A 72,089-nucleotide genomic window follows, 5' to 3' on the forward strand; every position below is an offset into this window, starting at 1 on the left:
TAGGCGAAACCCCCATTCGTCAGTCACTGACGTTACGTCTCCGTTCCCTCCTCAGGGAACGAGGGTTACATACATAACCGAGACGTTTCTGTGCATTAGTGTCTTTTGTGTGCATGTATGCTTGTCAAATCTTTTTCAAACATTTTGTTAAAGATTAAATTAAAGATTTGATTAAAGATTGTTGAACATCTTTGACAAAAAAAAAATGTGTAAAAGTGTGTGTGTCTATGCAGCCCATTTTAGATGAATACTGTAGCCCATTTTAGCTTAACCAGCCATTTCTACATACAAATATCTGTTTCATTTTTAAATTTAACTTTTTTATCTGAAAGAGCATCTCAAAACATTGTTCATAAACCTTTGCTTTGTTGGTAGGCTTACTTATAATTGCTTAGTACCCTTATTTATGATGGATGAAATGTACTATGTCAGGCTCACTTACCTTACTATTTCTCTGACAAGCTTCAGTAACACTCTGCTCTGCCTACCATAAAAAACTCAGACCAATCAAAACTATTGTTACATGTCAACAAGTGTTGATGTAACAATGCAAGATCAGTTACTGTGATTGGCTGTAAAAATGTTAAGAGATAAGATGCTACAACCTTATTTGGCCCATTGTACCTGATGCACCATTTTAGCTGAGTTCACCCCTGATGTTTGCGTAATTTTTTTTTCCGCCCCCAAAAAAGCATGTCTTAAACCAGATTACGTTGGTCATTATGGAAATGATTTGTAAATGTTGTTTCATTTGAGGGTCGTCAGATCACGCACAGAACTTTACACTCCAATCTGTGCTTTTTTGTAATTGCTCATAGTAATTTGCCCTGTTTAGTAAATATAGCTCTTAGTGTCTTGAGGACAGTTCCACAGGTGCATGTTCAATAATTGTTTATGGTTTATTTTGAAAAACACTGTTTAAACCCTTTCTAATAAAGATCTGTAAAGCTTATTTGGGTTTTACAATATTATCTTTAAAATACAGTATCCCGGAAAAGTAGTTTCTTTACATTAACAAGGTTAAGTGAATGGTTATTAATTTTTTTGACAGTTTAGACATGCAAAATCAAAAAAAACATTTTATCTGATAACTGTTTGATAACTGTTTATCTGACTAAAGCCATATGTCCTATTAAGAGTGTTCAGCAAACAGCTTTAAACCTTCCAACAGGAGCAGAAGACAAATTTTTTTTTACTTCGTGTTGTGGTTGGCAAGACAAAAAAACCCAACCCGCTTTAATTTTAAGATGCATGTGCAGATAATTCTACAAAAGCTGCGCTACTAAAGTGGAACGCTTAAAATATTCGAAACAGTGTAATTAGAGGGCTTTTATGTAATTTATAACACCAGATTTAAAAATAGAAAGCATGCAATTGTGTATTTGTGCTGTCTGGCTCACGGATCAAGTAGACTCAAGTAAATTACTGTTGTTTCTGTTAGCATGCAGCTGTGCTGCCAGTGATTCTAGATTGACCTATTATGGGGTCCGTGATTTTGCCTAGGTTGTGTACCTGGATCAGCTTCTTTTGTTGGTCCTTGAACAACTGTCAAACTTAGTCCAAGAGTCAAATCCAAACATTAAACAACCAGCTAACACCAGTCTTGACTGCATCAGCTCAACAACATACCAGGATTAGAGCCTGTTTATGGTCATTCAAGGTGTTTAGGCTGTAATTCCTTTGGATCGATCAATTGCAGTTTTAGCAATCAGAAATACAAGTTATAAAAGACAAATCATTTGGGCCCCAAAATGAGGTGATTCTGGAGTGTTTGTCACATTTGACACTAATAACTTTCTACATGGAAAGTAAACTGGTGAGGCATTGGAAAACACTTGTATATGTCAGAACTACATTCATTTTCAGCATCTACTGTGCAAGCGACCTGTCAAATTACAGGTCAAAAAAGCTCTCCAGTGAATTGAGAGCATGAAGTCTTAAAGTCTTGTTTTTAAGTTGTTATTTCAGTTTTCAGAATTATTTATTTCTAATATCGATGGTTATTTGAACCTAGAATTAGGTTTCTTTTATAGAATAAAAGTAAAAGTTTTTGTTGCAAGTATTTTCAGTTAGTTTCACTAAATGTATTCTGTGCAGGTATTTTCCTGATAGCCTCATGGTGGTTCAAAGCTCTATAATAAATTTGTCTGGTGGGTATCCTGGACTTTGTCATTGCTGGCCAACTCTACAGTTTTCTCAAGCCAACACACTCTTTAAATAAGACTCAATGTTTTATACCACTGGTTTGGGCTCATAATGTTTTGATTGTTTCCCTCGAGTGAAATTTTCCCCCTTTGAGATTTTTTAGCTAGTGACATTTTCCATTTTTTAGACTGTTCCCACAAAAACAATACAGAGGCTTTCAAAGAGCTTCTATGATTAGCTTTATACTTCTCTTTAGTATGAATTATAATAAATAAATACTAGTAAAGTTAAAAATAATAATTAATAGGGCCGGGACTCGATTAAAACAATTAATCTAATTAATTAGAGGCTTCTCTAATCGCATTTTAATTGCATATAAATATTTGACCTGAGAACAGTGAGTAATTTTTTACATCACTACAAGTAATTTTTTAGTATAGCATTGAATAATGACTGAATGCATAAGCTTAATCAACAAAATATTGTTTATTTATTTCAGTCCAGCAGACCAGTGCAATGTTTGCCATTAAATGTAGCAAAAGCATATTTGCGATATTTGAGGCTCGATGTGCTGCAGTGATACGCAAATTCCTTGTTGTATAGCTTGCACACAACCCTGCTTTTGTCGACGCTTCCATCCTTTCGTTTTTTAAAGGTCCCATTCTTCGCGTGTTTTCGAAGCTCTGATTGTTTACAGTGTGCAATATAACATGAGTTCGTTTTGGGTGTAAAAAAACAGTATTTTTTACACAATTTACTTATCTGTACAGCACTGTTTCCCCTGTCCTAAAAACGGCCTGATGATTTCCTTGTTCTATGAAGTCCCTCCTTCAGAAATACGTAACGAGTTCTGATTGGGCCAGCGCTTCCCGTGTTGTGATTGGACAGCAGCTTAGCGCACTTTGCCCGGAGAGGTCCCGCCTCTTACCATAACGGGCAGATGCAAGCGCTGAATGCGCGCTCTTCTCCACGTGAGAGAGCAACAAGACCACGCCCCCTTTTTTGCGTGTTTTTGTGGGCGAAGTGTTAGTCAACAAACGGTTCTAGTGACGTCATTACATCCCTGCACTTCCTGCTGTAGTTCAAACCGGCCGTTCGCTGTAGGCTTTGAAAGGGAACTTCTGTTAAATAAAATATATCGCTTGGCATTGAACTTTGAATTGAACTTTTGGGAGCTGTACGCTCATTGTGCTCAGGCAGCATTGGTCGTGCGCGCACCTGAACCGCGGCTCGTGTATTGCACAGACAAATATTGTCCTTTCTGTCAGATTTTCCGGTGTTCTGCTCGACCCCTGTCATCTCGTGCTTTGATTTATAATGGCACATTAGGCAGCAATGCATATCTGCTGCAAATGCGACCGTTTTCCCCTCTGTTCCAAACATGCATTTAACATGCTGTATATGGGTAGTTTACATGATAAGTAACCTTAAAGTCAAAATTAAGCATCTAGTTTTAATAATTTAAAGGGGCCTTTGAATTTGGGGGAAAAAACTTCAGGCAGTGTTGTTTTTGTGTATTTTTATTTTTCACAGCTCTGGATATCATAATGGTTCTTGTTAAACACACTGTAAAAAATTGCTGTAAAAATACAGGCGATTTCCAACAGTAAAATACTGTTATTTTAATAAACAGTTTAATCCTTTGAATTAACAGTCTAGGTTCCATAAATTAATTACTTGCAGTAAATTTACAGCATTTATGTGTAAATCCACTTGTTCCTGGAAAAAACAGTATTGGCCTGTAAAAAATATCAGGTGGGGGCGGGGCATCTTCAACGCGGGTTTTTTTTCAAACAGAAAGCAGACGCAGTCAAAGAACAGCAACACTCCTCTGTCTAGGCGGTTTTAAAGAAGGACAATGTTCAAGGTGAGTTTATTTCTTTGCAGTTATTCTATTATGTTGCTCCCAACCTGTAAAATCGCCTTTTTCACAAGCTATTTTTGACTGTGCTAAGTTACTGAGCCCTAATCGCATTTTGCAGACAGAGCTCTCAACGGCATCAGGCCTTTCGCCTGCTAATGAATATTCTCTGAGCTCCGATGTAAAGTATTAACTTACTGCGAATTCGCTGGGTTGAAGTTAAGTTACCATTTAGAAATTATTTCGGCTTTCTTGTGTAGTAACATTAACGTTAACCCTTATCTCGAATTTCTGGTTTAGTAAGTTAATGTTACATGATGCTAACGTTAATCTAACCAGATCGCATTAATGTTATTCGCATAACGTTAATATCATGCACATAAGATGGAGAATTATTACAAAACTACTCGAAATATCCAGAACCATGATAGCAATTAAAATTGTGTGGTCAATTTGTTCTGTCTCCATGCAAATAATGTAAAGCTAAAATTCCCAATGCAAAATAGATATTTAACGTTATATATAACGTTATATATTTTTTCATTTAGTGGTCCGAGTACGTGCTTTTTTTGTGAGATTCGCATGTACATAGTATTAAAAGTGAAAGAGGTTGTTTTTGAAAGAGGAGGCAGATATTCTTGATGCACTCGTTTTAGCAGACAGATAGTTTTCAACAGCTGAGGTTTCACTATGCAATGTTCTCCATGCTCTGACGTCGAATTTCTTTGCTTGGTTAAAAATTAAATAATAATTGTATTCTTTTTTTCTAGGAATCAATCACTTGTTACGGAGTTTTACTGACACCGTATGCATCCCTAATCATTGGTGAGTTTCACGCCATGTAAATTATCAGACAATGTATATTTTTGTGTAAACTTGTTTTAACTGTTGTGTATAATTTAAAGAAAAAAATAATTTCAGGGAGGGCAGATAACTGTACTGAACACTGGATGATTACCCTAGACTAGAGGGTCGTGTTGTTTGTAAGGGCAAACAATCACGATTTCTGAATGCAATTGGAATAATGTTTACAATGTTCTGTCTTAATTTTCAGTATCCAGAGGAGGCATGTGGCACATTGGAATTAATTCAAAGGTATTTGTCCCCTTTTATAGTACCCTTTATATTTGTTTATTTTCATTTATTGTTCCTTAATTTAGCAAATGTATATTTAATCCAATATTTAAATTGATAAGGTAGATTTTTGTAAGTTTTCTATTTTAAAGTGTGTGTGTGTGTGTGTGTGTGTGTGTGTGTGTGTGTGTGTGTGTGTGTGTGTGTGTGTGTGTGTGTGTGTGTTGGGATCAACCCTGAAAGAGGTTCTAAGACCTGCAGAGGCAAGACGGTTTCAAAGAAGACTGGAAAAGAAGTCTGCCACTGTCAATCCCAAAGTTGCTTCTCTAAGGAACCTCATCGATTTCGAATGGAATTTCGTCTAGGTAACTAAACTTTATGCCCACTGACACTCACATTTGTGCAGCTTCCTAAAAGAATCAACACCGCTTAAAGGATAAGTTCATCCCAAAATAAAAATTTCCTGATAATTTACTCACCTCAATGCCATCCAAGTCTTTCTGTCTTTCTATCTTCAGTGGGGAAAAAAAAATTACGTTTTTTGAGGGAAAAAAAATCAGAATTTTGCTCCACAAAATGGACTTCAATGGCAACCAGAATGAAGTCCAAATAAATATGTTTCAAAGGACTTTTAAGTGCTTCAAATGACTCCCAGCTAAGGAATCCATCTGTCATTTTCTAAAAAAATAAAATAAATAGTATATACTTATTAACCACAATTGTTCGTATTGTGCTGGTCTCCGTGCCAGGCATGACGTTCTCACATCGGAAAGGTCTCGCGTGACATCATTAGACATCCAGGATATACACACGAAATGACCATTTTAAACAATAAACTAAAACAAAACCATAAATATGTAATTCAACATACAATAAAATGTGAACGATAATCCTTCTCCATACTAGTAAACAATGGGGTGGTAAGTACTTTTGACCTTTCCAATGGGATGATGTAATGCCTGTCACATTGCAGACCAGCACAAGATGAACAATTGTGGTTAAAAAGTATATACATTTAAATTTTCTTAGAAAATGACACATTGAGTCACTACATAAGACTCTATTCCTCAGCTGGGATTGAGGAGAGCCCTTTGAAGCACTTTGAAACAGCATTTATTTGGACTTCAACATTCTAAATGCCATTGAAGTCCGTTGTGTGGAGAAAAATCCTGAAATGTTTACCTTAAAACACTTAATTTCTTTTCCACTGAAGAAAGAAAGACATGAACATCTTGGATGGCATTGGGGTGAGTAAATTATCAGGACATTTTCATTTTGCGATGAACTAATCCTTTACCGTGGTAAGAAAGTATCTGAACCCTTTGGAATTGTATGATTTTCTGCATTGTTCTTAACATTTCATGTGATCTTCATTAGTCACATAGACAAAACAAAGTGTTTAAGCTAGCTACACAAACAGTTATAATCTTTCATGACTTTACTCAACACATCCTATTAGACACTCTCGGGGCTGTGTAATAAAAATGTTAATTTGGTAAGTGACTACCTTGTTGTTATCTCAATGAACCACAAATGTTGTTTTTGTGTTGTGATGGTTGTACATGAGTGCCTTGTTTGATCTGAGCTTTTTATCCTGCTCAATGTTCTTCAGAAAAATCTACCATGTCCTGCACAGTTTTGGTTTTCCAGCATATTCTGCACAATTGAACCCTTTACAATAGTGACTGCATGATTTAAAGACCCATCTTTTCACAATGAGAACTACTGATGGACTCAACTATTATAAAGGGTGCCAGGGGGAGGATTTTATTCTGAAGAACAGTGGACAGTTTAACTGCTCAGAACAAACAAGTGAATCATGAACAAAAACAAAACTAGATTTTTAGGAAACAAATCCATCTCTGAGTCCATATAATGTTATTGATATGACTCCAGTGGATAAATCAATGCCTTTTAAAGCCAAATGATAGGTTTGTGCAATAAAATAAAGAACCTAAACATGCTAAATTAAATAACTCATTGCTTCCAGTCTACTGTCATATGAGCACTTATCAGAGGGACATTGTGACGTGATGTAAGTGCGTTGTGAAAGCTTGTTCAAGAAGTAACACAGAAGCAAAGATGACCGACATTTCGCATGAGCTTCACAACCCACTTATGACAGTAGATTGGAAGTAATGATTTATAGTTTATTTACCATTTCATTTTTTGTTTGTTTTTCTAACACAAAAATAAAGGGAGTTAAAAATATTAATATTTTTATTACACACCTACCGTTTGGTTTCAGAGGACATTGATTCATCCACTTGGGTCTTGTGAATTAATGTCAAGATTGTTGTGTTTTTTAAGTGTCAAAAGAATGGCAGCCAATCAATGTGATTGTATGGACTTAAAAGATTGTCATGTGTATATATAGCATGGGGGTAAGAAAATGATAATTTTTGGGGTGAACTATCCCTCTTAGGAAATTGTGTTTGTCTATACTTGTGACTGGTAAAAATCAGATGAAATTTGATGATCACCTAATGCAGAGAACCAACCAATTCCAAAAGGTTGAGGGTTTACAGCTTTTTTCCCACTGTACTCTCAAATGTACTTATTCTGCTGTAAATTTTTTTGTACACATTTAACTTAACAGCTGTCTTTACATATACACAATTATAATATACTCCTAAATCTACTAAATAAATTTACTCCTATCCGGCTAACTGGAAAACACACAATCACTTTCTTTTACACACAGCTAAACTTTCTGGTCTTGTCTTGACCCCATAATCTTTCTGTTAAGATTGTTTTTTATGTTTTTCCTCTATGCTGTAACAAACATTCAAAACAAACTGCACACTCAATTGCTGTTTAAGATTAGTTTAGTTCATTAACATGATCATTTTATGTCTCTTTTAAAAGTTCACTAGTTTTTGCCATGTGCTTTATTTTACCACTAAGATTTTCTTGATTTTCTTTCCTTTCAGACCTGGATTTCCTCTAAGACCAGATCTGTCAAAAGCTGATGGGGGACGTGTTGGCTGTTTTTTGCCTCTTCCTACGTTTTTTCACCAATTGGTTCTCTTGATTATGTCCTCTCAGATCTGGACTTCCTCTCAGGCCAGCTCTTTTAAAACCAGGTTTGGGATGTTTTGACAGTATTTTTTGCCCTATCAAGGGTTTTTGATTCATTGATTCGCAATGATTTCCTCTCAGACCTAGAATTCCTCTCTGGCCTGGTTGCTGATGTGACATGTTGGCTGTTTTTAGTTATGGTTTTTTGCCTCTTTGTAAGGTTTCTGTTTTTGCCTACTGGTTCCTCTAGAACAGTATTTAAGGAAAGAAAGACAGAGAAAATACATTTTAAAATGCAATGAATGTATTGTTAAAACCTATTTTAAATAAATGGCAAATAATGTACACCATAATCTTTTTCTTTATTTTTTCCATTGAGTAAAAAGTCTGTTGGGAATGTCTGTAAACATTATGGTACATAGGGATGTTAATCGATATCAGACAATAGAGTAAATAGAAAACAGTATTTATATTAAATTTTATACTGTAGAATTGTAGTTGGAACCATTGCTGCCAGTACTTTGTGAAATTACAGAACAGCCATACAAATTAAAAGCTGTTAGATTACGGTAAAGGGCTGGAACCACAGCTGCCAGTACTTTGCTGTGAAATTACAGCATTATTGAAACAGTACAATTACGGTAAAGGGCTGGAACCACAGCTGCCAGCACTTTACTGTGAAATTACAGCATTATGGAAACCGTAAAATTACGGTAAATTACTGGAACTAGCTTGCCAGTACTTTACTGTGAAATTACAGCATTATGGAAACCGTAAAATTACGGTAAATTACTGGAACTAGCTTGCCTGTACTTTACTGTGAAATTACAGCATTTTTGAAACCGTAAAATTGCGGTAAAGGGCTGGAACCACAGCTGCCAGTACTTTACCGTAAAAATACGGGTGAATTTTTTACAGTGCACACAGAACAATTCACTACATGATTTCATGGTGAAATGTGTTATTTTTTAATGATAATTTTCAGCTTTAAATGTTTTACTTAATAGTACTGTATGTAAAAGATGATTCTTAAGATTTTTTTTTTTTAGTTCTTTTTAAAAAAAAATTACTTGAAAGAAAAAGCTAATGGAGCACTTTCATTTTAACTTATATAAACTATTATAATGTATTTTACCGGAAAGTTTAAAGCTAATAACCATTAATATTTGAAGTACTTGAAGTGCAGTGTTATGTTGCATGTTGCATCATATTTGTCCTAAAAAGTAAAAGTGATGTTTGTTACCTCAATAAATTTAAGGTCATTCCTATTTTTTGTTTTTATGTTCTATTATATTAACATTAAAAGCACACTCTTTTTTCACCAAAATAACAGTAAAGGGTAAAAAAAACTGAATTGCCAAACATTTTAACGGAAAAAAGGAATCTGCAAAAATTAAAACAGAAAAAACGGAATTTGGGAAAAAATAAAACAGATTTTATAGGGCCCTACGCTAGTTGGTGTTCCAGTATAATCGGTCCATCGAAACTCATTCATTGAAAAACGTTCCGCGGTGCAAAAATAAGTGTGGTTAAAATTATTTATTTTTGGCGTAATTAATCATAATTAATGCGTTAAAGTCCCGGCCCTAATGTGGTTTGGTTTGGTTTGGTTACTTTATTGTCCCCGAGGGGAAATTCTGCTTGGGCACAGTGCATAGTTGCTTCTTAAAAGAACATCACAAACATAAAAAACACCACAGACATCACAGATCACACAAATACTGCTTGGGCATAAGGCAAAGGTAATTCATTAAAAAAAAAAAAAAAAAAAACACATTATTGACAACTCAGGTCCATGAATGAAAGTGCATGTACTAAAGTGCTTATATGTTTATTGCACGTTGCCCTAATAGCACCGGAATCATAGATAAACTTCTTTATTTTCCTTTCTTCCTCTTTCCCTTTGGACACAGCTCTATTTTACATTGTTCAGCAGCTTAATGGAGGCTGGCACAAATGATAATTTTAAGCGATTTGTTTTACATTTTGGTACACGGAGTCTTCTTCCTGATGGCAGGGTTTCGTATTCAAGGAAGAGGGGATGTTTAAGATCAGATTTAATTTTCATAGCCTGTTTCATAATTGTCTGATCATACAGGGTCTGAATAGGCTCATAGTCTCTCCTTCCTATAATTTTCATAGCCGTTTTGTGCATGTTGGCAAGCTTGTTTTTCAGTTTTAGTGTTAAGTTGCCAAACCAAGCACTAATTCCATATCTGATGACACTCTCCAATATTGCACGGTAGAAGATCATCATGATCTGACTGCTCACTCCATACAACCTTAATCGCCGCAGAAAATAAAGCCTCTGCTGCAGTTTATTGCACAGGTTATCAACATGTGTATTTTAGCAGAGAAGATTATCGATGTGGACACCTAAGTATTTGTATGAGGACACCTGAGTTAGTTCCTGGTTTTTAATGACCACTGGCTTGTGGTCTGTAACTTTCCTCGGGTCAAAGACCATCTCCTTTGTTTTATGAATGTTTAAAAATAGATAATTTCTGTCACACCATTTAACGAATGTATCTATTTCATCTTGGAACATAGAGGAGTCTACATCCTTGTATAAAAGGCTCAAGATCGCGGTATCATCTGCAAATTTCATTATATAGTTGTTAACGTGAAATTTCCTACAGTCATTGGTGTACAATGTAAACAGTATTGGTGACACTACACAACCTTGAGGAACTCCTGTGTTACAGTATTTGACCTCCGATAGTGTCCTGTTGACCCTCACTTGCTGTGCCCTGTTGTTTAAAAAAGAATAAAACCATTTAATTAAGATAGTATTAACGTTCATGTTTTTAAGCTTCTCTAAAAGCACATGAGTTTGGACTGTGTTAAAAGCTGAACTAAAGTCGACAAACAAGATTCTAGCATAAGCGTTTATGTTTTCGAGGTGTTTAGAAATAAAGTGAGAGATGCATAGAATTGCGTCATCAGTGCTGCGTTCTTGCTTATAGGCAAACTGGTACACATCTAGTTTTGACTCTACATCCTTCATAAGTAAAGACACAATGAATTTTTCAAAACATTTCATTACAGTCGAGGTTAGAGCTATAGGACGAAAATCTTTATTTTCTGAGGCGCCTGTTTTTTTAGGCAATGGAGTTATAATTGATTTCTTCCACAGAGTTGGGACAGTATGAGTAGCCAACGACTGCTGGAAAATAGGGCACCAAGCCATTGATAGTTCTTCTGCACAGCTTTTGAGCAGAAAGGCTGGTAGGCCATCAGGGCCTGTGGCCGTGCCCGTATGTACTTTGCTGAAAAGTCGTTTGATGCTACATGGGTCCACCTCCAGGTAACAGGTAGAGTCAATAGCTGGCAGGGACTGCAAAACACTGTCACATTCCTGAGCAAAGTTTTTAGAGTCAAATCGCAGGAAGAAATCATTCAGCTCATTTGATTTATGTTGATCGTCCAGTGTAATGATATGTTGTTTTGCAGGGTTCATATTAGTCACAGATTTCATTGTGTGCCAGAGTTTTTTGGTATTTAATGTTTGCAAGTTTTGTTCCATCGTTTGCCTATGTTTTTCTCTCGCATTATTGAGGAGTTGTTTAAGTTCTTTTTGGACCACTGACAATCCCGCTCTATCCTTGTTTCTAAAGGCTTGCTTTTTCCTATTTATGCAGTCTTTAATTTCTTTTGTAATATAGGGTTTGTTGTTGGGGTACACTACTATATCCTTCCTGGCCACTACATTATCAACACAAAACCCTATGTAGTCTGTTATAGTACTAGTAGCCTCATCAAGCTCTAAGGAATGAAAAATCGACCAATCTGTACACATGAAGCACCCCTTTAGTGTTTCAATTGCATCATCTGACCACACATAAACAGATCTATGTTCGGGTTTGCTTGATTTGAAAACAGATTTGTAAGACGGTATAAAATGTAATGTGTCATGGTCTGAGTTGGAGATTGGGGGTTTGGGCTTGACTGAATATGCCCCCCTTATATTTCCATAACATTTATCTAAGATCCTGTTATTTCTCGTGTTACATTTTACATATTGTTGAAAGCCTGGCAGTGCACTCTCCAGTTTGCAGTGATTATAATCGCCCAAGAAAAAGATAGGCGCCCCAGGCGAGCGTTGTAACTGTTCATGTGCGCACTCTGCTATGTGCGCGGCGGCTCTGCCTGCGTTGGCGCTAGGTGGGACATAAACAGCGGCTATAATAATATTGCCAAACTCCCTTGGTAAGTAATGAGGTCTCATAGATACGCAAAGCAGTTCGACATCAGGGCTGCATATAGTCTCTCTCACTGTGTATTGTTTACACCATTTGTCACTCACGTACATGCAGATTCCTCCTCCTTTCCTTTTCCCGGACGTGTCGGAGCGGTCGGCTCGCACCAGTGAGTAACCATCCAAGTTGAGCAAAGAGTCCGGGACTCCCTGATGAAGCCACGTCTCGGTGAACACCATAAGGTTAGATTCCCGGTACTCGAAACAGCTCCTCTGGTTGATACGAAGTTCATCCATCTTTGGTGTCAGCGATCGCACATTGCTGAGGATTATTGACGGCAGCGGTGGTTTGTTGATTCGCCGGCGGAGCCGTTCCCTGACGCCTCCCCGTCTTCCTCGCTTGCGTTTAAGCCGCGTGCCGGTATGTGTTGCTCGGATGGCCGCTGGCAGGTTGTTCGGTGGTGTTGATTGAAGTGGTCGGAGGGACAGCAAAGTCTCTCTGGAGTAACCACGGCTTAGCTCATGTTCCCACAGCACGATTGTCGCAGAGCGGGAAATTAAGTAATCACTGATAAAAATCAGGACTTGAAGTATAATGTGGAGGCCCAATGCCATTTTGGTCAAGCACAAAAGCACTTAAGACACAAATTAAAACAAAACACCAAACGCTTAAAACACGTAGACTACAAGCAACGACAGCACGCGCCCGGGTCGCTACAGAGCAGCGCCACCGACCCATACATATGTATGTATATACACTCACCTAAAGGATTGTTAGGAACACCTGTTCAATTTCTCATTAATGCAATTATCTAATCAACCAATCACATGGCAGTTAATTAAGATTAATTCATTACGAGACTTTAACGTGTCAAAATCCCGGCCCTAATAATTAATATTATTAATGATAGTTATTATAATAGATAAGTGATTAAATAAATATGCATATTGACAACAAACCAGAGCAAAATGCTGTTTTGTTTTTTTACACCAGATTAAGCATTAAACGTGCAGTATGCAAGTTTTGGCCACTAGGGGTCACTCATTCAAAATAATAACAGCTGACGTACTTTGATGACGTCGGGAAAGTGCGTGGGCTCATGGGAGTTGTTGTCATTGTCACTGTTAACCAGCGAATCTGGAATCTCCAGCAGAAAACATGTTCACTGACAAGGTAATTGTTATATTACTCTATTATTGTTAAGTTTAGTTACGGCTTTTCACTTTATGTAATGTCAATCTAATGAAATAGCAGCGAGCTACCGTTACTTAACAAACTTATCAGTAACGTTAGCTAATGTGTGAGTCAGAATGTTGTGCGGGCGTTCGCTATAAATATAAGTTGGTAGGCTATGTTGACATATTAACCGCGCATCATAATTTGAGTTACTCAAATTATAGATATGTTGACATGGTATCCGCGATTGTCGAACATTCTGTATATCAGCTGTTCACTAAGGAAATACATTTCAATTTAGTTTATCATTACCAACATAAAACATAGTAAATGAGAGAACCAGCACCAGTAATACGTTGTTCATTGGAACACGCGCTGTGTCGCTCCCCACGTTCATCAATCATTCTAATAAACATTTATTTTGGAACTCAGAGATATATGAATAAGTAGATCATTATTAAATCAATATTATATGTAGCTAGTATTAACATATGATAAAAGTGACGGTCACCTTATATTAATTGACCAAGATAGTGGCATATTACCTTATGAAGCTAACGTTACTTTCTCCAGCTACATATAAAACCAATAATAGCTAGTCCATCTGCGTTTTACACATGACATCATCATCGTGTCACCAAATATACGGATAGAAATATACTTTTGAATCAGTTTAAAAAAAAATAGCTGTTTCAGTCTCCAAAAACACAGGATCCGCCTGTTTGAAAAGCCGATACAATACAAAATGTATACGTATTCAGCTAAACGCGTCTCAATGTGGTCAAGATCGCTATGCAATATGCAAACATATAGCATGTTATGATTATATGATTATTATGTTTGCTGAATGGTTACTTAAATGACCTGTTTATTAAAACGCGAGCAAGATCAGCATCTCTCTGCAGTCCGAGCTTGTCACGAAGATTTCGCCATCTTTCAAAGGCTTCTCCAAGGTTTACACGTCTCTTGCTTCTTCTACTGTCCCAAAATCTTCTCGGGTCATTTTTTTCACCTGTACGTTTGCGCTTTGTTGAGCTGGCAAAACGTACAGGCAAAGAGTAGTCATAATCCATTATCATACAGACTTTTTTATACGGGTGTTCCCCTTATACTGTCAGTGTTCCTCTTTGAGTTTGGCGGTTCCGCAGGAAGCAAGACGCAAACGTGGATATGACGTGAAAGACGGGCGACATAATGGAAATAAAGACACGGTCCGTGTCTTCGAATTAAATTATTAATTTCTCTGGATTTAGAAGTTAATTGGAACTGTCGGGATAATGTAAACACACAACTTTAAAAAATATATAACATAGATATAGTGATCTTTTATATTTTTAATGCTGAAACATTACATATTGTGCCTTTAAAATATCTGTGTAAAGCATTAAAAAGTGCAGCAGCTCAATACTTGGAATAAGGTGTCTAGTGTTTGTGCTGCTTTCTTAACAGTAGCCTACAAGGAATGCTGGTAATTAGCTCTTTAATCACAGGCTTTGGAAAATCTGCAAAAAAATACACAGCTGATCTCTGTGTGAAAGGGTTTTATCTGTGGTTTGTGGCGGTTGTGTAACGTGCGATCAGCAGTTATCTTTTTGTTCTCTGTGATAAATATCATAGCAAGACACAAATTATTTAGCAATAAACCCAAATTAACGACACAAAAAAATCATACTGAGGGCAGGTTAATAGTTAACATATATATGTCAAACGTGCAGTAACCTTGTAATATTTAAATAATTTGCTGTCAAAGATCAATGTTTTTAAAGCCAGGTTGATTTAAGTAAATTGATCCAGGTTTAGCAAAAATATCCAAATGTTCTTTTCTTTTCTTTTTTTAAAGAAAAAATGTATGTCCTCCCACATTCTGTTTTATCTACCGCAGGTGTGTGATATTAGACAGAGCAGAGATTAACTGTTTAGATTGGCTATGTTTGGATAGATGCTTGGATGCTGGGGGTGATGATAAGCAACGCTTTGCAAGTGAAGGTACCCTGGATCAGCAGTGGACTTGAATGCTGATAACATTCCCAGCATTCACATTTTCATGTTATGCAGCGTTTAAGAGCATATGGGTCTCCTGTTTTGATCAATTCGTTCCTTTCAAACACTTCCATTTGGGAGCGAGCTGCAGGAATGTGTGCAGATGTCTTAGATCAAGGTGTGATATTGGTCATGTGGGATTGTAAGTGAGCACAGACAGATTTGATGGAGATTTGCAAAAACCTTGGTTTCTTTTCAAAAGGTGAATTATTGGAGTGTCACGGTTGTCTGATTTCAACCCACAAGTGGATATGTGCCTCAACATTTTATCTTCTTGCTTTGGGGTTTTATATAAATATATTATGTAACACCCTAGCTAAAAAGAAATTCCATATTTTTTGTAAGACTTTTCCCACAATTTTTATGTAATGTTTTGACTTTTGCAAAGGAGACTTGTGTCAAAAACAAATAAGTGTCCAAGATGAATAAACGGAAAATTATTTAAAAACCTTTTTTAGTACATTTTGGCATCATATGGTTTGAAAAAAAGTTAAAATGTATAGACCCTAAAAATGTCTTTTAGTGCAACTGTTGAAAATGTGTCTGTATATATATTCTGGTCAAAAGTTGGGAAACATTATTATTTTTATGTTTTTTGAAAGAAGTCACTTATGGTCATCAAGTGTCTGCATTTATTTGATCAATATACAGAGGAAAAAACTAATATTGTGAAACGTTATTACGATTTAAAATAATAGTTTAACACATCCTTGCTGAATAAAAGTATTCATTTCTTTAAAAAAGATAAAAACATTTCAAAAACAACTGACCGCAAATATTTGAACGGTAGTGTATAATGTTACAAAATATTTATATTTTAAATAAATACTGTTCTTTTGAATGTTTTATTCATCAAATAATTCTGAAAAAGTATCAGGGGTTATATAAAAAAATGCAGCAGTACTGTTGATAATAAATCAGCATATTGGAATAATTTCAGCATAAGCAGAATAATAATTGAGTAATTCAGCTTTGCATCACAGAAATAAGTTATATTTTAAAGTATATTAAAATAGAAATCCATTATTTTAAATTGTAATAATGTTTCACAATATTACTGTAATGTTTCACCTTTTTATAAAAATATATATTTGTAATTTTAACTAAAGGGTTTAACTTTTTTTGTAAAGAAATTGTTAAGATTATGGCAAAATGCTTTTTCTTTTTTAAATGATTATTATTATTTAGTCTTTTTTTCTATTATGATATCAGGACAGTTGTATCCCTGACATTTTTAACTTTATGCCTTAGAAAATAATCACAGTTATTTTTAAAAACATGCTTGTCATAGAAGAGTTTGTCAAAAAAAATGCCACCCACCGTCCTGAGGCAAAACTGTCATACTGTCTTCTTCAGGCCAGTACATTGTACTGTAGTGTACTGTACTGTAATAAACACTGATTTGAATGTCTAAACATGCACAAACCAGGTGTTCATGTACAAAGAGTTTGTTGACAAATTGTCTATAGAGCTCTAACCTGGTTCTGGGGTTTGGAGAAATCAGCAGAAATTTCCCACACTGGGGACAAAAGCTGCGCTATTCTCTTTCAGTGCCTGTTTTTGCAAAGTGTATATGAGAAACTGGATCAATAGATGGTGTTGATTTGAACAGTGGCTACAACAGCAACAAGTATTTGTTTCAGTAAAGTAGCTGCTCGGACAAAGCTTTGGTTTCATATTAAAGTAGGATATGCAGCATTTTCTTTTGAGCGACTGAATCAGATGGGCACAGCTGCTGAGCAGCAAGTGTTGGCAGTGTTGTAGGTCTAATGTTCATTGTTCAAGTGAGAGCCCGAGGAGGATTATGTGTGTGAGAGTGTGTGTTTTTTATCTCACTCAGCACTATGTGTTGCTGTGAGGTGTTCGCTCCAGCCTCACTCTCTAAAGGAACTCATTCATGCATCTGAGGCAAAGAGACCTGCACTCCGCAGGCTCATATTACTGTGGGCCTTTTGTCCGGCCCCGCAGAGAGTGCTCGGGAAATAGGGATGTGCGCAACCCAATATTAGCCCTCATGTTTGTTCAGTCGCTCTTCTGTTCTTTGGTTTCATACCAAATGGGCGAAAGTGCCCTGGAAATAGAATAAGTTTTAGCAAATATTTATTCCTTTCACTGATGAAAAAATGAACAGAGAAATACAATATAAAAATAGAAAACTATTTATACACTATACTGCCAAAAGTTTTAGGACACCTGCCTTTAAATGCAAGTGAACTTTAACGACATCCCATAATTAATCACTAGGTTATGAGTTGGCCCACCTTTTGGTGTCTATAACGGCATCAACTCTTCTGGGAAAGGCTTTCCATAAGGTTTAGGAGTGTGTTTATGGGAATTTTGTACCATTCTTCTAGAAGGGCATTTGTGAGGTCAGGCACTAAGGTTGGATGAGAAGGCCTGGCTCGTAGTCTCCACTCTAATTCATCCTGGTGTTTATGGGTCATACCCATAAATTCAAGCTTCGCCATTTGCATTTTAACACTCGATGGCACCGTGTCAAATATGAAGAGGGAGATTGCCATGTTAATCTTGGACTAAATCGGCCACCGTAGGAGTTAAAACAAAATCAGAATTGAGAGGAACAGAAACTATTATTCACTGGATGGTCATATACCATTTCACCGCTGTAGCTTTAAAGAAAAATAAATAATAAAACTGCCAGGCACAACAAAAGGACAAATTTAGCTATTTTATATTTAATTTACTTGTTTTAAAGTAAATCTTTAATGTAAAGGGATTTTCTATCAGTTACAAATATGGAAACCAAAACATTTGCAGGGTAAATATTATGGCAGAAAGGCATCTCTCAGTTGTCTGTGGTGGTCACATACAGATGGACTGCCGTCAAATATCTAAGAAGTGCACACTGTTGACCAGACCTTATGCAACACGCCACCTCAGTTCATCCATCTTATCCAGACAGCAGCTCTGCCCACTGTTCAAACACTGGATGATCTGCTTCAGAGCTCCGGTAACAGATGAATTAACAGAAAGGAATCTCATTTCTGAGGTGATTCGCCCAGTATGTTACTGCAGATCAGCAGAATGCAATTTTTACAGAATACAAAATTAAACTGATTGAATTTAAATCAACTCATTGTTAAAACAAGCGATTAGAGTGGTTGGGTTCATTTCTGGGTCATATTAGGGTGCTGTCACATCTGAATATTTGCTCTCTTGACCCACACTCATTGATCTTATCAAGGCATTGAACAGGCTGTTAAGGGGAGGTGATCAAAATATGGTCGAAAAACAAATGAACTCCACATATGTTATACAAATAATCTAGAGGTGGTTGATCAATATGGATTTTTTTGTGAATGATTGTTTAAATAATTGTAAATAAAAAAATGCTTAAATAATTAGTCCCCCAATTGGAATTTGTGGACAAGTGATTAGTCATCATAAAATATTCTAATTAAGCATCTAATTAATTATCCGAATTAACCTAATTAATCATGTTTCAGAAATGTAATATTTAAAATTAATAATCATAAAGTGAATAATTTGATTTTAATACTGTGCCCAGCAACCCCACAAACCGCACAACGTAACTTTGTAATCGTAATCATGACAAGAAAGAGTCATTGAATCTTTCCTTAAACCGATTCGTCCAAAACACTGATTCATTCACTTTACAAGTGATGCATTGAATAATTTACTTAACTGATTTATTCAAGAATATTGGCTCATTCTGAATAAATAAATTCTGTCAAAATAAATAAAAATACCTGACCATATTATCGACCATTATTCAACATTTATAGCATAGATTTATAGCCTTTTACTAGAATTTGTACAGAGCATCTAATGTGACCAGTGTTGTGCAATGCTTGAGAGTACTGCTGTGTGTTTATAGGAGCTGTGAAACCTGATACAGTTTAAAGAGATGCAGTACACTTTAATAGAGACACGTGTGTCATAACAAACTCCTCAAACTTTGTTATGCTATGGAAAGTAGGTATACAGAGAGCTCTTCTGTTCTGGAAGGCCAGAATGAATGTGTCCATTTATGACTTGCGTTGCTCTTCAGGGTGACTAAAAGTGGTGATCTCTGCACGCGAGGAATGCTTCTCAGCTGTCTGTCACACAGCTAGCATATGATGTCACAACCTTGTCCAGCCTTTCCTGTGCTTGAAACAAAATGGAAAACAAACAGCTGTAGGTGTAACATCCCCTCTCACGTGATGTCAAGCGGGCTGAGAGAGCATGATCAGTAGGATGTATGCATATGGCAAGGGAGCCTGGTATTTCACACATCTGTGAGGGCAGTGTGTGGTTGTAAATGGTAACAACATGCTCTTGCTGAAGCAAGACTTCCTTTCACTGCTCAGCAACTATTCAGTCCTAACAGTCCATCATTTCATGCTTTATCTTTAAAGGTCCACTGAAATCAAAATTTAAGTGTTTTAGCTTTTGGTATGACTGTGTTAGCCTTAAAGTTATAAATAAGCTGGTATGTTCCAAAACTATGACAAAATTTGCATTTAGGAGATAAGAGCATTCAAAATGTACAGTCTCCCACTTCCGTTAAAGTGAATCTCAGATTTTGGTGACATCATTGGAGACTTCACTTTCACATCAAATGTTCTGTCCAATCAAAATGCTCTCTAGAATCTAAAGCCCAAGACTGGTTTCCCACTGAAGCTAAGCAGGGCTGAGCCTGGTCAGTACCTGGATGGGAGACCAACTGGGAAAACCAGGTAGCTGCTGGTAGAGGTGTTAGTGAGGCCAGCAGGGAGTGCTCACCCTGTGGTCTGTGTGGGTCCTAACACCCCGGTATAGTGATGGGGACACTATACTGTCAATGAGCACTGTCTTTCGGATCAGACGTTAAACCGAGGTCCTGACTCTCTGTGGTCATTAAAAATCCCAGGATGTCTTTCGGAAAAAGAGTAAGGGTGTAACCCCGGTATCCTGGCCAAATTTGCCCATTGGCCCCTGTCCATCATGGACTCCTAATATTCCCCATATCCTGATTGGCTTCATCACTCGGTCTCCTCTCCACCAATCAGCTGATATGTGGTGAGCATTCTGGCGCAATATGGCTGCCGTCGCATCATCCAGGTGGATGCTGCACATTGGTGGTGGTTGAGGAGATTCCCCCCTTCAATGTAAAGTGCTTTGAGTGCCTTGAAAAGCGCTATATAAATCGAACACATTATTATTACACTGCTGAAGCTGTGGCTGAAATCGGTCAGTTGTTAACACACATTTACTAATTTCTACATGGTGAAAGGCACATAGCACACTATATATGTGATAGGAAACAATTCAGTGTAAATATGCTTTCATTTGAGGCGAATAAAGTTTCACGCACCGCAGCAGCGCACACACCCCAACGGCTCTGGTCTAAATTTAGACTACAGACACGAGAGCGCAGCGTGGATCATATGCGCGAGTCCGCGGAGAAAATAAAACATATCGTACCCATTTGAATTCTGCACAGAATGCTGCATTTCAAAGCGATATGAAGGAGATTATGATGATAAACAGTAGCCAGGTTTACATGCAAACTTTTTTTTCATTCCGATTAAAATAATTTGGATTGAAAGATTTAGTGGACTGTTTACATGATACGTTATCTAAACCGATCTGGTGTTTACATGTGCTGACTTTCAATCACAATCATTTTGTGACATGCAGTTTGTCTGCCGCATCAAGGGGGTCGCACACCGGATGTGAAGCAAAGCGCAGCGCGCGCCACGTCTCTAAAATTCAAACATATTGTTTTCAATGAGTGTAAGCACACCAGTGGCAGCATTCGGTGCCTGTCCGCGACAACTCAGGAAGTTGTTCAAAATGTGTATCATGTCATATAACACTCAAAAGTAATCGGGTCAGGTCGTTTACATGGTGATTTTTTTCGTTTGATCGGTTCATGAAAAGATTTGTCCCACCTCTCTCAAAGCAATTACAATTTCATTCGGTTTGAGCATTTTTATTCCAATTGAGGTGTTTATATGGAGCATTTTCATTCGGATTTGGCTTTTAAACCGATTACAGTGCTCCATGTAAACGGACCTACTGTTAAAGGAAACTGGCTTTACCAAACAGGAAGGTCCGCTCTTGCGCTCTAGTCAAACTTTATATTAACGAAACGCTATTGGCTGTTTCAAAAAAAGGGAAGGAGCTGCTAACAGCTAGAGCCGTTTCAGGGGAAATTACGTCAACACATTGAATAATGCAGCGCGTTTCAAGGCACTTCAGTGGGCCTTTAAGATACATTCACATTTTGGAAAATAATAATCCAGCATCTGTGGCTAAATTAGATCTTTGAAACTAAACTAGGCATTTAAATAACTAGTTAGTGGTATTTTCTGATTTCTGGCTTTGGTGGAATGGCAAACACCTTTCCTTATACAGTTGCAAGAAAACATACGAACCAGTGTTGTTAAAACTATTAAAAAGTTTTTCACTAATTGAAATAAATTTGAAATAAATTAGAAGATGAATTACATGGAAAAACACAAACCTAAAGCCTAGAAATTAGAAATGTTGGCAAAACTTAGAGGCATGAATTGAGAAATCAACTTTCAAGCTTTTGATATATAAGGTCATGGTAATACAAGAATATCCTGGAGTTTCGGAGCTGAAAACTTCCTTGTTAGTCAAAGAAAAGCTTTTATTGACACCAGGCCCAGCAAACGAGAGGTCTCAGAATGTGCCAGGCTGTGACGTAAGAGTGAAGTACGTCTAATTCTGTAGTCCCGCCCACTGACTCTTTATCCGACATGATAAATAACACTGGCCTACCTGGAGCTAAACTGGATCGAACTTCAAATAAACATGCGGTATAATTTTCATTCAATTCCAGTTTTATGAATGCATGGATGAACTTTATTTTTAATGAATATCCAGCTCATGTGGGGAAGACATTGTACGTTTGTTCCTGTATTTAATCTCAGATTCGTTTGTAAACAAGAGACTGAATTTGCAGACAGGATGAGATTACATGAATGAACGAAGCAACACACTTGTGTGAGTAAAAATGTTTTTTTATATGTGATAGTATTGCATTGTTACAGATTGTTTTATATCCATTGATTTTGTGTACGTTTCTAACTGAACATAAATTAGATTAATTGGATAAGAGATAAATCATAATGTTTGTTTGATAAAGATATTTTGCGAGCCCTGTGGGCGAATCATTCCGGTTGGCATTTGCCCACACGCTTTCAAAACAATCCCGCACGTGTCCTGACGGGAGCTGAAGCTCATTAAATATGCAAAGCTCATCCTGTCATAGCAGTGGGCGTTTACGTCCAAGTCTTCAGTGTGGCACGCCCATAAAAACTGAGCATTCCATGAAAGAGGCTCAAAACCAGGGTAGGATATAGCCTATTAGTTATTCATTATAATGTTTTTGAATGTAAAAACCATGCAAACGCAAAAACTAATTATAAAAGCACGTAATAAATGTAATAAAACCTCAAGTCAATAAAAAACTGACAATAAAAGCTAATTTAAAAGATAAAAATACATACGTTAATAATATATAAATAATACTAAAATAACGCTGATGTGAACCATTGAATTTGCCATGGATGTATTTGTTTTATTTTAATATTATTATAATAGTTTTTTTTAGGGATGCATCATGATGTATCAGTATCTTATCAGTTATCATTGATTAATTTTCTGATATCAGCCAATATTGGATATTTAATAGTTCATCCTTATTTCTTCTACTTTTAGATTTAGATGACCTTTGCTGCCATCTAACAATCGGTTCATTTTTACAAAGATAAATATTTATTAATGCTTATAAATGCAATCGTTAAATGAATGTACATTTTTTTGTACTGCACATTATAATGTTGTGATGCCTAAATTAATTTATATAAAACAACTGATTTTAGTCTTAGTGTTTTCATTGTTTACATTTTTAATAGTATAGAATTTTAATATTGGGCATTAGGGATGTCACAAGTACTGGTACTTCGATACCAAATCGGTACTTAAAGGAACTGTATGTAAGAAATGTATTTCAATGAATCATAAAATGGCCCTGATATGTCACTAGACATTAAGAAATCATGTTAATTTCAAATACTTACATCATTGTCAATAGTTGTCCGGACAGGATATTGTCATTTAAAAGTTGTTGTTGCAGCCTTCAACTGATGTTGATGTTGACATGTTGTGTTTAGGCCTGAAGCTCTGCCCTCCACCTATCGACCAATCACAAAGTCAGTAGTGTTTCGGCATCCGGGTTGCCAGATCTGCTCTAGTTACCACAGCTCAGTCACTTCCGTGTTTATCTAAACGCAGGGCTCCAGAATGTAGCGAAATATGTACTAGTGTCTGTCTGTGAATATTAAACTGCAAAATAACATTTAAATATCACTCCTGCAGAGTCCTGCACATTCTGCATCTCTGGGAGTGAAATTGGGCGCAGATGCGCGTGCGGGCGCACACGCAGTACATGTGCGCAGGGGTGCGCGCTCGCTGTCTTTGTAGTCTCTGCCATGTGTCACTATATGAGGACATGAACGCATAAACCGTCACTTCATGAGAATTTACCTTTTCATTTGTGAAAACGTTTAAATCATGAACACAGACGCTCTTCACGGCAACCCGTCAAAATAAAAGTTTGGTTTAAAAAAAAAAAATTGACAGAATATATTAGGCTACAGTTGTAGCCTACAGTAGATTTAGATATTAAATTATATAGTTTTATATAACATAACATATAATTAGATATTACGTAATAATAATAGAGAATTGGAACGTGACGTCACCAACACAATGCATTCGTGGACTTTAGGACACAGACACTACATTAAAGAATGAGTAATAGGGGAGTAGACGTTAAAACGTGTTTAAAAGTTAAAAACTCAGTTAAAAACAAATTCTAATGGTGTATGCTTGCTGTGTTATGGACTGTTACAGCCGCTCTCAAGCATGCGTGAAAAAAAGACACTCAAATGATGTGCAATCTTTCAGTTTACCAGCTTGGAAACGACAGGTTTAAAAAATAAACAGCTTACCTAAAATGTGTATTTATAATTTGTGTTTATATATTTATTATTCATAACAGATATATTACAGATTTTTGATTTCTGAACCGTCTATATTATGCTCACGGCATAAAAATAATGTAAACCATCTGGAAATTCTTCATTGTTCAGCTTCTCTCATTAGAAAGAATCTTGTACTTGTACCTTTTAAGTCCAGTAAATTTTTTAGTATTTTAGGCTAAAGTTGCTTTTTTTCAATTCAAATCATTTGCTACATTACGGGCTATAATCTTATACGTTATCCCTTAATGCTTTACAGTAATATGGAATATATGTTTATTAAAAAAATGATCCACTGGCTGAGATCAAGCAATATTAATTTAAATATCAGATACAGACTTTTTAGTTAGGCTATATTAAAAAAAATAAACTGTGAAACAGAAATCAGTGTGTAGTCTTGTGTGTGTGGTGCGATAGAAGACGGCCGTATGATTTCTGATGGTATGAAATGTGATGAATATGTGCAATGTCCTGGCTGTACGACTAAGCGTTCATGTACGCAAGAGATTTGAATATTTGTACATTCATTCTAAGTGAGTGCAAGCAGTTCTTTATTAAAAAGTAAAAAGTATTAATGTGAATAGTTATTTTTTCTCTCTCTAGTGATTCATATGTGTTATCATTGTACGCTCCTGAGCGTGTCCTAAAACATGGCGGCGACTGCCCATAATGCAACGGGCAATTATGTCGTTTCCCAGACTCTATACGACTCTACTAATAATAATTATGCCTGAATGGTTGATTATTTTTTCTTTAAAAAAAAAAAAAAAAAACATGTTGCTTTTAAACAGCATACAGCAATTAAATGTTTGTATTATTTACTTATAATGATTATCATCATAAATAATACACATTTAATACATTTTTTTAAATGGTTAAAAAAAACATTTTGCTGTGGTACCGAAATTGATACCGAGTACCGCAAGATTTTGATGGTATTGGTACAGACTACTGGAATTTTGGTACTGGGACATCCCTATTGGGAATTTATTTTTATTTTTGGCCATAAAATCAGCACATCCTTTTTTTCGATAAAGACATGTATCATTGATTAGTAGTTTAAACAGACTGTATTTGTCTGTAATTGTGACCTCTATTTGGAGATCAGATCAAATTGTATGAATAATTTATATATAAATCCAGTGTAAATGCAAGGGTTCATATACTTTCACTATAACTTTCACTTTGATAGATGTAAGCATGAAAGTCCTAATTGTGCATAAATGTGCTCTTTTATTTTGACATGCATAGCAGCTTTGCCCGGTGATTTGGTCTGTTTGTTGCTGTCTGATACAGTACAGTGGTGGGAGCTGCATGAATTACAGGATCCGCTTTAACCATGAGTCTGCAGACGCGCTCACTGCAGGAAATTAAAAGCTAGAGCTACTTCCTTTCAACTTCCCGCACAGCCTCTCATCTTGTGCCAGTGCCTTAATGAATAGTAAATTATTAGTCTCTGGCTTCCTTTTTGCCATAGACAGTTTACAGTAGACATTCACCTTGAAATAAACATGTCATGCTATTGTACACTCTGAATAAACAAATGGGATGCTGTGCATTATGCACAGGTTTCATATTGTTCAAAACAAACTTAAAAAGATAACAGATGTAAGAACATCACACTTTTCCAATTAATGGTCAAAATTACCACAATTAAGCAACAATAGCTGTAACTTTCTGTTCATAATTGGTGCCACACAATGTATCACGGCTTCCACAAAAATATTAAGCAGCACAACATAGTTTTCAACATTGATAATAAGAAATGTTTCTTGGGCAGCAAATCAGCATATTAGAATAATTTCACCGTTGCCATTACAGGAATAAATAACATTTTTAAATATATTAAAACATAAAACATTTATTTTAAATTGTAATATTTTACAATATTACCGTTTTTATTGTATTTTTGATCAAATAAATGCAGCCTTGTGACCCAAAACAACCAAACAATGTTCTCTGTGATTCCACTTTAATTTCTTTTAGATTTTTTTATATTTATGTTTCAATATATATGGCAACTCATTAAAAAACCCACACAGATCATTTTGCAGACAAACCGTGACATTTACCTAAAAATTACGACCCAAATTTCCATTGTTTTATTTTTTTTTAAATCCGCTAAATTTAAAAATAATTCAAACCTAGGAACTAAAACCTCTGTCTGTTGAGCAGAGCAGTATTACTATTTTTTTTTACCACCTCAAAAAACAACCTCAAGATTTATATATAACCAGACAGTACCTCAGACATTTTGAATTTACAGCTTCTATTCATATAGCAACAATGTCATTTTTATTGCACGTTTATTTAAGTCGTAAATATGAATGGGAGGCCCGACCACCGTGAACAAAATGTAGGAAAGTCATGGAACTTAGAAGTAGACTTAAACTTTCCAGTAAGCAGATCATCTCCATGATATATACACAGAATTTTGGACAAGTATTACAAAGGCAAATTTTGCAGTCTTTTGCCCAGATTGTCTCTGTATCTCCACAGTAACCCTGAGATCTTCTCTGATCCCTGGCCAGTGTGATATGAATGCGTTTACAGACCCACACCTGTCAGAGGAGCACTAAATCAGCCAGATCTGTGTTAAGTAAACCCAGAATGCCACACAGTGGGTCAGGGAGGTTCACGCTCTCCCCACGGGCGAGTGAGGAATTAGAAGATTAACCCTGAGGAGAGGCGCTGCTGCAACATTCCACACTTCTTCTGAAGACTTGTTTGCCTGTCTTTAGAAAAAGAAGGTGAACTCGTCTCAGCCTTTAACTTGGAACTAAAATTGACCTTGGTATACAAGATCTATTTTGAGCGTCTTTTTAAGGCATTTATCCCATGTAGCAGTTTGCTTTCAAACACATGCTAGGGCCAAAGATGCCCTTTATGAACATGTTCTATAATCACTTTGACCTTTCCTGCCACGCATAGAAAATTTCAATCATTTAGACTTGCTTTGCCACAACTAAAATATCACGAGACGCAAGCATGCAGCAATAAAGAGCAGCCACAGCCAATAAACATCTGTTTTACGATGTCTATCATCTGTTTATTATTCTGAAGTATGTACCAAAATAATTGCTATAATGTAAAAATAGCATTGTGTAACTAAGTAAAAATGTTTACAGTCAAGCATCACTAATTGTACAAAAATAACAACACAATAAAGATACAAACAATGAAGAACAGAACATCCTCACGTCAGTGTGCAAACTGTTTATACAGATGGAAATGCATCCTTCTCAGAATGCATTCCATGATAAATTATTTAAATAGCATTTATCTACACACACATATGAAACAGTCTTACATACAGAGACAACAAATAGAGCAATAATTTATCAACTTAAAAAAAAAAGTACTGGACATTTGAAGCACTGGCAAATGTATTCCTAAAAAAATGTTGTCTCCCGTTTACTGTATTTTTTATTGGGATGTGGGGCTGGCTGTTTTTTTCTATATACTATTTACAACTTGTGCTACAGTAGCAATAAGGCAACCAATTTATTTTCTTTAAGCAAAGGAAAAAAAAGTATTTAAAAGCTTTTGCTTGATCAAATTACAAAACAGCAATGAGGTAATATTTGTACATTAAAGTTTTCCTTTATCTCTCTCTCTACAGAAAAGGCAAACAGGTCAGAAGATCATCTCTTTTGGAAGTGATGGATGAATTGTTCTTGACTGGAAAGGCTTGGATGAGTAGCATCGGAAAGACCCTTGGTTATGAAGGTTTATTTTTCTTTTAAATGTTGAAATGTTGTTTTTTTAACGAGGCTCATCTTTAGAAAGACCCTCAAAGCACAGTTTAGCCAAACGCGAAAAGCATTTTGTAAGTGCTACATAAATATATATAGATGTCTGAAAGAACTCAACTTTCCCTTAGAAAGGAGGCTAGAGTACTTAGTAATCTAGTATCCATTTGTGGCCAAGTCATTTCCAGTAATGGAGAATCTTCAATCTTGGGTCTGTCCAATTGCTCTTCATACAACCTTCCATTATGCCATTTCTAATGTATTGTTAAAATGGTTTAACCATCTAGCCCTGAGAAAACTATGCCCACTAAACCACGAGTTATCTCCCGCCAGACCTTTATGAATGTACATTATGCTTAAGACGAGCCTCTGCTAAGCAAAACATTTAGATAGACAAACAATAAAAATCTATAAATGACAGATTGGGATTATTTGCAAAAATGTTTAACAATTTGTTGATTGATTGTTTGATATCTTAAACATTCTCTTTGCTTTTTTCTGGTCAATAAATCGGTTTAAAGATGTGATCAAATACTGAATAGTATAATAGTAATCTTTTTAAAAGGGTTGTGCTCTCTCTAAAGTAGCCATAATTTGGAGATCTTTTCAGGAAGAGAACACATGAGAGAGAGAGAGAGAATAAAGGTTTTGAAGTGCATAGCTTATCTGTTGGGAGCTCTTCCCACACAGAGCCGAATGAGGTTTTTCAGAGAGAGATCTCGGTCTTCCCAATTAAGCGAAGCGAGGAAGACTTTCTTCTGCTCTACCTGCTAATGGTGGAGGAGTCCAGATATTCTGAATCGGCAGCCACGTGGTTTCTATCTCAACCAGTGACAATTATATTGAAATTGACCACCTGCTTTCTCATTCCACCAGTTTGTGAGCAGAGCAAGTAGCGTCAAATCTGTCCCTGGACTTTGCCCGGATTATATATTTATATGGAAAGGTGCATTCTTTGATAAACTTCCTGACTGTGCAATTACACATCTGAAAATGAAGCGAAAAATAGTAAGTGTTAATATTGAATAAATAAAAGTAAGCAGACATTTATTTGGATGCCAATGCAATGTGTTGACGCTCACCTCTGCATTCGTATTTGAGGTCTGAGAAGTACACCATCTCTTGTGAGAAGACAAAGAGACCTAGTCTTCCACCTGCATATGTTTTGTCATAAATTCTGCCAGAATCTGCCATGATCTTTTTGCCTTCATACATGACCACTCTGAAATTTGTAGAGAACATTTTATTAGCACATGAAAATATCATCAGAAGGCAAATATTTGTATCAATAACAATATATCCTCAGGGTATACATAGTAAAATATACCTTATATGTCCAGTTCTTGGTCTATGAGTCAGGTGCCATCTGTAAGCAGTGAAGTCCTTCCATCCCACGTTCTTCGGGTCATGCCACAGTGTGCGCACCTAAAATGAATCGAGTACAGAAATGTTGGTACTCATATGACAGCTTTCAACCTGATTTCATCAGCTAACTTGCTGAAACATACCTGTCCTGGAGTGTCTCCAGTGTGCCAAAGGGCGTTCCTCAGATGCTCGCCTGGCCCTGTGGTGGAATTAACCACTTTGATTGATAGCCCTGAGTAACCCTGTGCCTTGGTAGGTGTGCTGGACCAGTAGGTCTGTGTGATCTGTTTCCACATGACCACGTAGAAGCGAGAGCTGGATTGGTATCCAAAAACAAAGCCGGCGTAATCATCATCCCTCTCTGTGTTGATGAAGAACGTTCCACTGAAGTCGACTGAATTGAATTCATCAAAACCTTTGAAAAATTCAGGAAAAACAGGTTAGAATGTTGTAGTTGTTTACTCTTTGTATATAAACGTTTTTGAATGCCTTTATACAAATTATGTTGTGCCCATTTTTATTTAGATTTGGATGCATGAAAATGTATCTTAGGTTGGTCACAGATTTCCATAGTTTCAGTAGATAAAAATGTTTTCAGTTAGTTTTCATTTGAGTTTTCATTCATGAATAATGACCAAAAAATGTAGTTAATATTGTCTTTTTTTGCAAGCTATGGCACAGTGTGGGATTTTTCTTCTCTGTTTATGATATTACTTCATATCTTACACACTGCCTAGTATTTTTTTTAGGTGTGCAAGTATTTCTATTTATTGTCACTTAGGTGAAATTATAATTCTATGCTTTTAAAAAAAAGACTAGACGTACCAACAGCAATGCCAGGGTCGCAGTTGACTGTCTGAACCAGTTCTTTTCCTTGGTGACGAACCACCCAGTTGGGGTCAATCTGAGAAGTGCCCTTGGGATCCAGAGGTACCATTTGGAATTTGCGGAAGTCGGTTACACTAATGTCAAAGTTCTCAGGACACACGTCATAGATATCTAGGACATTGTCCTGGTCAAAGTCGTCTTTACAGGCATCGCCACGTCCATCGCCTAAAAATGGAGAAGTTAAACTCGTAAGTATAAATATTTACATTAATAAATGCAATAGTTAGGAATGTTCAGATACAAAACTGACCATCAGAATCTAGTTGATCTGGATTGGAAACCAATCTGCAGTTGTCTTTGTCATCAGGGATGCCATCATTATCATCATCGTAGTCACATACATCTCCTTTACCGTCCTTGTCATGATCAGCCTGGTTCGCATTGGGGATGTACGGGCAGTTGTCTAGGTTGTTTTGGTGACCGTCCTCATCGATATCCTGGTTGCTGTCACATTTGTCTCCAACACGGTCCGAATCAGAGTCAAGCTGTTAGAGTGAGAGCGTAGAATCAGTACACATCTAAATGGCAAAGTAAATCTCTATGGCTTTCTTAATAAAAATATTCCCACTAGATTAGGTATTTTTCTAAAAGGCACAAAGTTCTATCCTAGTTGGCCCATCTGTGTAGGATTTCTCAAAAAGCAATCTCATGTTCCTCAAGCTTGGCACTACCACAGTCACATTTCAGAGTCTAATGAGGAAAGGAGGGGTACATTCCTTCTCTTCAGTTAACCATGGCACAGGTGTGATCCGCAGGGATTGAGTGCCGACAGGGCATGCATAAACCCAACGGCAAATCTCTCACTCCTCACTAATAACCATTCTTTACCTCCACATATCCTTTGGGTTAATTGAACACTAGTGAGTGTCCCTGAAAAGCCTCCTAGTGCTTTATTGTGTGGCTTTGGCTTCAAGGAGAAGAGGATTTACTCCTCCCATACATAGCTTAGTAGAGACTACGACTACCCTCTGGGTATTTTTTTTTAGCAATTGCTCTGCAGCTGAACTGAACAGCACATAGATCTCTGTGGATTATATAATGGTTTGAAAACACCTGCAGTATTCACTCGCTCAAAGTCTCACATTCATATATATACCTGGTCTGGGTTGTGTTCCAGAGGGCAGTTGTCACACTGGTCACCAACTCCATCAAGATCGGTGTCTTTCTGGTCGACATTGTATAGATATGGGCAGTTGTCATTCTCATTCAAAATACCTGTCAAAAAGAATGATATTATGGTGAAGACTGAATGCACATGCACCTCTAATAAATAGAGTCTGAGGAGAGGATTCTCATTAAAAACCTTTCAAGAAAATATCCATATTTTAAAAAAAAAAGTACATTATGGTATTGATAATTGCTGGGGGTCAAATATGCTAAATGGTCTTGAAAATGTGACAATAATAATAATAATAAAAAGCAATACAATTTCTTATATTTCTTGATTATGGAGTGAATCATGGATATTTTCTTAACAGGTTTGTCATGGAATGGCCTATGAATGGATAAACAAGCAATTTCGTACCATCTCCATCAATGTCCACAGCACAGGCGTCACCTTCACCATTGTTGTCTGTGTCGGTCTGGTCTGGGTTACTGTTGTACGGACAGTTATCGCAGCGGTCTCCCACATCGTCCCGATCATAGTCATACTGTCTTGGGTTGAAGATGAGTGGGCAGTTGTCCTATTTTAAAAGAGACCACAGTTCAGATGTAGAAACATGGCAAAGCGATTCTTCACAGGGCCCTCTCACACGAAGGTTATTACTTTTAGATGTCAGGCTTGTAATTTGGCTGCGGCTGTGTAGGTCTATTTAGAGGAGCGCAACGATAAAAGCGAGCCTTATTTTAGGATTTGGACCAAGGATAATATTGGATTAGCGAGATACACAGCAGGTCTTTCAGAAAGGTACTCCTTTGGTGGAATTTGAGGTTTGTCTCCAAAAGAAACTGAGTTTACTTTACACAGCACTTTTTTTTCCACACCTCCGCCTGAATTTCAAACTGTAAGCTCTGTAAAATTTGGGCGGTTTTACTTTTTTTCTTCATTCATACACTGTGCAAAACAAATATTCCCTTGACTGGCTTAAGCATCTGTGGAATATTTAGACAGTATTGCAACTATATTTTTACCCTGTCGTCAGGAATGCCGTCGTCGTCGTCGTCATCATCACAAGCATCGCCAATTCCATCCTTGTCATAGTCCTCTTGCCCAGAGTTGGGAAGATTGGGGCAGTTGTCCTTTAAAACAAAAGAGTTATGTGTGAAAATGAACAATAGCTACAATGAAAGTATTTTTTAATTAACAAATGAAGCCGATATATGCCAACCTTTTTGCAGTGGTAGGTTGCGTTCTCGACGCACACAAGATCAGCATTAGGCCAGCCATCAAGATCAGTGTCCTCTCCACAGATGTGTCCATTTCCAGCAAAGCCAGGCCTGCACTCACAGCGGTACATGGGGTCTGAGAAATGGCCCAGGTAGTTGCAGCGAGCGTTCTTATTGCAGTCGTGGCTTCCATCGAGGCAGGGATTACGAGGCGTGCACACCTGCAGCAAAGATAAATCGGTCAGCGCGCATCGGTTCATAAGCAGGTGCATGCTGGTAATCTGTAATCTTTTCTGTGTTCTTTCATTTACCTGTTTCTTGGCAGCAGCGTCCTCCACTCCGCGACCAAACGGCTGTGGGCCGGTGTAGCGAGTGGGGCATGGCAGGCAGTTGTACCCTGGCACTGTGTTCTCACACCTGTGGACTCCATTAAATTCAAAGCAGGCATCAGGGACTTCCTCACACTGTAATGAAGAGATAAAGAATGGGATTTTTACATTATGTTGTAGTCATAAGAGCATAAGCATAAAGAAAAGTAGGGATTCATGATTTTTTTCATTTTTCATTTTTGTATTAAATTGATTTTGGATATACATTTATATTATATTTAACCAATGCCTTAAGTTAAAATACTAACCCTCGGTTTCACAGGCGAGGCTTAAGCTGGTCCCTGACTAAAATGCATGTTTAAGTTTTAATTGAGAATAACTTGATCTGACCATCTTAAACTATGTCAGTGCCATTGTTTTGTCTCAAGATTGGTTAGGCACGTTTATAAAATCTACTTGAATTTCCTGGTTTAATGTAAACCCTGTCTGGTTTACATTAAACCAGGCCTAATCATTTATAAACAATTTTAAATGAAATCTATAGCCAATCTCAAAATCAGCATCCATTTTTATACCTTAGATTAAAATGTTGTGATAAGTACATTCTTGTAATTTGAGATAACTGATTTGACTTTTTGACTGCACCTCATTGATATCCTTGCAGTTGATTCCATTGCCAGTGTACCCTGTGGGGCATTTTCCACACTTCCAGGAGCCATCCGGGAAGCTTGTACACTGGGCTCCTTCAAAACATGGATTTGAAAGACATCCATCTGTGGAAATAAACATAAGTGATTGATTTAACTTGGAAACACAGATTAGGATCATCTGAAGGGTTGAGTGATACTATAACTCACCAATTGGACAGGCTTGCTTGTTGCAACGCTGGCTGGCCTTTGCATCTCCCACGCAGTCTTTGCCGCCATACTTTGGTACTGGATTATTGCAAAGGCGCTTACGATTTTGGACACCACCGCCACAGGTAGCAGAGCAAGTGTCCCAGGGTGACCATGGTCCCCAGCCACCATTGACTATGAAGATGTACAATAAAAGAAATTAGATAAATGTACTTTTCTATTATTATTTTTCTTGCACATTTCACATGGTGTTCACTTACTTGGACATGGTGAATTCTCACACCTCTCAGTTTGCCGACCTTCACCCTGGCAATCTTTGCCTTCCATCTGAGGTGTTGGGGAGTTGCAGAGACGGATGCGAGTGATAACGCCAGCACCACAGGTGACCGAACAGGAGGACCAGGGTGACCAGTGACTCCAGCTACCATCTTGCTTAACTGTTGAAAATGAAAGATGCAAAGTGTTACTTTTTCCCTCAAATGTGAGGAAAAACTGTAGACATTTATTGTTGTTGGACACCACTCACAGCGCTTGTCACACTCCTGGAGGTAGCAGTCTCTCGTTTGCACAGACGTGCCCTCGCAGTTGTTATTGATGCGGTCACAAGAGCGGCCGCGCTGCTGAATGCCCCTTCCACAGGACACAGAACAATGGGTCCATTCAGACCAGGGGGACCAGCCATCCTCAGCGGAGTCGCTCGCTGTCGAGAGAGCAAAACAAGACAATAGCAGAGCTATTCCTTCTTTCTAAAGCAGCAAAATGGAGAAAAGCTTTTAATACTGGGCCTTAATGGACTCAATTTAGCCTGGGCAGTTCGAGACAGAGCACTCCAGGGAACCCTGGCATGTACCAAGCAGTTGGAATGCTGGCGAAATGTCAGTGGACTTAATGCACAGGGATACCTTTGAGTCCTTTTCCAAATGTGGAAATGGTATTTGCAAACACCCTTGATTATGCCATAAGTTCAAACACGTAAGGCTGATATTAATGTAAATCCTTACTATGCATGGCAAGGCCTCAAGACATGAGGAGAATGCTGTTTCTTTTTTGAGTCTCTGCCAAACAGCACCAATTTTCCACCTCTCTTTAACCAATTTAGGCAATTATGAGCATTTAGTGATTCAGTGATGCACAAAGCTCTAGTGTTCCATTCATTAGTTAAACTTCAGTTGAAGTCTATTGTGTGACGCAACAATGACTGCAGATGTTTGGGTAGCAACAGCTCTTTTACTATAAAAGCTTTAAAAAGTCAAAATGTTGCCTGTCTTTACAATACGTTTAAGTTGGCATTAAAGGTTTTTTTCTTCCTTGTACATTTACAGTTAGTGCAAATGGCTTTTAGCATATGGGTCTCTTATGCTTATAATATATTTAAAAATGCAATTAATTCCTGTGAAGGCCAAGCTGAATGTTCAGCAGCCATTACTCCAGTCTTCAATCATTCAAACATGCCGATTTGGTGCTTAAGAAACATTTCTCAATATTATTATTATTAATAATATTGAAAACAGTTGTGCTGCTTAATATTTTTGAGGAAATTATTTTGATTCTTTGATTTTATTTAAATTCTTATGCAACAAATAGAAATCTGAAATAGAAATCTCTTAAACATGTCTTTTGATTACTTAATGCGCCCTTGCTGAATTATTATTTTCTTTAAAAAAATTGTGCTGACCTTAAACTTTTGAACAGCAATGTGAATATATAACCAATAAATTATATTATTCAAATGATTAAAGTTACAAGTGTCTAAAATGTCTTATGAAGCAGTTCAATTGCACTTACGTGTTCCACAACGAGGACAGCATTCCCCATCAGGCACAGTGGCGTTTGCACACGGGATTAGGGGACATGAAATCTTGCGGCATACCGTTGCAGAGTTCTGCGGTTAAAAAAATGACTCTCATTAATCATATGCAAGGATCTGCCACAACTGGTGCCTATGGCATTTAAAACCATAGCCTCTGGCTGTGGTTCAACACCACATTCAACATTAAAAATTTTCTTTAAGTAATGTGGATAACCTGGTTGTGTAATTAGGCATGTAAATATTACTCAGTGTTGATAGGATGTGGCACTTTGAATTTACTTTATAAGGTTTTGTTTAGTTTACTGTATTTCTTTAGTTACATCATTCCCACTTTTAATTAGAGGCTAGGCAGTTCAGGGAAATGGATACATCCATCTTAAGTCTGCCATAATGGACAAGACTAAGACCAGTACTGTGTATCAGAGCTCCTACAGTGAGTGACATTGCTCTCATCTTGCTAACACACAAATTAGTGGCTTAATGACAGAGCAGGCGGCTCTGAGAGTTTAACAGGTACATGTCTGCAAGGACTTGGGTTCTTACCTGGCAAGTGCACTCTGTGCAATCATCCACCGTCCATTCCTCCTTGTTTTTGTGCACAATTCCATTGTGAATACAGACACCAACATGAATACCCATGTGATTCATGAGCATGGTTTTCTCATCCGTCTAGAAAACCAAACAAAAATTGGGGTTTGATTTATACGGAGCGTGTCAATCGACAGTATCCACTTCACAAGTTCAATATATCTACATGAAACAACTTTTCTCCTCACCACTTTGCGAAGTTCTTTGGACAGTTCTTGCACCACCACACCGAGACCTTTCAGTTCCTTGAACATGCCAGCCAGGTCCTCACAAGAGAAGCCACAAATCATCTGCAGATCTACATAGGAGAAATATGCAGTTTCTCAACCGACACTCAACCTATACGTATATTTTATTTGTATGGATTACAGAAAAGGAAGGATTACCTTTTGTTTTGTGGCCAGTGAAATCAGTTCTGATTGCAGGTCTGGATCCATTTATGGGATTGTCAAGGGTGATGATATCAGTCATAATTGCTGCAAGAGGAAAGGGCATTCAGGTGGCTTAAAGTTCATTATAAAAAATTGTTGAGCTAATGGAAAAGGCTGATGACAATGAGTGGAGCTTAACGTTTTTATTTTATATTGCTATTGATCATTCACTGGAACAAAATGTAAAGTGGATTGATGACCTGATGGCTTATTATTATTATTATTATTATTATTATTATTATTATTATTATTATTATATATTTTTGGCCTGTATCTATTTCTGTTATTATTTCCTGTTTCAAATTGGTGAATGCCCATGCAGTTTGACCTATTATTTTTTTAAGTGAAAAAAAACAACATTTTTTTTAAATATCATTCACATTTAAGAACTCCAATAAACAGGGTGTGAAACCAACATACTTAATTTATCATCTTTTCTGTACACTTACAGTTTTGGCATCCTTTATTCCTCAGAATCGCATCCAGTGTGGTTCCGAACACAAAGCGCACGTTTTGTAACACCCCCTAAAAAATCCACAAGTGATTAATGCATCTCGCTGCATTTACCATGCAACAAGATTCATACAGTGAACTGTCCACTCACCATAAACCTGTCCTTTACTGCGCCCTTGCCGATCCTCAGGCTCGCCACACTCGGGGTCTCTTGAGTGAGGATCGACTGGATGGAAGCGTCGAGCTCCGCTGTATTCACCTCTTCACATCCCACGTAGAACTGAACCCTATCCTCCTGCACGAAAAGAGTGATGTTTTTCCAGTGTCCCACCGCCAAATCCGCTTCCTCGATGGACACGACCTGTTGCTTGTTTTCAGTGGAAAATACAATGTCCAGAGTGTTGGCTTTCCCGTTGGAAACGATTTCGAAAATGGGTCCGGAGCCGTCATTCTTCTCCACGGTCAGAAGGCTTCCCCTCGTGTGCTTGAACTGCTTGAAATTGACCAGGAGCAGAAATCCTCTTTCGGCATGAATGGAATCGATTAGGTCCCTGAAGGCGCTCTCGGGAACCGGGGGAATCAGGTCGGGGTTCAGGATCTTGTAGGCGGGGCTGTACGGGTCGTCGCCTTTAACCAGGGTGACCCCGTGGTTTTTCCTCGGCACTTGAACGAGCTCAAACAGATCGTAAACACTGTTGTCGTCTCGACTTTCTACCAGGAATTAAGAAGTTAAAGAAATCTCATTATAATGTGCTAAATTGTAACGTATATTTTAATTAATTACACGGCTCTTTGGAATACTTGATTCTGATTGGTCAATTCAGCGGTCAGCTTTCTCTGAATAATGAACGTTGCTTACCAGGGTGACCGATCATACGCGGTTTACTTTATAAAATGAAGAAACTTGAATCAGTATTTTATTTTAATGTATTTAAAACATGTAGGCTATTTAAAATAGCAGTAAAATAAGTAGGAGAGTGTAGCCTATTAAAAACCACAGTAAGTCTAGCCCATAGAAACCCAAATAAAACCCATTCATAAACCCTAATGACCCAGTTGGAGTTTATTTTGCGATAATTAACAAGTGACTGTCAATTATTGCTATTATATGTAACAGCGAGTTATAGCCTACTATAGGCTACACCACAACAGCACACCATCAGTTGGTCTAGTTCGCTCACCTGCGACTCTCGCGCTCTCGCAGTCCCAAAGCATCAGCAGCAAAAAGATTGCAGTTAACTTCATGCTGTCTCTTATTCTTTTACCTATCAGAAATCATAATCATTGAAACTTCAGCAAAACATAATCTTAACAGGTTGATCAATCAATGATTCAAAAAATAAAATAAAATAAAAATGCACCTTTCACGTGTAAAACAGCTGCAAATCCAGGGAAAGTGATATAATTCCTAAGATGCGTCAATAAAATGTTTCAAAATAAAATGGATTTCCTCTTTAGTCGCGATCTACAGCATTCGGTGTTTCTTTGCCGTAGTTTCTGTGCTCAATCTAACTATCACTAAAGAGAACAAAGTGCTATTTAAATAGTTTCATGACATTCCTGAGCACGCGTCTCCTCCAATCAGATGCTGGAAGGAAAAAGGGACGAGCTTGCGTTACCTCACAGAGCGTTTGTCTGAGTTACACACGAGGTGGAAAACGCACCGAATTCCAAAGAACACATTCCATAAACATGCATACTTTTGACTTTCATGACCGCTGCTTCCGTTTAGTGCCTATTTATTTGCCGCAGTTCTGGTTATTTTTGTATCCACGTTCAGCTTGCAATGTCATTCAATAATTCCTGTTATTTTATGAAGGCTTTACCCTTGTGTAGCTACATAGGCTATATAGGCTATATATTTTCAAGCCATCTATAATGCTCTAAAAAGCTACGTCTATACATCTATAAAGCTACATTTTCATATTCAAGTGGCTACTTTGTTTTAGAGAAGGCAGCAATACGCTTTATCCGAGTGCTCGGTACCATTCGCAGCATCTGATAGGATGCTCTAAACTTAAAGGAAAAGGATGCAGTAGCACGTGTTCCCGCTAGAGGCCGTTCTGTGTTTATTTGAGCACTTGGGTCTCCTAAAATTGGTTCTAATGTGGATTTCTGAAATGGAACGGAAGTTGCAATTGTCTTTTCAGCCCTATTTTGTCATTTGTCAGACAAATGACTTAAGAAACTTAAGTCTCTCTCTCTCTCTCTCTCTCTCTCTCTCTCTCTCTCTCTCTCTCTCTCTCTCTCTCTCTCTCTCTCTCTCTCTCTCTCTCCATATATATATATATATATATATATATATATATATATATATATATATATATATATATATATATATATATATATATATATATATATATATATATATATAGGCTATTTGTAATGTTCTTACAACATTTTTGTTGTAGTTTCTTCTGCAAATAAATACAGGCTTGATGAGCAGAAGAAACTTCTTTCAAAAACATTACAAATAGTAATGTGTGTGTGTGTGTGTGTGTGTGTGTGTGTGTGTGTGTGTGTGTGTGTGTGTGTGTGTGTGTGTGTGTGTGTGTGTGTGTGTGTGTGTGTGTGTGTGTGTGTGTGTGTGTGTGTGTGTGTGTGTGTGTGTGTGTGTGTGTGTGTGTGTGTGTGTACATATGTATATATGTGTGTGCACAGATAAATTACTGTTGACTCTTGTCCCAATATATTTTGTGGTTTGGTCAATGTAAGTCATATACATACATTTTAAAAGTGATATTTTTGAAAACAGCAACACGGCTGCACTTTTTTAAGGTGAGAGACATAGAGCTGTTGTGTTTTTCTGTTAAAGTTTCCGCATCCTTGACGTGTTAAGATGATTAAAAGAGGATCAACCACCCATTTCCTATTCCTACTCAAAACAGTCTATAAATAAGGATTTGCAGACTCTAATACTTAGACTTGACAGCCACCTTGGTAGTTGATTTTTCAGTGAAACAACAGGAATTAAGACACTTCTTCAAATGAATGTGCAGTTTTGCTTTTCACAGTGATGAATGTCTCATTTGTGAGCAGCTGTAGAAGTTAGTTGAAGTTTAATCTCTCTGATCTTGGGTTAGGGTGCTAGCTGTATTGTTTGGAGGGTCAGAGTGATAAACCTCTCTGGACAGATATTACAAGAGGTTATGTGTCAGCCACAAGTTCGATCTTTACTTTGTGTTTACTCTCTGTGCCCCGTGGCCATGCAGGCCTATTGTGCTCACAGATCTCAAGTGCCACCCGGTCTCAAGAGATGTTGTCGGTCCGAGTGTCTCCGACATAACTCAGCTAAATAGCTTCCAAAGCTCTGTCATGGAAACCATACTTTCTCCCAATGACGCACACAAGCTTCTCTAAGTGAACAGCTTCTGTGGAACTTGAGTTGACCGATTGCAAAGGTGAAGGAGAAAATATTCTAGTTATGGGACAGCTGCTTACATTTGGTGTAAAACATCATAAATAAAGGCATGACTAGAAAAATCCTTCCAAAACGATCACATTTTTTGCAAGTTTATGCATATTTTCTGTTCTTTTTTAAGCTTACTTGTAAGCAGTAATCATCATATGTCTAGATGATGTCTGAGCTGTCATGGCATGCACAAGTCCAGGAGATAAGTGAGTAAGATATGACCCATCACACTGAGCAATTATCTACTCACGGCCCGATAAATACAGGAGGGGCAGGCGATTTCAGTCCTGTTATTACTCATCACAGTTCAGATTTAAAAACAACCTTGCACAACCACTATTTCACTAACAGTTTGAAAGTGCCATTGGGGTTATATTTGTACGTTTCTTTGGATACTTATGCTGCGTTCTAGGCAGCAGTAACCTGTGTTTTTCCAACCTTCAACCCGTGGAAGTGCACTGGAAGTGCACCCGTGAACTCCTACTAGATTGATGTACTCCCAGTTACGAGCTCTGACGTCACACAGCCTGCAAAACAGCAATGGCAGCTCCTACGGATGCGGTGTTTATAAAAGTCATACATTAAAGAGCATATTGCAGGTTAGAGACTCCAGTGAGTCAGTGTATAGAAAAATAATGTAGGACCTAGAATTTCTTTAAAATATACTTGTAATTATGCTAATAAGACTTTTTGAGTCGTTTTTGTGAGAAAATTTTACTTCCGCATCTAAAAATGCGCAAATCGGAAGTGACATAACGAAAGGGAGTGCCGTGACTTTCAACCATAGCTAAACAATGGATCGCAATGGCAGTTCGGACGCTGAGGAAATTATAAATGTTTATTAATACTCATATGGCAGACCACAGCCATGCAATTATGACACACAATAAGGGACATGCCAGGATTAGACAGAACAACGATTAGAGGAGATGATTTGAATTGTTGTGTGAGGAGAAACAGTGGAAAACAGAGCAGGTGAGAGAGTTGGCTCATAACATTATACGCTAAGACTGCTCAGATTACAATACTTTGCAGATAATTATCATGTATCAGGCAATCGCAAAGCTGGTATTGGTCATCTAGAAGTATTGATACCAATAACAGAAACTAATAATAAGTCCAGACCATTCGGCTTAAGTCACACTCGCCGTCCACATTAGACGTTAAAGCCGGGCGCGGGGCGTAACGTTACCCGGTGCTGTTTTTGTTGACATAACATTACGAGCTCGCAGACGATGTTTTTCCCTCGCGTGGACATTGTGGATGCTCGGTCTTGGCTCGCAGCATGTGAGGAAAAACACGACTAGCCGAGCACGTTTCTCGCACCTCCCTCTCTCACGATATTTTTTAAACATACAAAATCAAAAAATTCGGGAGTCGGCTTGAATTTCACCAGCATGGCTGTCCCCTATTGCCAAATCATGCACAACAATGTCACAGGCTAGATCTATGAGTATTATTATGCTATAGCTCAGTTGCTGCAACCATACAGTGCCTTTTTACACACACACACACACACACACACACACACACACGCACACACACACACACACCATGACACACACACATACATACGCACGTGCGCTCTCACTCCCTCTCTGGTTGTTTCTGTTGAAAAGGCTGCTGTTCTATGCTTTTCAACAAATCATTTGCACACAAGTAATGTTTTCTATCTAAAGAATGACAATGATAAATTTAAATAGAAAAACTAGCGAAAATACAATGATTACTACAGAATACCAACCTATTCTGCACTGAGCGAATGCAGAGCTTGGCAGACGACTCCCTGTCGTGACGTAATATGACGCAATGTTGAAAAAAACAGCGGTTTTTACAAACAGCCAACGAAACGGCCACTTTATCTGCTAAATTTGTGCTCTTATGTCTTTTAAAAACATTTTAAATCCCGCATTACCTTTTCATATGGCATTTTCATACAAGGTTATATGTTTATCTCAAAAAAATTTTAACCTGCAATATGCTCTTTAAAAACCAAATCATTTAATAAAATAAGGTTTTGCTCTGATGTTATTTATCCGCAAATGTTATGCATTATCAGCAGCTTTTCTAGTGTTAGCTAGTTTTCAGTCCATTGAGTTTGAGAATAAATTAATACCAAATTAATTTCCAAATATACAAATAACGTAAAATAAAAGGTATAACAGCTTCTCATGCCTTATGCGCCGTTTTCCCCTTATCCGTTTCCCTATAATAAACAAGGAGTAAGCACCTTTGGTTACTGCACCATCACTTTCTGGCAAGTGAGGTCAAATGTACAAGATCCAGCGTATCTCAATTGGATACAATCGGTGAAAGTGATCTCTTGCGCATATCTATACGACTTATCGTGTAATTTGACTTCATGTGCAAGCAGTGATGGCATGGGGACGGCTGATGTACATAGTGTTGTAGGTATTTGAGGTAAAAAAAAAAATGATATAAATACTGTTCGATTTCTCACACAAACCGATCGTTTCGTGTCTTAAGACATCAATTTATCGTTACAAGCCGATGGGCTTAATATGGATTCGTATGTCGTTTGTCTTTTTTACTCTCATAGTGGCTCTCATAGAAAAACACCCCATTGACATGCATTATACGAGTAATGGTTTGAGTTAAAAATCTTAATTTGTGTTCTACTGAAAAAACAAACACGCCTACATCTTGGATGCCCTGGGGGTAAGCAGATAAACATAACATTTTTATTTTTGGGTGATCTATCACTTTAAGTAAATATGAAGACCACAATATATGCACACATTCACTTTATTTTAGTCTGCTTAATATGCAAAAATGTAAAACATTTCTTTTCACGTCAAATTCAGTTGTGATTTACATAAATAATGTCATATTTTTGATTCATAATGGTGAAATTTCAATGTCAAGTCAGTATTACTGTCGGTCGTTGAAAGTTTTTAATCGTAAAACAGTTAGTTGTCAAATATTAAATGTTTAGCTACTTACATCTTATGATGCACTCTTTCACTGAGCCCCAGCTTCATTGATTTGATTGGCGATCTCCTTCATTCTGACGAGCACTGTTAGACCGATGAGGCAGACCAGCCTAAAAATGTAACTTTTTATTTTTGTTATCCCAGCAACAATCAGAGAGGAATGGAGTACAGCAAAGCAGCATCAAGAATATCAAATACTGAGTGGGACAATTTGGCAATTTCTCCTTATTCGGTGGTCTTGTCCCCCTCAATGTCTTTGGTGGTTATGGCCCTGAATAAACCAATATATAAACTGTCTTTCATGGTTATAAAATATAAATATGTGATACCACACATTACACACAATATATAATGTATATATACTCATTTATAGTACTGTACAGAGTGATTTTATTATTTTTCAGGATGAGCAGTATTAAGCCCCATGTCTTAAGTCGTCCCCAAGAAAGCTAATAGACAGGAATACCTTTCCATACTAAACCAAAACAACCTCTGTCTGAGACCAGCCAAGTGCTTTGGAGTGTTGATTCAGAGACACTTAAGCATCTTGTTTATGTCTCTCAGCAAGTTATGTGCAGGAAAAGCTGCACTGAAGAGCATTAAGTCAGCTGAATGGCATGTTCATATGAATTTATCTCTAACCCGAGGTCACAGGCCACACAGGATCATAACTAAAGAGGCAGATTTGGTCTGCATATTTTGTCATCGACTATTTTGTATGACTATTTAGAGTATGACTAATATACTATCTTGACTCAGAACAAAACAGTTGGATCGTTTCAGATGTAGGATTAGGATGAACTGTGACCACCTGTGCAGCTGTTCAAGTAATCCACACTTTACCTGTATAACTTCAGAGTAGAGATATTAGACCAAAGACACTCGGTCTGCGTGCCAGGATCATGGCCAGCAGATCTCACAGATGAAAGGAGATTTGTTTCCACAGGTCTCCGTATTATACAAGTTGCTAAATATCTTTCAGTGTCAGGGAATGTTTTCATCGTCTGTTCCATCATCTCTCTAGCAGAAGGTCATAATGTGCCAGCTTCCTTTTAATGTGTTTCCATGCACAATGTAATTTGCATTCCTGAGTCTAGTTAGCGGTAAAAAAAAAGAAACGCACTGTGTTCTGAATCATTTTGTGGTAGTTGCCTGAGAGCAAGCCACTTCATTCCACCCCTGAAGATTCACACCATATTTGGCCAGTCTGAACATCAAGTTCTTCAAAGTAGTCAACATGTGTGACATAACAGTCATGATCGTTAATGGCACAGTAGTTTTGTTTGGCATCTCTGATTTGCATATGCTTAAGCACAGGAAAATATTGTTTACAAGCATAACCTTTTATTAACCTTGCTTCACGTTTGTATGAATGTTGTGAATGTTGCACTTTTTCTAAAGGTTGACTTTTTTTCTTTTTCTTTTTTTTACATCCTCATTTGGTTGTGCACCTGAGATTTTTGCAACATCAATTTGTATCATTGATTTTGTTAATCTCATAACCAGAAGTTTAATGACCACAGTGGTGTTGTGGTCTGTTCTCAGGCTGTCTGTTCTCAGGCTGTAGTTAAAAGTCAGTCTTGCTCAGAGCGTTTCGTACTTGTTAAACTTAAAAATGGACTTGACATCTGCACTCTGGCAAACTGATTAATTCTCATCTGTTAGTAGCTTATCGCAGTATTAACTTTCCCAGAGAAGTGGAAACATCTGTATATTCTACACAGAAGCACGACCTTGTTGACCCAGGCTGCAGGAGAACACATGCCGTCATCGTTCCTAAGAGCTTTAACCATTCTTCTACTGTTGTCAATGATCTTATCACTACCAAACCAGACCCAGCATCAGTGGTTTTACGACAGCTATCACTTGACTCTATCAAACCAGACAAAAACATACACTTTCCTAATAGCCTTTAATCAACCTCAATCTGATTAGAGTGACATTTGTTAATACATAATTTTAAACATCTTTAATTATTTGAATATATACAGTAATTTAATAAATGTAATATAATTCATGTAAAATAAATGTAGTAATTACAAATGCATTTAAAAATGATAATTTTTTATAATTTTTATTTTATAATAAATAAATATAATAATTTCATACAATTTATAATACAAATATTCTTAATGTAATAGAATGTTAAATAAATGTAATAAGTACAATGCGTTTAATAATTAAAATAAATGTTATTAGAGACAGTCCAGACTTTATTTGAGAGTAGTGAGAATGAAACAGCTTTATACACTGATTTGGATTTGAATAGCTTAGTGAACTCTGTACATTGTTCGGTTCCGGCTGTAAAGTCAGCAGGGCAACTAGGTGACTGTGAAATGGCATAGCGGAACAAAAAAAACCCCTCTTCCGTTCTGATTAGAACATCAAACAGGTTCTCCCCACTCAATGATGCACCCACTGAGAATCCTGTTGAAAGTGCCCTAATTATTGGCGATTATTACACAGAAAATGAAAATAGACACCAGCCAATTGACACTAAGGGGCCCAAAGTGTGCCAAGAAAACATCCCCCACGCCATTACACCACCACCAGAAGCCTGCATAGTGGTAACAAGCCATGATGGATCCCTGTTCTCATTCTGTTTATGCCAAATTCTGACTCTACCATTCGAATGTCTCAACAGAAATCGAGACTCATCAGACCAGGCCTATTTTACCTCCATTTGTAGTGGAGATGAGAGGTACCCGGTGGGGTCTTCTGCTGTTGTAGCCCATCCACCTCAAGGTTGTGTGTGTTGTGACTTCACAAATGCTTTGCTGCATACCTCGGTTGTAATGAGTGGTTATTTCAGTCAAAGTTGCTCTTCTATCAGCTTGAATCAGTCGGCCCATTCTCCTCCGGTCCTCTAGCATCAACAAAGCATTTTCGCCCACAGGACTGCCGCATACTGGATGTTTTTCCTTTTTACACCATTTTGTAAACCCTAGAAATGGTTGTGTGTGAAAATCCCAGTAACTGAGCAGATTGTAAAATACTCAAAGACAGGCCCGTCTGGCAATAACAACCATCCCACGCTCAAAATTGCTTAAATCACCTTCCTTTCTCATTCTGACATTCAGTTTGGAGTTCAGGAGATTGTCTTGACCAGGACCAAAACCTAATTGCATTGACCCAACTGCCATGTGATTGGTTTATTAAATAATTGCATTCATGAGAAATTGAACAGGTATTCCCAATAATCCTTTAAGGTGTATATGTAATAGTATTGTATTGTTATAGATCATTTTGATTGTGTGTAATGTTACGCGTCTAACACAACATACCTTTAGCACGCTGGACATGTATGGGCCAGGGCTCTCAAAGCCCAACGTCTCAGGGCTATGTGTTTTCCAGACGGCGTACCAAAACGTAAGCCAGTCAGCAGGCTGATTAATCTCAAATAGTGAAATAATATTCCTTTATTGACCTGCGCTGTACACACTCTTGACTTGACATTTGAAGGGTGCACAAGTGTGTGTGTGTGTGTGTGTGTGTGTGCGCACGGTTCTACCGACCGATTGGGTGGGGCATGTAATACAACAATAATAGTCCAATCAATCGTGGGCGGATGAGAAATAAATCATTGTGTTTGTTTAATAAAGGACGTTTACGAGCCCTGTGGTCGAGAGAATCATTCTAGTTCCCGCTTACAAAAAAATCCCTCATCTGAATAGACAGGGGCATAGATATGACTGGAGCTGAAGCTCATTAAATATGCAAATCTTAACCAATCTTAGCCGTGGGCGTTTACTTCCAAGTCTCTAGTGCAGCACGCCCATCAAAATCCAGCGTTCAGGAGAGAGCCTCAAAACCAGTGTAGAAAATAGCCTATTACTTACTGTTATGCCGTTTTTGAATGTAAAAACCAAACAAACGTCATTAGTTGACTTCAGACAACAGTATAAAAAAATTAAAAAGCCAGTTCATGACACCTTTAAAAATTGCTAGATCAGCTTATTTCTCGACTCTCTTAGAAGAAAACAAACAAAACAATAGGTATTTATTTGACGTTTGTAAACAGCACAGCAGTAATGACTCGAACTTCTTTACTTGTAAGATTGATAATATTAGGACAAAAGTTATAACCATGCAGTCTACTATCACATCAGACAATGTATTGTACTGTCTCTGAGGAAAAATTACATTCATTCCTTGCTATCGGAGAGTAAGAATTTGTTAAAGTAGTTAAATCATCAAAATCAACAACATGCATGCTCGACAGTTTACCGACTATGCTTCCAGAGGTAATAGATCCTCTTCTTAAAGGTGTCATGAACTGGCTTTTAAAAAAAATGTATACTGTTGTCTGAGGTTAACGACTGATGTTTGTTTGGCTTTTACATTCAAAAACATCATAACTAATAAGTAATAGGCTATTTTCTACACTGGTTTTGAGGCTGGACATCACCTACACCTACATTGAACATCACTGTTCTCTCCAGTGCGGCTGTACAGCCGAATCAAATTCTGTAGCATTATTTTCCTGTGTAACACTGAGAAGCTGCTTTAAAACAATCTGAATGCAAAAATCCCTATATATAAATAAAGTTAAATAAATAGGCTATAATAATTTCATACAATTTATAATAAAAAGAATTTGTATGTTTTTAAATTAATTTAAAAACTGTAATTCAAACAGATCTTTTCACCACAGCTTAGTTTTCTTTAATAGATTTATGAATTTTCAAAATGAATATAATAAACTCTCGTGAATAAAACCAAAAGAAGTATGCTGCAGTATGTACTTTAAGCAGGTTTACTAAAATATTGGTTCACAAATATTGGTTCAACAAATTAGCTACGTCTGTGATGATAGTCGGCATGACACGAATGTTGTGATAGTCTTTTCATCCCTGTTGTGACTGCTTGAACAAAAATAAAATAAAACAATATAATATAGGGCTACAGTTGATTTTGCATTGGGGATTAATTGTGAATGGATGTGATGTGATGTCATGTGAGTGACAGGTTGTCCCGCCCTTGCGCTGCAAACACATCATCAGAGAAGAGAAGATGGCGCTGCAAGATAGAGGGGATGTTATTTTATTTGAAGATTACGAGAGCACATGAATTTTAAAAAATGTGCACAGATCAATAATTTACAATAAACACTGTAAAACTGCATACAAAAATCAAGAATTGCCCATTTTGTTATCTTGATGACTTGAATCAGCAAGGAATGTTAAACCATTTCCTCTCGATATGGAAATGAACATTCCACCTACACATACACAAACACTCCAATCCCAACTGTATTAAACCACTGCACCACCCATATTTGGGGACATTGGAAGTTCACCTGCCATGCCCACATTCCTGGGATTGTTGCATACTATAGGAAAATATCCTAGGAGACATGTACACACACTGAGTCATCCCAAGCGCAGAGCAGCAGCCAGAACATCGCTTTTATTTATCCTGTTTGACGCTCCAATGGGACGCTTTCAAAAGTGGTAATTTAGAAGCTAGTTGTCTGCTCTAGCGTCACTTCTGTAATTGCCCCTGGGTTCATACCTACTCAGAATTGTGCTGTCCTGCAAACTGTTTTCTGGAAGAACCGGCCCAGACGTGTTTAACATCCCAAGGCCCAGCATTGAGAATCAACAAACATGCAATTTGCCAGAAATCTCCCTCATGACTAGGCATAAAGGGGTGTCAGCCTGGTTCTCGGTAATCGTACACTGATATAATTTACTCAGGTACACACTTGTGCTGTGTTCTTTTTTCAAGACATTGTTGATAAGTTACTAATTAAATAAATATGTTTGTGTTCTTGATGAGTAGTACGCAGAATCCATGCCCTCTGATATTTTGAGGAAATGTTTTTATGACATTTTCTTTTGTATATCTAACACTTATTTCTCAGTGATTATCTTTGCTGAAATATGTGACATGTAGCATTTGGTATTCTTTTAGGGTCACATCGCTTATAAATATCAGTTACAGTATAGAGGTTGGGAGAGAAATGGAACGGCACAATATTTTCAAGAAATGGAAAGGGAGTTAAGCAAAATTGGGTATTTTATTTACACGAATGAGGCATTTTTCAGTTAATTTTGGAAATATAATACTTAACGGATTCTTGTCAGGCAATAAAGCATGCCAAACATTTTCAGTTAAATATAACTAGATAATGTGTAGACATTTTGCATATGTCTTTAGCTTTGAAAATTAATGCTGAAAGATTTGGCTTCCCAGAAAGTTTTTTTTAAATTTTTTATCAACAGCATTTTTCGACTGCAGCTTTTGATTAAGATGACCTTTGTTTTCTGATATCGTTGCTCTGTCAATATTTAGGCGTTTCATTGTTTTCTGGCTGCAAGCTATATGTAATGGAAGAAAGTTGCTTTATTTATCAGCAAAACATGAGAGTATTAATGTCATTGCTAAGGGTTACTATGACTTGAAGATCTAACACTGTAAGATACCTGACATAACAGAGACAACTGGGAGAACAAGGCAAGGTCATTAGATTAGAATACTGGCAGCTGTGAAAATAGCTTTTAATTAATATCGGCTATAGTTATTAATAAAAATTGATCTATAAAAGTGTGCATTTATTTTGTTTTGATAACAAATATGATAATCTGTTGCTGTTGGACAGTAACCTAGGTTCTATATAAATAAATATGAATTATATGAAATTTGCTAGTATGTAAACAATATATTAACCTGATTGACAAAATTATTTATGGACCAAATTCATCAGAAACTTCAGCATACTTGTTTTTTTGAGATGTCACAACCTGAACCTCACAGCAGTTGGTTGCTACCATATTTTTTCTCTTTACATTTGTATGAATTTGGGCATTTCTCTACTTTTACGCGCTCTCGACCATTCTCTTCACTGATTATCTATCAATCACATAATTCCCTTCTGAGCATGTTGTTCTGTGGATGCCTAACTAACAGTGTGCCAAACATTTTCTAGCACAAAAAATGTATGCCAGAATCACAACAGGTGCATTCGCACATACATTTGTTCTTACAGTAGTTCTTATGTTGCTTAATCCTATTTAAGCAGCTAGTTATTTGCATAAAACATGCCTAAACCATGTGCATATGTTCGACCTCACCTTGCTTTCTTCTGCTGGCTTTCTCTCCCTCGTGTTCCATTGTCAAAACCACTTACAGCACAATAAACAGATTTTGTGGCTACACGCGATCAAGTTTCAGACTCCACATTGCCAGCTGTGTGAATACACCTATTCAGGCTGCATTTTGTCATGACATTTTTATTTAATTCCTTGTTACTTCTAAATTATTATTGTTTTTGTAGAGATATTTGGTTATTCTACCTAATATGTATAGGCCACATTAAGTGTTTAGATTTTTGGTTCAAAATTGTATTGTAAATGTAGAATAAATTCATGATGAATCCTGATTTCTGTGTGAAAACATTCCTGTTCAGATTCTGTGTATATGCATGGGACTCTGTGAGGGGGATGAAGTAAAATCACCCATAAAACTCACTTTCCGAACATCTGCCAAGCTTAAATAAGATAAAAGATTCTGAAGAATAACACCCCATGCTGATTCGTGTTGTCTCACTTGTGGTTTTCCCCTGTCAAACTATCTTTTTCTTTTATCCTTCCTGCTGTGTCTGTGAGGAAACGATGAGCTGTGGGAAGGGGTGTAATGAATAATACGTGAGAAAACATTTTTAAAGCACATGTGCTGTCACGACAGGTTTAGATCAAACTGTTGTTTTTTTGGACGATGAGCGTTCTCTACACAACAACAGACAAATGCGTTGTGGTGAATATATTCAGGTCTTCGACATGGATATAGCATTTTCCCCCCAAAGGCATGCATCCTTCAACATGTTGGTTCTTGGGGCAGCCAAGCTTTCATCGGCTTTATTAAAGACATTTTGATGAAAAAAGTGGTCCCACCCTTTGAGAGCGAGAGCACAGCTGGAGCATTGTGTCTGTCCATGAGGGGTCTTCCTGAAGATTTAATCCAAAATAGGCATTCGTCTCAGTGAATAATCCCAGCCCACTGTGTTCTCATGCTTACCATCTGCACTCTATGAAAGAGAGCATGTTTGAGCTTCGCTTTTGTATATACAATTGCAACCAAGGATGCATTGGGTTTTGTCTGCAGCTAATGGAGAATACTAAGGTTCATTAGAAAACTGTATTTTTCAGTGAACGAAATATTGTAGTCAAAAAGGTTTTTCCATTCTCATCAAAGGAGTCCCATTTCTCAGATGACCCTTGTTAATGACTCTTGAGATCATTTACTTTACTGGGATTCTTTAGGAGGCCATAAATCCATTCACACATTCCTCAATATTTAGGTTAGGCAAACACAAGTCACATCTATGGCTTATTCCTACATCAAAACACTGTGGTGTCAACTTCAGATTATATTAATAAACAATAAAGAGATAAAATTAGACAACATATTTGATTTCTTTTTGTGTTTTATGCATTTTATTTTTTACATTCAGTTTTATTCTCCTATTGAATTTTGTTTCTGTTTATATTATTAAATTAGCCTGGATGCCAGCTGAACTCTGTCAACCCGCCAACTACTAGCCCAAAACAATAGCTTCTTTGGGGGGTTCTCCGGGAAAAAATGGCGTTTAGGGGGTAAAATGTGTGTTATTTTTGCAAGGTTACCTGCTAAAATTCACATTCATGCGTCTCTATATCACATAATAGTCGCTCCAACCCGCGGACATGGAAAACAACCCATGGAGGAAAAAAAGCGGACTTGGCAACCCAGTGGGGTTGAGTTCTGTTGACATTTGACAACTAACGTAATGTGTCGCTTCGTTGCTCTGATTGGTTGTAGGTCTATCCGATTGATGTCTTTCCTGGTTCGGTTGAAACACGCCCCATAATCACAGCCCAATGGAGCAATTTCAGACTCATATTCTGACTAGAATTGAATATGACCACATCAGGCTATTATTAAATCCTTTGTATATAGTCACTATATAAAGTTGTTTATTTGTCGCTTCAAAAACATTTTGTATGAGGAAAATCCTGTGGATTCTTCATAGATAGATGACTTGTGCAAATGTCCTTGCGTGTTAATACAAGAAACAGGAAATGTGAAACAGGTGACACATACTTTTAATTAATAACATTCAATACTGGGTATGAGATGAGTATTTTTCACCCACAAGAATGAGAAATGACAGATGGTGTATTGCCACAATGACCCTTTTTTATATTTGATTAGTGGTTTAGCTGAAGCAGATGAATCATTTATCTTTTTACTGTAATTAAAATCCTGATTTTGGTATTTGTTTTATTGAAATCACGTGGTTATGTTGAAAAACATATGTTTTAAAGTTAAATGACTTATGTCACAAAGTCTTCACATAATGTAGAATTGTTTGGAACATTTTCAAGGGCATTCTTTGGGAGATTTAATTTGCAAAGAATTATGAAAAATCCACCCTTTAATGTTTTTTGCTTTGGAGTCATAGTCATACTAGTTTTTAGCAGCCTTTTCTAATATTCATCACACTGTGGCACATAAATGCATTCACGCATTGTCTGTCTAATGGTCCATTCCCACTGGATGTCATTGGCAAGCTTGGTTGGGTCTCCATTCAACGGTGCACTCAGCTGGATCTTGTTTTCATTCACTTAATTGATCTTTTGTGCGGAAAACAAACATGTCCCTTGCTTTCAAAATGCTTCACATAAAGCAGATGACCATTCACATATCTCAAAAATGCCAGAGAGAAGAAAAAAACACCCTTGACCTATTATTTCAAGTCACAGTACAGAGCGTAATGAGCACGAAGTTAAGTGTGTAGCACAATGTTCTCCATTGAGTATGGACAACCTAACCAGTCATGAATGTTTTAGTACAGTGGGTTTCAAACTGGGGTCTGGAGAAAGCTTGCTAGATGCAAGAGCGGTTACAGAAAAGTTCAGTGAAAAATATAGTAAATCATAAGTATTAATTTATTCAAATGAGAGGCACAGTTTTCTATAGAGATAGGTTATTTTTATGTTTACACAACAAAGATCTACTAAAAATAGGCTACGGTGTCCAAATGATTCCTGTTCACACAGATTTGCAAAAATTACTAAAAAGGCTGCATTACGCATGCTAGTAAAAGCATAATACGCATGCACATGACGTCACTGGTTTCACAAATTCCCGTTTTTTGTTTTGTTTTCATGGAGATGGTAAAGGCATCATTTTCAAAACCTTGAACTTTTCAAAAGCTTAATAATAATAATAATAATATATTTTATTTGTAAAGCCCTTTTCATAGTTAAAAACAATCCCAAAGTGCTAAAAAAAAAAAGCTTGCATTTTCAGGCCCCACCCCAAAAAAACTTGTCATGTAAACGAATGGACAAAATGCATAAAAAACATTTTCAGTTTAAAACTGTGTTGTGTACACATATCCTTAGTTTTTTTTTTTTTTTTGGTTTCCACGTTCCTGTTTGCCTGTGTTCTCATTCAGTTTCCTTGGTTACTAATCATGCCGTAGTTTGTTTTTCATGGTTTCTAATTAAGTACACACCTGTTCTGTTTCATTGAATTAACTTCTGTTGTGTATAGAGGGTATGCATCGACGTCACTTTCCCACCAGAACACGCCCCCTCAGTGGGCTGGGTGGCAGGAGAGCTGCTGTGTGACTGCAGTTAATAGTGGAAAACGTGAGTAGAGAAAACGGTTATCAGTTGAACTAAATGTTGGCCCCGATATAGTGTTACTTACAACTTACCAAAGATTCAGTGATCCATGGATAATGACATGCAGCCAGGAATCGTGTTTTCCTGACATTTTTATGAGCCTGATTTTGACATTTATAATATTTATAACTGTCAGTCATCACTTTTTTCGAGTGAATCCTGCATGTATATGCGGCTGGGTCAGTGTATTGTTTTAAATTAGTTCAAATTAGTTTTAATGAATTATTTAATTACAAAAGTTTTAATTCAAATTCTGAATATATTATAGACCTATTAATAAATATGATATTGCCTACCTTTATAATCACTACGCTGTCAAGCTTGAGTGACAAGCTGTCACTCATTCAATAAACGCAATCTCACAAAGTTCTGCAGTGAAGCTGCTATACAATGAATTTCTTATTTTTACAATGTCTGCACTTACAGACGATTGACGTGTGTGTTAACTGAACTCCTGGACAAACACTCGAGCGGTGAGTGGATTCCAAAGGCAACACCTGTGATTGGCCAACTGCGTTGTTGAAATCTTCCGACATGTCTGTGATTGGCTACATTTCTCACCGAAGCGAAAGCACGTTGGAAATGTAGTAATTTGACAACTGCAAATACAGATAGACACTGGATCTTTGCTAGCTCCTTTTTGCTAATAATGCGCTATTATTACGAATTCTTACAGAGGATTACAAGGATTACAGATCCTAGACAAGCAGTTGTGGGCAGCTTTTCCCTCTAAAAGGAGAAGCAGTCACTTTTTAAAAACAAAGGTGTGGTGTGTTGAAGCCTTGATTTTGCAGAATCATGGGAGTTGTTGTTTTTACCTCTACAGCCAGTGGAAAAGAATCCTGACGGAACTCGGGCAGATATCATATTCATGGATGATGTATTAAAGATATATTAAGCAGTGTGGGGCTGAAAGCCAGAAAGTCACTGGAAAGCGAGGCCGCTGGAGCGATTTCTAATGAGAGACAAGCAGAGAAGTGAAGCTTTTATTATGCCACAGACAACCGCATCCACTTGTTCCAGTTATGCGTATGTGGGGTAATACGGCGCTTGTTTTATAATATTAGATACATTTGAGTGTGTTGAAAGTTATGTTAAAATGCTTCTTCTATAATGCTAACTGTGTGTTTGCTCTGCGGCTACTATGAGACACGTGTTGCACACAATGATTAGTTTTATGTTAAGGAATGTATCACATAATATATCAAAGTTTTTTTTGGTGTTTCCATAGTTTCTACGAAATAAAAATCTAGGTTAATGTGGGTATGATGTCATTGATAGGCAACGCATGGACAGGTCCGTGTCCTGGTTACAATTGCAAATTTCTCTGGATTTAAACATTCTTGAAAACATTTGGGACAATTAAGGTACACGTCAACAAAATATGTAACATTGTTCTAGTGATTTTTGGATATTTTAATCTTTCATATTGTGTCTTTAAAAAGCAGCAGGAATAAAAGACATTCTATATTGCTCAGCAGAATCACCAGTCTCTCACCAACTGAACTTTTTAGTCTACTAAAAACATGTGGCAACCTTCATAACACAGAAACCATTTTTTTTTTATTTTGCCCTCATTCTCTTTTAAACAGTAACCTTAAGTTAATCTGAAATGAGGCGTGCTGTCCAGGGGAGGGCTCCGGGCATGGAGTTTGGTCAGAACCCAAAGTACCCCCATCATCTTAATTTTGCCTTCCAATTTAACTTGCTGTCCAAATAGACCCCAATATATTTGTAAGACTGATTTGTCACCATTTCATTTGATACCATTTCAAAAGGTACACCAGTTTGTACCTTATTTACCCCTCAAGGGTGCATATTGGTACCTAAAGTTTTTTTTGGAGAGTGTAAAAAGGGCATCATCTTATTTTGTGGTTCCATGGCATTTGAAAACCTATTCTAGTGAATATGCTGAGGCCTAAGCTAGGTTGTGTTGAGTAGACCCACAGTGCCATCTCAGTGGTTCATCTTTAGCGTTTCTTTGACTCTGCTAGGATACCCATCAGTGGAATGTGTCTCTTTTAAGATAGCGGTAATAAATTAGTCTTTTTTACGACTGTAGTAATTCTTGACTGAGGCTATTATTTCTGTTGCCGGTAATCTGACCTTGCCAAGCACGTAATCTTGGCGTTTTTCTATGTCCTCATGCCTCCAGTCACACTATGTACCCAAGGACCCATTATCACGCTCATCACAAATAATACGTTTGTATTCACACTGCTATATTTCATCTCATTTGCAGTTGTGCATCAGTGACTTCCTTGACACAGGCATTTGTAGTATTACATGCCACATTTTATCACTTCATTTATTTATGAGATTAAATTACGTCAAAGAATGAATTTTCTGTGTAGCCGTCTGGATATTTCTGGTCTAAAGGATAATGCTTTATACAGGCTCTCTTGATATGCTATTAGAACGGTCTGGGGTGGAAGTATGACTATGAAGGTCTGTACCATAAAGCAAATATTAGAGAATTGCTAAGTAATTATTATGTAAACATGATCTGACATAATGCAGATCATGATAAAAACCTCAAAGCGCCTAGATTAGCTACAAAAAACTGCGGAAGGAAAAGCCGGATCCAGATACTGTTCTGTCCTTTTCAACTAGTGACCAAATGTTCCGTTGCCAAGCGATAACACAGCCAGCATATATTTTTTTTCAAACTGTTTTTTTTATATCTCGAAATACTTCTCCTGACTCGCTTCCCAAGGAAAACAAACAGGAAATTATAAAAAGGCTGTCCTGATATAAAGAGACCACAGGAGACAGCTGACATATAGTTGGACATGTTGCGCATTAAATGCAGGTTTTGTGGATTTTTGCTGATTTTGAACACTTGAAGATGTTTGCCTGTTATAAAACTCTTAATCTTTCATTCTTATTCAGAAACCTTTGATCTTCTCGTCTTATATTTTCTTGAGCCAGACTCTTAAAACGGTCGGCATGGTTGGCTGGCAGGATTTCTGGATTACATAATGCCATTGTCTATCCTGGCTGTACTCGCAGACTTGCCACTGCTGACAAAACAAATTGAGCCTATTCCATGAAAACCTTTCTTTTGCCACAAATTAGTTTCATTTTCTTGCCCGCAGGAGCAAGGGAAACGGGCCAAATTATAACTTTATATGGAAATCTGGACATTCTCCAAGTTCTCCTTAATGGAGTCATAAACAGACAAGGGGTCCTTTCCTCCTCTCCCGCAGTGTGTGGAGTCACAGAGGTCATGTTTGCTTGGGTTTCCAAGCACAAAAGCAGTCAAGGTCTGTGTTTCACTTACAAACTTTGACACCTAAATACATGTCCATTTTTTTGTCTCGGTTTTGATCATGACAATGAATAAAATGTAGATCAAAACAAGATATGAAAGGAAAAATGCATTAACAACTTAAAGTACATGTTAGTTTCCTAAATAATAATACATTATTTTTATACAATAAGCACAAAAATGTAGCCTACAAAAATATAAAATAAGCAGAATTTAAATGTTAATTGTTATATTTTATTTATAAATAGAAATATAATTATGAGAAGCTATATGGTTATCATAAAAAGGGGACTGTTTCTTCAAAAAAACTCTGTTTAATATCAACTAAAAGCTAGTAAAACAAAGCACAATATACTTGAAGTACTCTTATGTAATCATTAAGAACGGCCAAGATTGAATGAATCTGTACATTTTGTCTTCATTTAAAAAGATTATTAGGAAATATGACATGGCAATCACTGGCTTATAAAATTGTTTAATAACACTAGAAATAATCGTTTGTACTTAAGCCGAAGAGCCTGCATAGACTCCTGTTTTATGCGCACACCTAATAACTTTCCACAATAAAATTCCATTGTATTAAATTCCTGCACATATTAACAATTTCCTCTTTGATTTCGAACATCTGTAATTTTCACATAGATTTTGTCACTTGGCATTAAAATACTCTGGACAGGCGCTTATGTTAGTTGGACACTTTATCAAGTCACACAACACATGCACATGTGCACCATCTGGGCATATTTATGGGAGGAATAGCTGTCTTGTTCCTGGTTCTTTTCCTGTTTGCCGTTGAATCGCATGGTCATCCTTCAAGATCTGCTCACTTTGTTCTCTCAATAGTCAGTCACATGGCTCCCCTAAATCATCGCAATTTCCTATTTTTTGCCTCCTTGCTTAGCAGAGAAATACCTCTAGAGATGAAATGGTGTGAAAATTGGTATGACCAAAATGATCACGGTATTGTTCAAATGTGCTGGAAATGTTCAAAAAAAGCTTGTACACACACTGAAATCATTTCAACTTAAAAACCAAAAAACAACGTATGAAATTAGCCACGCTATGCACTATTTGTTTGCTTAAACATTCAAATAATATAAAAAATAGAAATGATGGCCAGATTTTAAAGGAAATCATTTGTAAAATGTCATATAATTATAAAAAATACATAAAATCATAAACTTTACATTTCAGCCTTAAATATGTTTTTATGAAGAATGAGTTGAAATTATACATTTATAGGTGTTTTAATTGCTACATAAACAATTCTACAAAGGTTGCTTCATTATGCAAAGTACTGAGATTATTAGAATGAAATTATATTTTCAATCTACAGGTTAAAATCATTTGGTCAAAAGTGGCAGACAGGCTGCATGAAAATGTAAATCCACTCTCTGAGAGGATAGGTGGCGCTTACTGAACAGCAGAAATAGAGCTGTTTCCCTGGTAACCTCTGTAAAGCAGCACTGTGCTTATAAATGCTACTTTATTAGGCATTAGGGAAGATGAAAAGCAAATGCCATCAAAACCTTTCCACCGGCAGGGAGAAACTGACTCTCAGAGAGTTCAGAAGGGAGTAACCTGTAACCGTTTTCCCTAAATACCTCTACTTGTTGCTAAATATCCTAAATTCTTAATGAAAATGCAAGGAGTGATGATGGAAGACCCCAGCTGAAACTAAATAATATTACTTTTTTCTTTTAGTGAGGTCTTGGTAAAGGATAATGCAGATTTCTCAGTTTGCAAGTGTGGTAGGAAATTTAGTGAATCGGTTTCAAACATCCATCAGGCAATTTTAGTCTCCGATTGACCTAAACTGAATACATTTTTACATTTTTAAATTCTAACAAAGAGATAAAAACATGCAAACTCAAAACAGAAAGGCCTCGCAATTCGAGTCAGCCATGAATCGAAGACCCTAAACAGTTCAGTTTCAAATAACGATTCAATCATTAATTTGCATCATCAAGTGATTCTTGACAAAACATAGTTCACCCAAAAATTAAGGTAGTCATAGCTAGTTAGGCTATAAAGATTTAAATATGGATATTTTGTTTCTTACAAAGACACATCACTTCACTTCAAAAGGCCTTTATTAACCCTCCAGAGTCATGTGGATTACTTGTAGAATGGATAGGTGTGGTTTTTTGACCTTCAAAATCTCATTTACCATTCACTGGATTATAAAGTTTGGAAGAGCCAAGAAAATTTTAATATCACTTAATATCACACATCATAGTTTTCTCCTGAAAGAAGAATGTCATATACACCTATGGCTTGAGGGCAGTATTGGGAAGGTTACTTTGGAAATGAAATAGGTCACAGATTACCCCGTTTAAAATGTGTAGTGTAACTATTTCAATTACTTTAAAAAAGTAATGTAACTGATTACATTTGATTACTTTTCAAAATCTCTAATGAATGTTTTTAATTGTAATCATTTTCAAACATTTAAACCTTACAGTAGCCTACTCGATGCTGATTAGTCTTTTAAAATTCTTCATTACCTGAATTACGATTATAATAATTTATAATAATTGAAGCACAGCCACCACAAAATCAGACTTTGGCACCTTTTTATTTTGAGATTATTAAATACAGATTTAAAATCATAAAAAGAAATTCTGGATAGCATTTTAATAGTTGCCAGACATATTGCACGGAACTCTAATATTTGCATCCTTTTCTGATTTCTTGATGAAATTATTTTTAAATTTCCAGCCTTGGAATAAATTTGTATCACTTACCATGGTGGCAACTCTCAGACAGGTTGAAAAGCTTCAGCAGAAATATGGATTGATGTAATTGGCAGATGTTGTGTGCTGCAAATTCCAACAGGAGAACCAATCAAAAGGATAAGAAGTGGCAAGAGGCCTCGTGCACATCAAAAACAGGCAACGCCAGGGCCGTTTGTCGCCCTATAGGCGAAATCCGCCCTAGGCAAAATTTAATTTTTTCATATATGTTTATATTGTAATTTCACATTTAATTTTCAAGTTAATATAGAACGAACATAAAGACAGTAGCCTCTTTAAATATTTAATCTAACAGGTAGGAAATACATAAATTGAATTCATTTATCAAACACTTATTTCACAGTCTTCACTGCATAAAATATAAATTAGATATAGATTAAAGCTACAAAAGTTCAGTCAAGAGTAGTGAGTGATTCTCTGTCTTTTGTTCGATTATAACGTTAATGGTTGCTGTCCCTTTAAGAGCTGCTGCAAATTTGAGTCAACTATCCCTCTAAACAAATAAAACGTACTAAATATCAAAGATAAATTAAAACCAATATTCTGCTATTGAAGTAAGTTATTGTTTCGCAGATTGTTTGGTTCAATGAATCGGTTTAGTCGGATTACTGATCTGAATTGTGAATATCCTGTCAGTTTTGTGAATCGGTTCAATTATGAATTCTCTGAAAAGATACGACTTCAGTGAGAAATTTGTATCTTTGATGCAGGTAAACGTTTGGGAGGGACAGCACTTTTTAATGACACATGCTCTTTTCTGTTAATTTTGTGCAGTCCAGATAGCCCATCTATTCAAGTTGTAAGGAGAGTTTCATCACTGTTATCAAGGCAATGGAAAGACAAGTAACAGCAGTAAGTTCAGACCAGTTATTTGAAGTTTTATTTACCATAATTGATGTCTTGTGCTTGCTCACGGATGGAATAAGCCTTAAAATATCATGCTATGGGGCATATCATCGTGGTAGCTGCTGTGAAACGTATATGTCTTGGTGACATTGTTTGTCTGGCTGCAATGTAGGCTACACATAATGCCATTGAACCTCCCATTCACAACTAAAGTACCCTGGCTTTGCAGGATGTGTGTTAGACAGTCAAGACGTGCAAAGCTGATTTAAGAAATCTCACAGGAAATATTTTTTTAGGATTAACAAATTCTGTTGTGATATTTAAAGTAATACTTCACCCAAAAATGAAAACGCATATCATTTCAAACTTATGAACCTTTATTTATTTATTTTAAATGTTTACATGGATCATAAAAGCATACATTTAATAGAATGTATATGGTCTTCTTGTACATAGAATGTCAGTTCATAGTAAAGACACCAAGCTGTTTGGTAGAAGAAATTGGTTTGATAAATATTTTCATTTGAATAAATGATTGTTCACACATGCTTTCAATGCTTATTTTTTATTTTAGAGAGGTGTACTTTTCTATTTTCCATCACACTGCAAAGAAATCTGGCCAACCGATAGTCACATGCCCATGGTGTTTGAATAGATGTAAATACTTTTTTAATTAACTTTCTTCTCTATATCAAGCAGGTGTTGGAAGTGAAAAGAACCAAGAGTGAATTTGCATTTTCATTCAACCCATCTACATTTTTTTTTTATGCAATGGTCTTAATAGACAAATTGCATTAAACAATCTGACTAAATGTTTGTGCCCATGTGAACAGGCATTAACATTGCTGTCAAGGTATGAAATGACCAATAAAATACACTAAAAGTTATTTATATTCCCCCCAAAAATGTTCAATGCCACATTTAATGTTCAGCGAATAACGGACATAGTGAGTGACTCATATGGACCACTTTTAATACTTTTATAGTGTTATTTTGTCCTTTTATCATCTAAGAAAAGAAGGTTGTGTATGTTCTTCCACAAAATAAAAAATGCAAACAGAAATAAGAAGATATTGGTTTGGAACAACATGACAGTGAGTATATAATGACACTTTAAAAATATATATATTCTTGGCACCATCTATCATCGGGCTTGACTTTCCAGCCTCCTCCTTAAGAAAACCGAGGCAGCAGAATTACAGTAAGTCTCTTCTTTTACAACAGACTTGAAGAACTTATTGGAAAGCACGGTCTGCTTAGGGGAAGACTAATATTTAGATAACATTAACAGCCAGATCTCTGTTTGAGCTTGTTTAGGAAGTGATTAGAGACTGGAGAGTAGCTGAGATGCACAAGCTGTGTTAGAAAAGCTGCACATGTGGTCCACATGTGTCTTTGTAAATGAGAGCTTCTATTGTTATGTGCGCTTTGCATACAAATGGGTAGATGAGAGACAGCAGTGTGAACAAACACAAAGTAGATATCCCAGGAGATACTTGAGAGTGCTTAGAGCAAAATGGCCAAGACAAGCAAAAATAATATGGGGTTTAGACACTGAAAGAGTATCTAGTGGCATGGCTAGGAATGTCTGGAATGTCTGCCATCTGCTTTCGTCCTTGTCTAAAGGTGAATTTACTGTGTGAGCTTGACAATGGCTTTATCATAGGTGTTTTGTATCTTTGTAAGGTTGCTGGGAATCCCCTCCCTCCCAACTTTCTTCCAATATCTGCCTCCCTCGACTGCAGGTGAGTCAGCTTCCAGCTGCTCTGGACGGAGGTCAAGGAGTGTGCTGGAAATAGCAGTGAAAAGGAACATAGTCAGGTGGGGTAGATGTTGGTTATGAAACGTTAAGTCCAACCCCCTCACTATTTAACAGAAATGGTCTCATCTGGATACCATGCGCACTACTGACCACATGCCTTCAGTATTTCTAGACTTTTTTGTTAAAACCTCACATGTTTAGAGTGATATTCACTCTATTCTAATGATTACAAAAACATCTGGGGCTGATCTCATAAGTATTCTTAACTTACATTTAAATATACACACTGTAAAAAATTATTTAGAAAAAAAGTTACCTGGTTGCCTTAAAATTTTGAGTTCATTGAAATTAAAATTTTGAGTTAATACAACGACAATTTTTTGAGATTCGACAACCGTTATTAAAATATTATTAAAAGATTTTGTAAGCATATTGGGTAATTGTGTGTGTGTTATTTCTGATGACGCAGTGAAACATGCCAAATAGTGCTATTTTCATGATTTAACCAATTTTTTATGTGGTTCAGATACAAAAATATTTTGAGTTTCTATTTATTAAACAAATTTACTTCATTGTATCAACTCAAATTTTTAATTTCAATAAACTCAAAATTTTAAGGCAACCAGGTTACTTATTTTTTTAAGTTAAACCAACGAAAACCAACCAAATTTTTTTACAGTGCAGAAATATGTACAATACACAGACTACCATTCAAAACTTTTTTGAGGCTTTTGAAATACTGTAAGTATCTTATGGTGCCTTTGTTTGATTAAAATACAATAATAACTGTAATATTGTGAAAAATTATAATTTAAAATAACTTATTTTATTTTAATATTAATATTTTATATTGTAATTTATTGTTGTGATGGCAAAACTGAATTTTCAACATCCTTACTCCCGATGTCCAATATGACACCAGAAATCATACAGCACAGTTATAATCTTACAGAACTAAGATTAAAGGGTTAGTTCACCCAAAAATGAAACTTCTTTCATTAATGACTGACCCCAATGTTATTCCACACCCGTAAGACCTCTGTTCATCCTTGGAACACAGTTTAAGATATTTTAGATTTAGTCTGAGGCCTTTCTGTCCTTTGAATGTAAGTGCATGCCCACTTGCTGTCCACGTCCAGAAGGTAATGAAAACATCATCAAAGTAGTCCGTATGTGACATCAGTTGGTTAGTTAGACTCTTTTGAAGCGTCGACAATACATTTTGGTCCAAAAATAACAAAAAATATGACTTTATTCAGCATTGTCTTCTCTTCCGCGTTTGTTTTCAAACCTCAAATAAAGAATCAAATGGTCGTGTTCGTGAAAAATTCGTGATTCATATCGGTTACGAACTGCTCTGAGACAGAAGGTTAAAGATCCAAACACAGTATTAATTAAAGGGTAATCCAAATTCATAGTCCATAAAACAGGCAAAAGGTCATACACAGGTAGGCAGTTCAATCAGGCAAACAAAACAAGGGACAGAGGCAAAAGGGTAATCCGAGAAAGGCAAGAAATCCAAAGAACCAAGAAACATGAAACCATAGAAACGCTCAGAAATGCAGTTGACACTAAACAAGACATTGCAATGAATGACAGAGATAACCAGACTTATATAGGCAGAGGTAATGAGGTGATGAGACACAGGTGTAAACATTGAGTGCTAATGAGTCCAGGGAAAGGATTATGGGTAATGTAGTTTGTGATGGAGTGACAGTCTGGGGTGGAGTGCCCTCTGGTGGTGATCACGGGCACTCACACTGGTGAATTGTGACAATATCGCCAATGTCACGTGATTTCAGCAGTTTGCCAGTTAGACACACAATCCGAATCATGATTCATGACCATTTGATTCTTTAATTGAGGAACACGGAAGAGAAGACAATGCTGAATAAAGTCGTATTTTTTGTTATTTTTTGTCGATGTATTGTCGACGCTTCAAAAGAGTCTAACCAACCAACTGATGTCACATATGGACTACTTTGATGATGTTTTCATTACCTTCTGGACATGGACAGCAAGTGGGCATACACTTACATTCAAAGGACAGAAAGGCCTCAGACTAAATTTAAAATATCTTAAACTGTGTTCCGAGGATGAACAGAGGTCTTACGGGTGTGGAACGACATTGGAGTGAGTCATTAATGAAAGAAATGTCATTTTTGGGTGAACTAACCCTTTAATGTTCTATTCTATTAGTAATGTTCTACTAATGAATAATGTTAAATTTCTTAAATAATTGTGATGTATTAAACATATTTAACTAACCAACTTGATGAAGTAAAGTCATCCTATTGATGACTTTTAGTAGGTTGGATATATTAGGTAGCAAGTGAACATTTTGTCCTCAAAGTTGATGTGTTAGAATCAGGAAAAATGGGCAAGCGTAAGGATTTGAGCGAGTTTGACAAGGGCATTGGTGCATGTGGAGAGAAAAGACTGGCTTGTGTGGTCCGATCAAACAGACGAGCATCAGTAGCTCAAATCGCTCAAGTAGGTAATGCTGGTTCTGATAGAAAGGTGTCAGAAATACACAGTTTGTTGCATAAAGCTGCGGACCAGTCAGGTTGCCCATGCTGACCCTTCCACCACCGAATCACGTTTTCTTTACATCACATGGATGGCCAGATTCATATGCGCCAATTACCTGGGGAACACATGGCAACAGGATGCACATTGGGAAAAAGGCAAGATGGTGGAGGCAATGTTCTGCTGGGAAACCTTGGGTCCTGGCATCCATGAAGATTTAACTTTTACACGTAACACAAAGAATTATTGCAGGCCATGCACACCCTTTCATGGAAATTATATTCCCAGGTGGCTGTGGCCTCTTTCAGCAGGATAATGTGCAATGCCACAAAGCAAAAATGGTTCAGGAATGGTTTAAGGAGCACAACAAGTTTGAGGTGTTGACTTGGCCTCCAAATTCCCCAGATCTCAATCCAATCGAGAATTTGTGGAATGTGCTGAACAAACAATTCTGATCCATGGAGGGTCCACCTCACAACCTACAGGACTTAAAGGATCTGCTGCTAACATCTTGGTGCCAGATACCACAGCACACCTTCAGGGGTCTAGTAGAGTCTAGATGGGTCAGGGCTGTTTTGGTAGCAAAAGGGGGACCAACACAACATAATGTTATGCCTGATGTCTGCATACAAAGATATTTACAAATTAATAATAATGTGATCGTGTTGGAAATATAAAAGAAAAGTACCAAAGGAAAGTATTAAATTTTGAAATAAATGTATATTTATATTCTTCACTAAATGTTTTAAGTTGCTACCATCCTGGATTAAAGAGGACTACCATGGCGGAAGCATGCAGTGAGATCAAAAGGCTGCTGTTCACCCAAACCCATTGAACTTGTACTTAAATCACGTCTTGTGTTTTTAATGGTCATTTCTCATCAAAATACTTTAACCACTGACCCCTAACTGTGAGCATTTATCTGTGCCGTTCAACTATTTCCTTTTTGAGTTAGTGGAGTCCACCAGAATTAAGCAACAAGTCAAGCTTGAAGGACCACCAGCTCTAACTTGGCAGAGAAACTCACAGGTGCCCTGGTACATCACAAAGGCCAATGTTTCAAATCAGATTGGATAACCTGCCATGTCAGTAAGAACCAGATATATATATTAATCATCCTCCCCATCACTGCCAGTGTGGTTATCACAACAAGTCGGCTTTGAGGTTTCAGTATATTTAATGAGCAAGTGAAGCCATCCATTGTTTGCTTTAATGTTTAAATGTTTTTAGTGCTTTAGGAAGTATAGTAAGTCACATTGCATCCCTTTTGCATAAAACTTGGATACTGATACCAGCTGCCAACATTTAGCTGAATTTATTGTAGTAAAATTTTACAGGAAGATCTTTATGCTTTGTTGTGAGGTCCGTGTGCAATGTCTTGCTCTGTGTAATATGCAAATTCTGCATGTAGCAACAAGCGGACACACATGAGAGATACATTTTATATTTGAGTAGTATTCTAAAAGTGTGAAGTCATTTAGTCATCCAAACAAAGTACAGATAAAGGTGAGGGGGGAGGCTATTTTCATGGCCATGTTCACAGGCTTAATGATAAATTTTACTACCGCATGCCAGGAGTAGCCTACTTTACCCTGTAGGGCTCATCACAGAGCATGTGATGACAGCACCCTCAAGACATCTCTGATATACATTTTTGTAATATTAAGGCAGAACAGATGTAAAAAGCGGCCTTTTAGTGATTTATTGACAGTGTCTGCCCTTTAAGGAGATTCAGTGCCGGAGAGGCCAGGGCATGTTTCTATGCCATTGATCATCGCCTTAGGTTGATATAGAGAACTAAATGTTCTTTGTAAAAAAACAAAAAAAGGAGTAAGAGACATTTTGACATTGATTTGTTGGGCTATGTTAAGAGTTGTTTCCTAAGGCTTGAATTTGAGTCGACATAAAGGGTCAGAGTACTATATAGCAGCTTGGAGTCAGTGATCCAACCCTCATTATCATCAATAAGTATGACAAGACATGGTGTTGGCAGGTTCTCTTTCCACTTGAACACATGATTGCACACTGACTAATGGTCTGTCTTCCTGGCAAACACCTCACTTGTTAATTCTCATATATATGAGTAATAACAGATAGGAAAAAGTGCATCTTTTCTGTATTTCACAACAGGAAAATATATTAAAATGATTCAAGGCATGTATATGTAACATTAAATTTCAATGTTTTCCCCGTTTTCTTAAAGAATATTTGATAATTATTTAAGGTATTATGCGCTTTATTTATTAATTCCTGGCTAATATTTCACCATGAAAATGTATGATTTCATACACTGATTGTTCATCAATAAGCAAGAAATATTATTTTATAAATTGTATTATTTATATAATACCATATAAAAAGGTAATAAAATCTAAAAAGGTTTTTAGCATACAAATTATATATATTTTTAATTATCTCTTTAAATAATAATAATACATTTTATTTGTATTGCACTTTATATTTGTAACAAATCTCAAAGTTCTATAAATGGTAAATGGTCACATTATATAAGTTGTGCACATTTTGCTAGACTAAATACATTCTAGCCCACTCTCCCCCATTATAATAGTATTTATATTATACTAATAAACTGAATGAATATATACAGGTCCTTCTAAAAAAATAGCATATTGTAATAGTTCATTATTTTCCATAATGTAATGATAAAAATCAAACTTTCATATATTTTAGAGTCATTGCACTCCAACTGAAATATTTCAGGTCTTTTATTGTTTTAATACTGATGATTTTGGCATACAGCTTATGAAAACCCCAAATTCCTCAAAATCTCAAAAAATTACCATATCATAAAAAGGTTCTCTAAACAACCTATTAACCTAATCATCTGAATCAACTAATTAACTCTAAACACCTGCAAAAGATTCCTGAGGCTTTTAAAAACTCCCAGCCTGGTTCATTACTCAAAACCGCAACCATGGGTAAGACTGCCGACCTGACTGCTGTCTAGAAGGCCATCATTGACACCCTCAAGCGAGAGGGTAAGACATAGAAAGAAATTTCTGAACAAATAGGCTGTTCCCAGAGTGCTGTATCAAGGCACCTCAGTGGGAAGTCTGTGGGAAGGAAAAAGTGTGGCAAAAAACGCTGCACAGCAAGAAGAGGTGGCCGGACCCTGAGGAAGATTGTGGAGAAGGACCGATTCCAGACCTTGGAGGACCTGCGGAAGCAGTAGTGGAGTCTGGAGTAGAAACATCCAGAGCCACCGTGCACAGGCATGTGCAGGAAATGGGCTACAGGTGCCGCATTCCCCAGGTCAAGCCACTTTGGGGCTACAGAGAAGCAGCACTGGACTGTTGCTCAGTGGAAGTACTTTTTTCAGATGAAAGCAAATTTTGCATGTCATTCGAAAAATCAAGGTGCCAGAGTCTGGAGGAAGACTGGGGAGAAGGAAATGCCTGAAGTCCAGTGTCAAGTACCCACAGTCAGTGATGGTCTGGGGTGCCATGTCAGCTGCTGGTGTTGGTCCACTGTGTTTTATCAAGGGCAGGGTCAATGCAGCTAGCTATCAGGAGATTTTGGAGCACTTCATGTTTCCATCTGCTGAAAAGCTATATGGAGATGAAGATTTAGTTTTTCAGCACGACCGGGCACCTGCTCACAATGCCAAAACCACTGGTAAATGGTTTACTGACCATGGTATTACTGTGCTCAATTGGCCTGCCAACTCTCCTGACCTGAGCCCCATAGAGAATCTGTGGGATATTGTGAAGAGAAAGTTGAGAGACGCAAGACCCAACACTCTGGATGAGCATAAGGCCGCTATCGAAGCATCCTGGGCCTCCATAACACCTCAGCAGTGCAACAGGCTGATCGCCTCCATGCCACGCCGCATTGAAGCAGTCATTTCTACAAAAGGATTCCCGACCAAGTATAGAGTCCATAACTGAACATAATTATTTGAAGGTTGACTATTTTTTGTATCAAAAACACTTTTGAACTTTTTCACAATATACTATTTTTTTGAGAAGGACCTTTATGTATTTTAAACACACTTTTAATCTTTAATAATGAAATTAATAATAATAATTTTTACAAACCCGATTCCAAAAAAGTACAAATGTACAAATTATGAATAAAAACAGAATGCAATGATGTGGAAGTTTCATTTTTTATTCAGAATACAACATAGATCAGGGGTCTTCAACCACTCTTCTTTGAAGGCCATATTTAAAAAATGTAAATATGATGCGGGCCAAACTTTTACCATTCTCTTATATAACCTATTATATATTATTGTGTTATAACTTTCTATGCTTTTTTTGTTACTTATAGGCCATATATTTAAAAACATGCACACACATCTTGTATCCAGAATTTTGCCATTTAATATGTAAGTCATATAAGCAGTTTAACATTGCAAGAGCTTAATGTTAATAGTTCAACTATGAACATTGTACAAAAATTCAAAGCAAGTGTAAATCAACACATGTCAATGATCAACATATTTGTAGTACAGCACTGTAACTGCAGAGCTCTTATCTGTTTAAAGGGGGGGTGAAATGCTGTTTCATGCATACTGAGCTTTTTACACTGTTAAAGACTTGGATTCCCATCCTAAACATAGACAAAGTTTCAAAAACTAATGTTGGACGTTTGATGGAGTATTTCTGGGTCAAAAGTACTCCTTCCGGTTTCTCACAAGTTTCGGAGAGTTTTTTTCGAGTATGTCTCGGCTTGATGTTAATAGAGCAGAAGGTCCTTGTATGGGCCGTACGGGCCCTTCTCCTGGAAGGGTGCGCGCGCGCGTGACTAGAGCGAGAGAGAGTCGCTCGGACTCCATGGTTGTTCTATGTATAACGTTACACTAGTCTGACGTGCAAACCCGTTTTGCTTGCTGCTGCTAAGGTTTAGTCGCATACAATAGTCCATAAACCGAATCATGTCCTCATAAACTGCGAGTAAAGACACACAAATGTTGAGAGGCCACTAAATATAGTACATACCACAGAGACGGACGTCCTGCTGTTGCTGTTTCTCCTGTTCAATTTATTTCAGCCTCCGAATGATTCTGGATCATATATGTATTAGCTGAGAATCGATAGCCATGGGTTTCTCCACGCTTGAGGACGTCACCGCTTTGCGCTCGTCATTCTTTAGCTCCGCCCACACGATACGCCTCCAGGCGCTTGTTTTTTTTCCGGAAAGACTCGGTACAGCCTATATTTCTTTTATAAATATAATAAAACTAAAGACTTTTCGGAGATATGAAGGATGCAATACTACTCTATAGGTACTCAAGATTGACATGAGATTGACTGAAACTGAGTGTTTCACCCCCCTTTAACTTTGGTAAATTGTTACAAATTTTAACCAGTTATGGTTGGTGTTCACTTGAAAGGGAGGAAAGAGTGTTGTTTTTTATTACATTCATATGTGAAAAGCTCGACTCACATGTGTAAGTTGTACCAAACATAGTCAAAATGAAACTGGCCAAACTTCTGGTGTTTGGGAACTGGTACTGGTTCAGTTCAACCCAGAACTGTACACATCCTCCAGACAGAAATTATCTCTTTGCATCAGATGATGTCTGGATGCCTATGAGCTCTAATTGCAGCAATCCTTCATCGAGTGAAATGAGCACCTCTTTGGCTTTAGAAGCGAACGCTCCTCCCGCATCAACACTAAATGGGTCCTTGACACACTCCATCACCTCGGGGGGTATCTTAAAGTCGTCAAACCTCGCAGGAACATTTAAAAGCAGTTTTTCCAGAAAATCTTTCATACCTCTGGTAGTTTTTGCTGAAGTCCTGCAGTGTTGGATAATGCAGAATTTTCACACTATTCAAATCGGTTACAAACAAGCCCATCTTGCGTTTAAATGTATCAAGTTTTTCCACAATATCGATCACGAGGTTTTATCCTTTCCCTGCAACTCCAGATTAAGACTGTTCAAATGACTGAAAATATCGTCCAGAAAACACAGGTCTGCCATGAGTCTCGTCAAGTATCTGAGAGAGAAATTTGCCGGCTTTCTTGTGATTACTTTCTTGAAAGAAAGCAACCATCACTTGCCTAAGTTCACAGAACCGTCTTAGAGCATTCCCTTTACTCAGCCACCATACATCATTATGCAGGAGCAAATCAGTGTGATCAGCAGACATGTCTGATAAAAGTTTACGAAAAAGGCGGTGCTGTAGGCTTGAAGTTGATCGAATGAAATTAATTATAGACATAACGCTATCCATTGTGTTTTTAAATTCACCACTTAGCGCAAAGAACGCTCTGGTGAATCAAGCAGTGCAGCGGTCTCATTTTTGGCGCAACTTCGACCAGGCGCGCATACAACCCCTGCACCCTACCCACCATGGAAGGAGCGCCATCTGTTACAAGCATATTTACTCGTTTCAAATCTAGTCCGTGCTCAGTAAAAAAGACACAATATTATTAAAAAGTGTCTCTCCAATGGAATTAATCCCAACAATTATTACCGAATAGAGGCAATGATGTTGTTTCTGGTTTTATCCTCAGTCACAATCTCCTGTAGAACTGCTAGCATGCAATCTTTCAGTCTCCGAATCAGTA

General features: G+C 37.1%; 1 protein-coding gene and 1 long non-coding RNA gene across 2 annotated transcripts; one reads left to right on the forward strand and one right to left on the reverse strand.

Moving 5' to 3' along the window:
• The first annotated feature begins 3,936 nt into the window (after window positions 1-3,936).
• LOC137041920 (uncharacterized) lies at window positions 3,937-8,443 on the forward strand. The gene is made up of 5 exons (XR_010898180.1): window positions 3,937-4,012; window positions 4,777-4,831; window positions 5,061-5,101; window positions 5,324-5,445; window positions 8,014-8,443. It is a non-coding gene; the product is annotated as an uncharacterized lncRNA (long non-coding RNA).
• A 19,119-nt stretch (window positions 8,444-27,562) lies between these two features.
• Window positions 27,563-38,859, reverse strand: thbs1b (thrombospondin 1b). Its single transcript, XM_067417525.1, has 23 exons — window positions 38,702-38,859; window positions 38,522-38,605; window positions 37,492-38,051; window positions 37,337-37,412; window positions 36,843-36,932; window positions 36,645-36,754; window positions 36,412-36,537; window positions 35,844-35,940; window positions 34,585-34,758; window positions 34,319-34,495; window positions 34,059-34,232; window positions 33,847-33,974; window positions 33,184-33,336; window positions 32,875-33,093; window positions 32,678-32,785; window positions 32,070-32,229; window positions 31,641-31,759; window positions 30,795-31,029; window positions 30,482-30,709; window positions 29,800-30,071; window positions 29,619-29,716; window positions 29,374-29,513; window positions 27,563-29,278 (listed from the first exon to the last, which is right to left on the reverse strand). Exons 2-23 carry the CDS (start codon window positions 38,583-38,585, stop codon window positions 29,271-29,273), a joined length of 3,516 nt encoding a protein of 1,171 aa, XP_067273626.1. The 5' UTR covers window positions 38,586-38,605; window positions 38,702-38,859; the 3' UTR covers window positions 27,563-29,270.
• Between the last annotated feature and the right edge of the window lie 33,230 nt (window positions 38,860-72,089).

This window comes from Pseudorasbora parva, chromosome 15, assembly GCF_024679245.1.
Source record: "Pseudorasbora parva isolate DD20220531a chromosome 15, ASM2467924v1, whole genome shotgun sequence".
In the NCBI taxonomy this organism is placed as follows: Eukaryota; Metazoa; Chordata; class Actinopteri; order Cypriniformes; family Gobionidae; genus Pseudorasbora; species Pseudorasbora parva.

Bases quoted from the DNA above. Each gene is read 5' to 3' on its own strand.
- thbs1b (XM_067417525.1), bottom strand. From the start codon at position 38,585: ATGAAGTTAACTGCAATCTTTTTGCTGCTGATGCTTTGGGACTGCGAG. The intron at 32,786-32,874 runs GTTGGCATATAT...TTTGTTTTAAAG, and splicing joins CAACCTACCACTGCAAAAAG to GACAACTGCCCCAATCTTCC. The intron at 29,514-29,618 runs GTATATTTTACT...TACAAATTTCAG, and splicing joins CCAAGAACTGGACATATAAG to AGTGGTCATGTATGAAGGCA.